General features: G+C 41.4%; 7 protein-coding genes across 7 annotated transcripts; 6 read left to right on the top strand and 1 right to left on the bottom strand.

Moving 5' to 3' along the window:
* Positions 1–13,713: 13,713 nt before the first annotated feature.
* LOC139460456 (sodium-dependent noradrenaline transporter-like) lies at positions 13,714–20,183 on the top strand. The gene is made up of 4 exons (XM_071241941.1): positions 13,714–13,753; positions 15,768–15,881; positions 18,588–18,719; positions 19,852–20,183. Exons 1-4 carry the CDS (start codon positions 13,714–13,716, stop codon positions 20,181–20,183), a joined length of 618 nt encoding a protein of 205 aa, XP_071098042.1.
* Positions 20,184–20,952: 769 nt separating this feature from the next.
* LOC139460890 (sodium- and chloride-dependent creatine transporter 1-like) lies at positions 20,953–21,972 on the top strand. Its single transcript, XM_071242365.1, has 3 exons — positions 20,953–20,994; positions 21,554–21,688; positions 21,865–21,972. The coding sequence occupies exons 1-3, from the start codon at positions 20,953–20,955 to the stop codon at positions 21,970–21,972; spliced, it is 285 nt and encodes a 94-aa protein (XP_071098466.1).
* A 7,539-nt stretch (positions 21,973–29,511) lies between these two features.
* On the top strand, positions 29,512–30,375 carry LOC139460455 (uncharacterized protein F54H12.2-like). The gene has a single exon (XM_071241940.1). It carries the CDS (start codon positions 29,512–29,514, stop codon positions 30,373–30,375), a length of 864 nt encoding a protein of 287 aa, XP_071098041.1.
* Positions 30,376–32,572: 2,197 nt separating this feature from the next.
* Positions 32,573–40,140, top strand: LOC139460858 (sodium-dependent dopamine transporter-like). The gene is made up of 7 exons (XM_071242338.1): positions 32,573–32,618; positions 33,133–33,245; positions 33,936–34,064; positions 35,068–35,167; positions 37,253–37,353; positions 39,254–39,424; positions 40,051–40,140. Exons 1-7 carry the CDS (start codon positions 32,573–32,575, stop codon positions 40,138–40,140), a joined length of 750 nt encoding a protein of 249 aa, XP_071098439.1.
* Positions 35,221–36,766, bottom strand: LOC139460857 (uncharacterized). The gene has a single exon (XM_071242336.1). It carries the CDS (start codon positions 36,764–36,766, stop codon positions 35,306–35,308), a length of 1,461 nt encoding a protein of 486 aa, XP_071098437.1. The 3' UTR covers positions 35,221–35,305.
* Positions 40,141–65,430: 25,290 nt separating the features above from the next.
* On the top strand, positions 65,431–68,805 carry LOC139460454 (sodium-dependent noradrenaline transporter-like). Its single transcript, XM_071241939.1, has 4 exons — positions 65,431–65,470; positions 66,364–66,477; positions 67,005–67,136; positions 68,483–68,805. The coding sequence occupies exons 1-4, from the start codon at positions 65,431–65,433 to the stop codon at positions 68,803–68,805; spliced, it is 609 nt and encodes a 202-aa protein (XP_071098040.1).
* Positions 68,806–70,591: 1,786 nt separating this feature from the next.
* Positions 70,592–71,611, top strand: LOC139460856 (sodium- and chloride-dependent creatine transporter 1-like). Its single transcript, XM_071242335.1, has 3 exons — positions 70,592–70,633; positions 71,193–71,327; positions 71,504–71,611. The coding sequence occupies exons 1-3, from the start codon at positions 70,592–70,594 to the stop codon at positions 71,609–71,611; spliced, it is 285 nt and encodes a 94-aa protein (XP_071098436.1).
* The last annotated feature ends 316 nt before the right edge of the window (positions 71,612–71,927 follow it).

Raw genomic sequence — 71,927 nt, 5'->3', positions numbered from 1 at the left:
TTTGGTAAAACGCGGACGGGATCTAACCGCGGACCTTCCGCAATCCAGGCGGATGCTCTGCCACTAGACCAAGGAGGCCGTCATCATATATGAAGAGTCAGGAACTAGACTACTATGGACAAGTACCACAGAACACCTCCTGCTCATGGACACATCGACAGCATAATCACACGTATGGGAATGTTAGACCACTCGACCTTCGTCCCGTTAAGATCCAGGATGGAATATAGGTCTTCAGCAACCCATGCTTGCCGTAAAAGGCGACTAGGCTTGTCGTAAGAGGCGACTAAATGGGTCGTTTGGTGGTCAGACTCGCTGACTTGGTTGATGCATATCATCGTATCCCAATTGCGTGGATCGATGTTCATAATGTTAATCACTGGATTGTCTGGTCCGAACTCGATTATTTACAGACTGCCGTCACAAAGTTGGCATTGTGCGGCGTTAAACAACAAACAGACAAACAAACAAACTAAAAAAGCATACTTATTGCTGTCTATTTCGAAGATCATCAGCAGGTTTAGGACTTCGTCGCAATAGCATACGTGTAGCTGGAATATTGCTGAGTGCGCCGTTAAACAACAAACAACAAACAACATCGCAATGGCATAATGACGTAAAGTTGCCTTGCTGCCACCACCATCTGTCGACCTCCCGTAAGCATTTGGCGGCAAGACGTTCATGGAGGCGTCGGTACAGACGTCTTGGTCATTCCAGGTTAAAACTGGAAGTTGATGAGAATCTTCTGAGACCTCCCATTTCGAGATGACACGCCGCCATAAAACTGGAATAATATTCAAAAGCAACGTAACCCGTTAAGATACTCGGTAGAATAGGTCTTCAGCAACCCATGTTTGCCGTAAAAGGTGACTATGCTTGTAAGAGGAGACTAACAGGATCGTGTGGTCAGAAACGCTGACTTGGCTGATGCATGTCATCGTTTCCGAATTTAGTGGATCGATGTTTAGGATGTCAATCACTGTATTGTCTGGTCTGGACTCGATCATTTACATACCGCCGTCATATAGCTTGAATATTGCTGTGTGCGGCGTTTAACCAACAAAAATGAACAACGTTAAACAGTCCTCACCTGTTCAATGATCAAACAATAATAATTAAATTTTCGTTGTGTTCATGGAAATTCCTGCATTCTGATTAGCTGAATTGGTCACGTGATATTGCATTAATTTCCCAATGAATGTAAAAAATTAAGCCACGCCCACCGCTGCGCACTACTTTTATTACTGCGGAATGTCGGGGAATCCCAATATTACAGTCGAGTGAATTCCCTTTCTGCTCACGTGTATCGTCATGCACAGGACATTTAGCGACTTTCATGCATATTCATTGTCCAAACTACCCTTTGAAACCGAAGGCCGAGAATGAATGAAACAGCAAACGTGCAGGCTCGCTCGCCAGTTTTTTTCCCCCGCTCGCCTCGGTTCAACTTTCATGTCTTCGCGTTTCATTTCTAACTAGCATTTCTCCAACTGTTTTACCGTAATCTGAGAAGTAATGTTTGAATCACGCAGTAAATGACCATGTTATTTGAAACAGTCGCCTTCTCTCGGACATATTTCTTCCGGTTCGTTACAGTCTGACTGTTGCAAGTCTTTTCGCCTCTTGCCTTAATTGACAGGTCAAATGAACATTGTTTTAATCCAACTCTCCGTTGATTGGCTACTGACTGAGTAGGCGTGTCAAGTTATGTGCATAAATTAAACGATCACCTGATTCATGTCACGCCACTGTATGTATTCCTACACCTGGAATGTTCATCAATGCCGTCATTTTTGTCTGTTTTGATATATGCAACTGTTTTGGGTTAAACTATTGTAGATAAAACATGTTTTACGTTGTCGAATTTAATTATAAGCATTGACTGTGTATTTTTTTCGGTTCATTGAGGCGTAGCGGATTCTTACAAAAGTTTGCACATCGGTTTTTCGATTCATACCTCAATGAACCGAAAAAAATACACAGTCAATCCTTAAATATTTTAATAAGCTCAATTAACTGCCGAAGGCAGTATTATACACGCTCCATTGCAATCATAATGTACTAATTAACGCATTCTTTGAATATGTCAATATGCAGTAAAACATGTGTAGCATAACTTTGTGTTACCGGTTCACTGGTGCGGTATGTATATGTACGGTAGAAATTCGGTACAATTTCAAGCATGTGTGAGTTTATTCTTATCTGATCATCAACTCATGTCAAAGTAGACACATTTTATTGATAACATCTTCTTTCTTTAAGTACTGTAAAGGCGACGTTTCGGTACGTTACGGTACGTTTACAGTAATTAAATTGTGTCTACTTTGTCATCTGTCAACTTCTAAGTAAGGCCTGTCAAATAATTTAATCGCGAGAGGGAGAGAGAGAGAGAGCATTGGTTTTAACGTCCAATCGGGACCACTAGGGATTCTAACCCACGATCATTGGTTTACTGTCCGGATTTACTAAATGTCATTACATTTTGTTCCAAAATGGTCAAGTAATTGCCAAATTTTCAAATGTGACTGTCGTGGTGCCACTACTTACTACACATGTACCAAATTTTGTAACATTTTGAACGACAATGATTGAATTATGGCCAATAATATCAGATTCGAACAATGCAGGTGTCAACCTCTGTCGAAACAAGCATAGCCAGTTTTATCTTTATTTGTCCTGTTGTTTCTGAAGACAAGAGGAATGGAATTTAACTGACTATAAAGTTGAGTTTACACCCTTAACGAACTTGGCGGGAATTTCTGAGTTTTGGCTGGCCTGACGAGTCCATGCATGGTCCAATCAAAATTCGTGTAACGAAATCGACATTTGGTATGCACGCAACATAGCGACTGTCCTGCAATTTTCGGTCGATTGCAGGATTTGCAAAGCTTGTTTACTGTCAACTAGGCATCGACAGGTATTTTCCAAATCTTTTCATGTTTTCATAAGTTTGCTCAAGCGACTTGATACACTTTGCAGGTAAAACCCGCTTTGGTTCGGTCTTAATACCTTGATTATCGATCATATCTTCATCACTGGGCGACGCCATTTTGTGTGAAACAAATGCAAGTGATATGAGAATTGGAATCTGATTGGTCAATAGGCGGCACATAGAAGGGACATAACTCGTAATAGCCGCTGGTGGCGCTGCGAATTTCCAGCCTAGTTGGGAGAGCCTAGACTTTTACAGTCTATTAACTCTCTTGCCTGCGGAAGATGAATTGACAAAGAAATCCAAATACTTTATGTATGAAATTTCATGTGATACAATATACAAGATACAAGATACAAGATACAAATGAGATCAGGCCTAAATACCCGCAGTACAAATATAGTTGAAATATTGTCTAATGAGAGCTACAAAGAGTTTACAATTCTTCCCGTATTTTAAATACACATATGATATATATGGCAAGTTTAATAAGAGAATCTGAATTACAAATTGAACAAATAGATCTAATGTTGTGATACATATTGTCCTATCTTTTTGGTAGTAACACATTTCTTATGCTGTTATGTAAGACACAGTGATACAAAATATGATTTTCATCTTCGGGCACTTTACATATTTTACATAAAGCATCATCATTATTTAACTCTCATAGTCCTTTACGAACTTTACATTTATGGTACATGTAGCAATGACCGAGTAAAGCTAAGATTACCTGTGGCTTTAGCCCATGATGCGTAGTCTGTGATGCGTACAGAATACTGTTTACTTAATTTAAAGAAATGTTTCCATGTTTCCGTAATGCGTAATGCATAATGCGTAGTGTGTAATGTCAAGAACGCTCAAGCGAGCATTCCAAAACGATGATGCGTAGTCCGTGTTGCGTACAGATTACCTTTTACTCAATTTAAAGAAATGTTTCCTTGTTTCCGTAATGCGTAATGCGTAGTGCATAATACGTAGTGCGTAATATCAAGAACGCTCAAGCGAGCATTCCAAAACGATGATGCGTAGTCCATGATGCGTACAGAATACTTTTTACTTAATTTAAAGAAATGTTTCCATGTTTCCGTAATGCGTAATGCGTAGTGCATAATACGTAGTGCGTAATATCAAGAACGCTCAAGCGAGCATTCCAAAACGATGATGCGTAGTCCATGATGCGTACAGAATACTTTTTACTTAATTTAAAGAAATGTTTCCATGTTTCTGTAATGCGTAATGCGTTGTGCATAATACGTAGTGCGTAATGTCAAGACGCTCAAGCGAGCATTCCAAAACGATGATGCGTAGTCCATGATGCATACAGAATATTTTATACTTAATTTAAAGAAATGTTTCCATGTGCCCGTAATACGTGGTGCGTAATGTCAAGAAATTTATGGTACGTTACCGTCTTTATCTTCACATTATCCACTGTCCATAATAATAAGTAATAAGTTATTATCCCTCTATTTCTAAATACGTGCAACATTTTATTTATCAAGATTTACACACAATCCACATGTCAAACGCTATGTATCTGAAACGTCTAGCTGACCCTTCAAGCCCCGAACAGAGGACGAGTTAAGTACACCGTCATCGGCAAATAAGATCATAAAGCCTGGTTTCTATCATTCTTAGTCAGTCTTGACATGCCGCTGGTGTCGATACAAGAATGCTGGATTCACGAATTCGGTTGTTTTTTGTTAGAAAAGGCACAAGGAAACACAAGTGAATTTTGAAAGCATTCGTGATTTTGAACCATGGTCGATTTTTAAGCTGCGTCTTCGCGACCCATTATACCTATATTGAACAACAAAAGTTCCTGTGAGATTGAATAAGATTTGATACAAAGTTATGTCTTTTACCAAATTTCGGGTTGCAACAGATAAAAGACTCCTGTAAGTGTTCAAATGGTTTGATTTGCCATACTGACTTCAGAAAATGCGTGATTTAATAAAAAACATGACCATGCCAAAATGTCAATTTACAAATCAATAGCGTGTGTGTTCACCTCTGGTTGCGATGCAAGCAACACATCGTCGTCTCATGGAATGGACCAGGCATCGCACAAAGTCCTGTGGGATTACTGTCCATATCTGCTGGAGCATGTTTTGAAGTTCCTGGAGTGTCTGTGGAACACGTGGTTGACGTCGAGGGCGCCGATCCAGCTCATCCCACATGTGCTCGATTGCTGAGAGATCAGGGGAGCGAGCCGGCCAGGGGATGATATTCATGTTGTTTTGTTGAAGAGATTCCTGAACAAGTCGAGCAATATGAGGCCGGGCGTTGTCATGTTGAAAGGTAATGCCTGGGCCATGACAACGCAAAAATGGTAGAACAACAGGGTCGATGATCTCGTCGCGGTAGCGCTGTCCATTGAGATTTCCCTCTACCACTATCAAACGGGTCCTCTGTCTTGCTGTAATCCCACCCTATACCATAACGCTGCCGCCCCCAAACCGATATTCTTCCATGACACAATGATTGACGTAACGTTCACCTCGACCTCGGTACACTCGAATCCGTCCATCGCTGTGGCTGAGGTGAAAACGAGACTTGTCAGTGAATAGAACTTGTCCCCACTGCTTGGCCGTCCAGCGTAGACGTGCTTGGTTTCCTTTCAAAATGGGACGTCTGGCAGGTCTTCTGAGGACAATCCCTGCACATCTGAGGCGGCGACGTACGGTTTGTGACGATATTCATCGAAGGCCAGGGATGCTTCTTGCAGTCACTGTTGCTGGCTGGAATTGATTTCGTAGGTGTGTTGTTCGAATCCAGTTGTCTTGTCGATTATTGATTACGCGTGGCCTGCCACTCCAAGGATGGTCTCTGACTGCATTCGTCTGTTGCCAAAGTTGCCATAAACTCCAAATGGTGTTTCTGTGGACGTTAAATTATCTTGCAACGTTGACTTGATCATGCTTCGAGCATACCAATGGCTCGCAGACGCTCATTTTCGCACAGGCGTGGAATTTCGTAATGTTGAATAATTGCGTACTTTTGTTGTTTTTCTGAGTGGTTGTGGTCAGCACGATACTAAACAATACATATGGAATCCCATTAACGCACATGTTTTTATACTCATTCTTGGGTAGTGACATGCACGGGGCTTGCATAAAAGTCAACTTTTGCATGGAATGCATGTTTTTCTGTAGCAGTTGCGTTTTTGTGACTTGATTCCAAATATGTACTACAATATTGAAAACCAAACTTTACTTGTTTGAAAAATACACTAAAATATTGGTGTCACAGGAACTTGGTTGTTGAGTATATATTTGTCTCACCTTTTTTCCGTTAACATTAAATTTGGATACAGACTAACGTTACAAAACGATTGACAGTTCGAAATAAGAAATGAAAGCGCTTGATAATGTTGTCTTATCACATATACATGTGTATTTCCGGCTTCAAACTTCGACGATTTTTCGGTGCCCCAGAAAGTGCCCCATATTCGTATAAATGTGCCAGGTGTGATTTGCTCAAACTTTGGTTTGCATTTCGCGTATTTTTCGGATTTGTTATGATATAAGTCATTATTTTTGGCGTTTGTATTTATTAATGTACAACGACAATTGGGAAATATCGTACATAGATCAAATTTAAGTTTCAAATTTCGAGGATTTGATACATGAAGGAGTTTGCAGTTGAACTTTTCTGCCCAGAGTCAGGGCTTTAAATGGTACCAGACGGTGCTGCCTGCTGTGTTATGAATCAAACAATAAAATATAGCTGGTTATTGTAACAGCTTGCGCTTGTGTTGCGCAATGTTCTCATTGGATAGTACACATAGCGGCAGCGCAAGGGTCTTACTTGGGATGTGGAAGTCCTTATGTGAATAAATAGGCACTTGGTCTTCACGTGCAAGGTGACATTTGAGACTTCTGAGGAACGGTGATGAAACAGTGTTATTCACGTTTGGGAAATAATGCATTGATACAACACTAGCAGGGAGGAACGCCTGCTGCTACGCGCTGAGTGATTTGTGAGTATTGTACCTCACAAGCGGGTCCACAGACCTTAAACAATAACCTAATTGTCACTGCAAAACAAATAACAATAACTTTGTAGATATGTCTTGTCGCAAGGCACTTAATATGCCACTAAAAAGGTTAAGGACTACCCGATTATTGCCTATTACTACAGCATGACATAGTAATATGTAAGAAGCGGGTCGTCCTCAACTTTTTGAGTAGTAAACCGAGAGACAAAAGAAAAATATTTTGATGTATTAGGCATTGGGAAAATTAAAAAAACTGTGTTGTTTTGTTTGAATGTACCTATTTAACCATCACCTATTCCTGCAAAAGTCTGTGAAACGTAACCTGTTTGTGGTTAATTTTGTGTAAAAATAAATTGGTTCAACAAAGAATGGATAAGAAATGAATTTTCAACCATGTGACCCCTACTAAGTTTGAATGTTGTAAAATCGTGCTGATGAAAAGCAATTTCTTTTTATTTTCAAAGATAAGATGTCTAAGATACACATCAGCATTTGTGTATAATGCAAAATATAATTAAATTTATAATTTTTTGAAAGTCTTAAATCATATTACATTTAAAAAAAAATAGTGGATTCAGTTACGAAAACTAGTTTCACGTCTCATCTGACAAATGCTGCACGATGTATGCTAGGGCTGCAACGATACAGGAAGGTCACGATACGATACGCATCTCGATATTCTGCTCACGATACGATACGTATCTCGATACGCAATGATAAAAAAACAAGACTTAAGCATGTCAAGATTGCACCTTTCATGATTTTGGAATAGTCAAAATTGTTTTATAATAACAAGACTACTGAAGTTGTTCAGCTTCAAAGTGGAACTTTCTCTAACTTTCCTTAAAAACAATTCAAAGTTCAAACACCAGAAAATAATTAATGTGCTCCACCAGTGATACAACGTCAAAGAATTTTCATGCAATGGTCGAAGAAATTGTATCCGAAATTATTGTTTTATCAGGAATAATATATTCCAATAGCGTGTTACCTTAGTTGCAGCTTTTATTATATATATATTTAAAATTATAAGAACCACAAGTGTAGCATTTTGGTACTGGTGATTGCTGTTGCAGGATATTTTTACGCATGGAACAATTTGACCAGTCACCCTAGGCACTTCCCGTGCTACATGTATTTCGATTGCGAAAACGTTCATGTTGACATATATTAGCCAAATTGCCACAAATATGACATTTAACGAGTCAAAGTATGGCATTTTTAATATATGTATCCATTCTATAGCAACTGAAGTTCGTTTCAATGCGTCAAAAGCGGTAATCTGACTGTGGTTGCTGTATCTCTTCACACAGGATTTCACATAACTTATTGAAAACAATATTAAATGAAATTTGGAAAAAAACTATTAAAATATATTACAAACACAAGTCCAGATATACAATGAACACGTTTTAATAACAAGATAGTATGATAATGGTATTGAATTGCAATAATATTAAATGAAATTTGGAAAAAAACTATTAAAATATATTACAAACACAAGTCCAGATATACAATGAACACGTTTTAATAACAAGATAGTATGATAATGGTATTGAATTGCGTGCTTCAGTTCGGATTTGCTGACAGGTATTTCCATTGTTATGTGCTTGCGGGGATCAGCTGATAATGTCTTTTGAGATGGGGAAAAACATCTGTCGGTGTAAAAACTGAGCTTATTAAAAATGTAAGTACGTTTCTGGGAGCCATGCGTTACCGCGCGCTATAACCAAGTTAGCGATTTATTGAAAGGCACAATAGCGGGGAAACGCTGTACTTGAGATTTGCGTTCCGTATCGTGACGTATCGATAAATGGGCCTACGTTTATCGTATATCGTATCGTGGGTCAAGTATCGCGATGCATCGGAATATCGGTGGATCGTTGCACCCTTAATGTATGCACAGCATCATCCATTTGTGTTCACTAGTTACCACAAGCGGTTGCAATATCAACGCCTAGTGTTACAGTGGCACTAGTGGACAGTTGCGGATGCAAGGCTTAGTGTTCACCTGTTTACAATAGGGGTTGCAGTTGCAACCCTAAGTATTCAAAGTTTCACTAAGGGTTAGGTGTCCAGTTGGGGTGGGAACAAAACATTATCTATGTGTATCCGTAAAGAAGCCTGGATCTGTTTCAAAGCCTTCTTGGGACGGTCGGGTAGCCTAGTGGTTAGAGCGTTCACTTGTCACGCCGAAGACCCGGGTTCGATTCCCGACATGGGTACAAAGTGTGAAGCCCATTTCTGGTGTCCCCGCTGTGATATTGCTGGAATATTGCTAAAAGCGGCGTTAAACCACACTCACTCAAATCCTTCTCTCGGAAAAAGCACTTGTGTATTGGTCTGCCCAATACGTTGATTCCGGTTGAGAACCCTTCATCTTCATCAGATCCATTCTGTCGTATGTGATACCAGCCTGGATAATACCTCTCTCCACACCGTCTCCAATCGCATTATGTACCATCTCTAAAAGACCCTTGAAGATCTGGGGTAGAATGGGTCTTCAGTAACCCATGCTTGTCGTAAAAGGACACTATGCTTGTCGGGTGGTCAGGTTCGCTGACTTGGTTGATGCCCAATTGCATGGATCGATGCTCATGATGTCAATCACTGGATTGTCTGGTCCAGACTCGATTATTTACAGACCGCCGTCATATAGCTGGAATATTGCAGAGTGCGGCGTTAAGCAAGAAACACACAAACAAACAAACCATTGGTTGTGACTCCTTGCATTACAGCAACAGTCTCGGTTACGACATCTGTCACCAAAATGATGTTCAATTCGATTCCCTGTTTTGACTCGTGTTTGTTCAGGTGAACACAGGGGCGGTCGGGTAGCCTAGTGGTTAAAGCGTTCGCTCGTCACGCCGAAGACCCGGGTTCGAATCCCGACATGGAGTACAATGTGTGAAGGACATTTCTGGTGTCACCCCCCCACCCCTCCCGCCGTGATATAGCTGGAATATTGCTAAAAGCGGCGTAAAATCAAACTCACTCACTCACTCAGGTCAACACTTGACCTGACTTTGCATGTGTTTGTGAGGATATTACCGATGGGGCAGGATACGCTCACCTGGCATTACAGTACACTCCTCAATGGAATTGTAGCCTTATCTAACAGCTCATTTGGAAAACTTAACATTCCTGCACACGTTTGTCTGTGGTAATATTCTTTATGTGTGACGCAACGACAGAAGATTGCTATTGGGATACGATGACATACAATCAACCAAGTCACAAATCCCGACCACCCAATCCATTTTGGACCAGCATAGCTTGCTGCATGTGTGTAAATAAGATAGTTATGCGATAAATGCAACAGAACAATGTAGGACGAGGTGTAGTTTATTTTACAATAGAACCTTATTCTATCATGACGTCATTTCTGGAGATTCGATCATACGCTCGGAACTTGATGACGTCGTAAATTGAATGATGCTATTTTTGAGGGGGAAGTGAGTTGTCCTCCTTAATGTACCTAGGCAACGCAGATATACGCGTTGCACCCATTTGGCACATTTTCTCTTTATAGTGTTAAATGTAACCCACCTGTTCATAAAAAAGGTCTTGTCCGACATAGCCGCGATCGGATTGTATTGAAGGAGACATCATTTATTTAAACATGAATATTTTTAAAACTTGTAAATCTTATGAACATCCTTAAAGAGTATGTACATAATGTTGATATATCATATGACTGTCTCCGCGGAGAGCGGGAGGCCCGGAGTTCGATCCCCGGCCTCGTCATACCAAAAGACGTTACAAAATGGTACTTGTTGTTACCCTGTCTGGCGCTCGGCATTAAGGGGTTAAGGGTGCATGCACGTCGCTATGTAAGTGCAATAATCTTGGACGCGACCTCACCTGATATCTCATATAAAAAACGACTCGTGGTCGTTTATAGTACACTTCAGGGACAATAAACTACTCGAAGCGTGTTATTGCACGATAAACAACGACCACGAGTCGTTTATTGTTTATATGTAGCATATACGCTATTCCAATAGGTAAAACTAATTTAGATCTCGCGGATTTCTTGTTTCCTCATCTACAGTGTGAACACATGACGGTATTGCTCGCTGTCAATAATACTAAACAGTAAATTACAATTTCACGTGATAAAACTAGATATGTGGCGAAACAGGCAGTGTTTACAAAGAGCCTTGACACGCAGCCGGGCTCATTAGCTGGGCTTCAGATGGTGTTGCTGACTGGTAAGTATGAATTAAACTGATCGGTCGATAAACGCCTGATTTCAACACTTCCTAATCTGTCAAATCAATGCAGCCAGCCACGCTTGGGGTCTACCATCTATTTTGTTTGGGGTGCAAAACAATCGAGAATGGGTGATGATTTGCGACCCATCTTTGTACATATTTACTAATTAAGGTAAGGATAAGAATTTGTGGATGAACAACTTCTCTATTACAATTAAGAGCTCTTAACTTCTAAAGTCTATCAATAGAGGTTATCACGCGAGTGTGTTTGGGGATGGTAAATATCCTGCATTAGGAATAAACATTGTGTTTTTGGAGCCTTGGCGAGCTAAATACATAGTGTTTATTCCTAATACAGGATATTTACCATCCCCAAACACACCAGCGTGATAACCTCTTTATCATATAATATCATTCTTTAATTCTGTGCTTCAAAATCGCTTTCCCTCTCTCAAAATCATTACCGAAACATTGCGAGTTTTCCTGGAATGCGCGCATTTATATTTATTACGTCAAAGGGTAAGTGATGTGTCAGTCGGACAGTGACAGTAGCCAATATAGTTCCAACTGAAATCTCTTTCTTATACAGTGGCGAAGCAACATATACGCAAAACAACAATTGTTTTTAAGTACCTTTCGTGGCAATCGATCGGTCTGTCTGCTAGAGTAACTGCCCTTTGTCAAAGGAAAGCTACTCTAACCCTAGTCTATGAGACGTCACGGCAACGGTCAGACGTTGTTGACAGTCGGTCTGTCCTGTCATAACGTTAAGAAGTGTAGTTAGATGTACACACAGCGACAAAACGAAACAAGGTAACAATTCAAACATATTTCTACAAGCACAGATGTGGCTACTGATCCCGCTTGGCTAGGCGTCGTGCTCTCGCAAAATTGTGTCGGAATTTATATCTCCAAAGTTGCCAAAACTTATAAAATGCCTTAGCCACGTCACAGTTAGACACTGATTTTCAGTATATTAGACTGTTCTTTTGATAATGAAAGCAATTATCTCTGTAGTTTATCCAGATTCCCGATGGTTAATTCTGACTCGATCGCCGAATGACGAGGGCGACGCCATGTTTGTTTATAAACAGTGAAAGTAGTCCCTACTTGACCTTTGATATTTGCATCTCTATCCGCATATGACCCCAACGGATATCGTTTTTATCCGTTGGCTTTATCCTGCCGAGAAACCTACCCATTATATGATAAAAGAAGTTATTAGTCGTCTTCATTGACGTGGCAATCTCAACCATCAACCGACTCAAAGAAACTCGTGCCTAAAGGCCTACAGCTAAGAAGCCCTGTCGACACACCAGCAGCACGCGCCATCCTCCAGAAAGCCTCGCAACACCTAGTCATAGAACGGATACGCCACCATCGCAAGACCAAGTCCTTCACCCTGGATGCTATCACTAAACATCAAAACTACCTCCAATCAGTCCTTACAGACCAAGCTCTTAATTGTAATAAAGAAGTTGTTCATCCATAAATTCTTATCCTTACTTAGTACTCCAACTTCTAAATGCCTATCAAAGAAGATATTTACTAATGTTTGTGAAACAATATATGTCTTCTAGAATAAAATATTTAATAAATATACTTCTTACACCAATTGTATTATTTAACAATTATAAGAAATATTTTAACACATATCACGACATCATGAGCTTCGATCCACGCAATTGGGATATGATGACATGCATCAACCAAATCAGCGAGTCTGACCACCCGATTCCGTTAGTCGCCTCTTACGACAAGCATGGGTTGCTGAAGACCTCTTCTACCCCGGATCCTCACGGGTCGCGTGCCACCGGTGGGGCGGGATATGCGCACCTTATCATGAACACCTAGAATCATTACAATTTGTTTTATATAGAATAAAAAAAAGTGCTTCAGATAGAATCGTACACTCGCCACTTCTTTTGGTTTAGATTTCCTATTACAATGGGAAGAGTTTTGCAGCTTTATTAATTTAGATATGGGCTTCGTGAGGATTCTGGGTTAGAAGACTTCCACAATAAACAATGCGTGCCGTAAGAGGAGATTAGTGAGTGAGTGAGTGAGTTGGGTTTAACGCCACTTTTAACAGTATTCCAGTTATACCACGGCGTGTCAGCTTAATGTGGGAGGAAAGCCCGAAGTGATGCAGGTCTCAGACGTTTACCACTTCGTTGCAACCCACGGGTATGGTGCTGACAAAACCTAGGAACATAATCGGGGCGAACCGGGATTCGAACACACAATCATAGGTTTCTGGCGTGCCCAAGGGACGCAACACTGCACAGCGAATCGTGGTGCCTTAGACGACTGGGCCACCCGTGCCCCCAAGAGGGAATTAAATTATCGGGAACGTTGCTCAAAATATCAAACATTGACTTGTCTTGTCTAGAACCGATTATTTTCCGGCCGCAGTCATATAGCTTGATCAGTGCTCACTCCGACGTGAAACTATAGATGTATCTGGAAAATAGTGTCCTTCTTCATATGACCATGAATACAATTGTGAGATAATACATCTTGACAAATTATTCTACAGGCAAAACCCACAAGATTCCAACATGTCCAACAGAGACCAAGAAAAGGTGACTGTTGTCAAAGGTATGTGAACTAGAACTGAAGTCAATACCTTGTATCTGACCTCTGTCAAACTTGTTATATCGACATCGACGGATGTCTACTGAAAGCAAAAGACAACTCATCCGAAGAGTACATTAAAGAGTAAAAAGAATTCAGTTCATTACTTTTATTCTTCTAAAATAATGATCACATTTATTTTGCAAAACATGACCAAGCTCCTAAACATTTAGAAAACAAAAGCTGATCACGTACCCAAATCCTTTCCTGAAACTGAAATGGTTGCTCCCTCACAGTCTTGTGAATAATTAGTCACTCTGAATCTGTATGCATATCACTAAATTTTAATCATGGAACTGATGAGGCGGTTCCAATGGCCTCTTTAATTTCACGTTCAGTTGCCTAAGTCAGTGGAGTTAGTGAGTGAGTTGGGTTTAACGCCGCTTTTAACAGTATTCCAGTTATATCGCGGCGTGTCAGCTAAATGTGGGAGGAAAGCCCAAAGTGATGCAGGTCTAAGACGTTTACCACTTCGATGAAACCCACGAGCACGGGTATGGTGCTGACAAACCTAGAAACATAATCGGGGCGAACCGGGATTCGAACCCACAATCATAGGTTTCTGGCATGCCCAAGGGACGCAACTCTGCACAGCAGATCGCGCCGCCTTAGACGACTGGGCCACCCGTGGAAGGGAACGTGCTACTTGATAATTTTTGAAAGATATCAGTCATTCATATACCTGAAGCATGAATTGAACTTCGCATTCTTTCAAAAACTCTCTCCTGGTCTTTGCATGTTAATAGTGCTGCTTTACAAGCTAAAAAGGTCCTATTTGGTGTCATTAAATCTCTAAAAATGCTTCAACCTCTTCCTTATGACCTGTTTTTCAAAATTTTTGATTCTAAAATATCTCCAATTCTTTTATACGGTGCCGAGATTTGGGGTGTAGATACCTACAAAGAATTAGAGCAAATCCAGATACTAGCATGTAAACGCTTTCTTGGGGTTAAACAATCTTCATCAAATCATGTGGTTCGGGGGGAATGCGGAAGGTACCCTATGTACATATGTGCTTATAAGCGTGTAGTTACTTATTGGTACAGAATTTTACATTTGCCTGAAAATAGATTAGTTAAGAAATGTTATAGATTATTATTACTTGATGTTAATAATGGTAAGATCAACTGGGTCTCTAAAATCAAACACATTCTCTGTTCGTTTGGTTTTGGCTACATATGGGAGATGCAATTTAGTAATAATAGTAGAAGCTTTATCTTGGAATTTGTAAACCGTTTAAAAGCCTCGTCTGAGCAAGATTGGCATGCAGCTGTTTCATCTAGCACTAAATCCAAGAGTTACTCTCTTTACAAAATTTCATTTGGCTTAGAAAGCTATATCAAGGTAGTAAATGTTTCAAAATTCAGAGCTGCTCTTGCTCAGTTGAGATGCTCCTCCCATCGGCTGCGAATTGAGACCGGTCGATATATTAAGGAAATTAGAGAACAGAGACTGTGTTTGATGTGTAACCAGAATTTTATTGAGGACGAATATCATTTTGTGCTTGTATGCAATGCTTATAATAATTTAAGAGCTGAATACATTCCTCCTAAATATTTTACAACCCCTTCTAAAAATAAATTTAATGCTCTTATGTCATCCACTAACTCTATAATCATACGAAATCTAGCAGTCTACGTTTACAAAGCTTTTCGACTTCGTTCATGACATACAGTCTAAATATTTATTTGTGTATATGCATGTGTATGAATGTGTATGGATATGGATGTATATGTAAACTAGTGGTAATTCTTTTTTCTCCCTCTCTCTGTAAATACTTCTGTGTAATAGGCCTACGGCCTAACACTTTTTGTGAATAAACAATAAATAACTGAACTTCGCATGTTTCCATTTTGCCACTCCGATCAGACATTCCGATTCATATGCATAAAGAAACAGATCAAACGAAACTCACTGACACCTCACGAGACAAAGAAGCAGGTGCTCTCTAAAGATGTGATGCATATGATGCTTGCAGACAAAAGAGAGACGTGGGGCCATCGAGTGGATGGCATCATCACCTTGTTGGGATACAGTGTAGGGGAGGGAACTCTGCTCAAGTTCCCTTATCTCTGTGCAAGGAATGGCGGAGGTATGTATACAGGATCAACACGCATGCATGTGTCACAGGATGAATGACAACACCAACAGGATAGACACCTTAAATTTTGAAGTTGCAACCATGCATCCACAGAAAAGAAAGCAAGACGTTCAATGCTTATTGGAGTCTTGTGACAGCTGTATTGTGTGACGAATATTTGTCATAAATATCTCAGCATTAAAGGGGCACTGATCTAACGCAATTCCCCGGGACTGGTTGTTGCCTTTGTTATTGTTTTTTCCCAGTGAGTACCCGGATGTAGAGCAGAAATCTAGACTAGCTCGCGACCTCTGTTGCGCCATTCGTAAGCGCATTAGTCACTTTTATGGATACCGGTAGTAATAAGGGCATATGGTCACATTGATCAACAAAATGAAATACAGTTTTCGAGATAATAAGGAAATGTAGGTATCTTTGTGGGTAGCATCGGTAATGGTGACGAAGTTTTGATAAGTCACTTGCTTGGTAATTTTGCGATTTTCGTTTACACTATTTTGACTTGCAACACAAAGTAAATACTTCATCTGAGCATTGCTTTTTTTATAGTGTGTATATTTTTTTACTGTCAGAATGTGTAACATATTTATTAAACGCCTAAATATTCAGTTATTTTACAAAGTGACTGAAAAACATTTCCATCTGTATTATTATGATAACGAATTCCAAACATTTTGATGTTTAATGTCATCACCAAGAGACTGAAAATGTTACGTTGAAAAGTACATTTCTATGTCGTTTGGCTTCTAATCCTACATAATAATCTGTTGTCATGTTTGTAGGCCCTTTTGATCTTCTTAATCAATCTGGACAGATTTTTTAGTCATAATGACTGAAATATTTACACATGTTATAAATTGCCTGAGAGAATCACATTTTACAAATTGACGGTAATCTATACACGCTTACAAAGGAAATGACCTGTGAAAACAACGTCTATCGCGCATTGAAGAATTTCCCAACCAAGACGTAGAGAAACAAGAACAATCGGTTCAAATGAAGGAAAACCAAATGTAAATACCATAATTATAACTTACCAAATTTATGTGTATAAATAGGCAGCTTCCTTGTTCGAGGAATGTATCCGTGAATATCCACACAAAGGAATAATATCCCACTCATCTGCAGCTATACAAATATAACTTATTCGATGTCACGTGTCTCTGTAACTATCAAATATTCCAAAAGATATATATCGTTTCGGGATATTATAACCAGTGTTCGTTTCTCAACTGATCACTTGGATTGTTTCAGGTGTTTCACATTGGTGTCAAGTCTCAAGGGTTGGCTGAGAAAGGCCACGTGACAACTATTTTCATTACGTCCATGGTTCCTAAAAAATCCATTGAGTTTGATAACAATGAGCAACCAATCAACGTATTATCAGTTAACCCTTTGAACAAAGTATGTTGTTTTTACATCGGCACTTCACGCCATGATATGAGTGTATTCCCTTTGTTTTAGTAACCTAGACATGTAAACACTCACTTTTGACATATCCACTTTGCAAGATAACAGTGATTAATCAATCAACGTATTTTCTGTTAATCCTTTGATGACTAGGAACGATCCGTTGATTTACCAAAAAAAAGTAAATCAACTGATCATTCATCTCTTGCTGGGCTGCCACGTGCATATTACATAACGCACATTTCACCTCACTTCAAACCTGGATTTAGATTGAATAATTACCCGAGACACAATAAATGCCAAATGAGAACCTTTGTCAGGTAATCTAAGTGGTGCTACCACTAATTGTACCTGTAATAAATTCATTAACTGAGCATCAAGTGAATGACGACAAATACACAAGTGTAGGGTTATACCAGAAAACGTGGATGACAACAAGGGAGTAGTAATCGTATTATCGAGGCAATCCGAAATCCGAAAATGCTTTCACTGCATGGATACTTTTTTTTTTATTAAACTATAACCATCTGGGGTATTTCCAAATGACGACTTCCGATGAGCTCCGCCGTTCTTTTGTCTGTTTGTTTAGGCTGAAGAAATTAATTAACATGCGCCCTTTGTCCAATCTTTGTAGATCACATTTAACCAATCAGTGTTTATTCAAAAATGGGTAAAACAAATATTGCCTCCAGCCTCCAAGTTTATTTAGCTGTCCTTGCAGACGGTAGCCCAGTCTCTGGTCACGCTCAGTTGCGTTGCGTATCATCCGGGTACTCACGGGGGAAAAAACAATAACAAAGGCAACAACCAGTCCGGGGAATGGCGTTAGATCAGTGCCCCTTTAAGCTGAAAGTAACATCCATTTTCATAATTTCCGAGATGAATATAAACAAGAAATATACAATCAGGCTTTTGAAAGACGACATCTGTACTATATCCTTATTCAAATTAATTTTCAAATCTCTTGTGGGTAAAATTGCTAGATGGAAATTTTTGAAATGAAACTTGCATGTAGCCTACCCGAATAAAACCAGCATATATACAGTAAACTACGTTTAAAACGAACTGACGGATGTAACGAACTAAAACCAGTGGTCCCTTTTAGTTCGTTATAACCGTCGTTAACTGTATTCTGAATATTCTTGTTATCAAATGAGACATTTGGTGGCTTATAAGATAAAGCCCTCGCTCATCACTCCCAAGTTGGAGGTTCAATTCCCCACTCACAGTAATCCTTAAAAGCGTGGGAAAGTCCTACTCACACACAGATGAATGTGGTCCTTTCCTCAGGAGCCTTCCTGATTCCCTACCTTGTGTTTGTGGGTCTCTGTTCTCTCCCGCTATACTTCCTGGAGGTCGTCATCGGGCAGTACTACCAGAGGGGTCCTGTTGAGGTGTGGAAATTTTGTCCAGCAATGAAAGGTATTTACATTTTGATGATTTTATATAAATATCTTTCGAGTAAATTAAGATGCACTCAGTTTTATTTACCGGTAGTTTTCACTTTTTTTATGTTACTAATTTTTTTGTCTGCGAGAAGGAAGTAATAGGTGAACATCGTGAAGCGTTTTAGGTGGAAAAATGAGCATTTTGTGTTTGTATATTTTGTTGTCGGAAGGGACTTGAGGTAGATGGCCTTAAGTAATAATTATATTACTTTTCTGTTTCGAAGTTTTGCATAACATATCCTCTAAACGTGTTACATTTTCGACTTGTAAACGCAACGGGTGTGCACAGATCTTTGTGTAGCGTTAGTGAGCACTGAGATTTGGATGTAATGGGATTTGATTGACATGACATTTTGTATTGGAGTTGTAGTCCAATAAGGGTTTCATTTGTGTTCAAGGTATCCAAACTAAGCCATATGTAATTTTAGTTCCAAAACAAATTGACAAATTTGGTCTCACCGCTTGGGATCAACAACTACACTTCACTGAGGGAAATGTAAAGCTTTTCAGTCAGTCTCACAATTGGTGTCACATCGTATGCTGAATAAAGGTGATAAAAGTAAAACATGTACAGTCGGTACAAAAGTATTCTAATTTAATAGGGGCGGTCGGGTAGCCTAGTGGTTAAAGCGTTCGCTCGCCACGCCGAAGACCCGGGTTCGATTCCCGAAATGGGTACAAAGTGTGGAGCCAATTTCTGTGTTTTTCGCCGTGATATTGCTGGAATATTGCTAAAAGCAGTGTAAAACCTTACTCACTCTCTCACTCTAATTTAATAACGTATATTTTGTAAATACCATATACCAATTTATGCATCTAAATTTCTGCCTTAATGATGATCACACTCTATGAAACACCGTGAAGATCAGGGGTAGAAAAGGACTTCAGCAACCCATGCTTGTCGTAAAAGGCGACTATGCTTGTAAGAGGCGACTGACGGGAACGGGTGGTCAGGCTTGCTGAATTTGTTGATGCATGTCATCGTATCTCAGTTGTGTAGATCGATGTTTAATCGATCAATACGTATTGCAAACCTATTCTGTCTCAACATCCCAGATGAAAATATATAGTCGATCCGTCATCGATAATCTGTGTCATTCGATCAGGTCTGGGTTTTGGGTCGGCGTTGGTGTCGTGGGTGTACGCCATGTACACGTCCATGTACTTCTCCTGGTATCTCTACTACTTCTTCAACTCCTTCTTCAACCCCCTGCCCTGGTCCACCTGTGGCAACCCCTGGAACACGCCCAGCTGCGTGGAGTCGACGCTGTATGGGCACCAAGGGATGAACACCACAGTGAATGGCACGGTTCCACTGCAAGCTGCCATTAACACGACACGGTTGGGTCACCTGAATGGATCCACTGATGGCGTCAGTGTTGCGAGTGCCACTGAAGAATTCTGGAGGCAGGTTACCACAATAGTTAAGCCTTGGTGACATCCCGCACTGCACCAAACGCACTCTCTGATTTTACAAACAATTTGCATATCTTTCGGCAAAAATACTCAACCAGTTATTTTTGAACTGGTTTTATGCAATATCGACTTAACCTTTAAGAAAACAAAACTGTTTCTAAGATACTATGATAGATTGCGTGGGTAAGGAAGAAATCAATTTTGGTCACATAGCAAATCTGGTTTATATATTATATTTTGCTATGTTTGGTTAAAAATGATCCACTTATTCGCCTAGGTTGCTAATGTTGTATTCCAACTCTGAATCCCTACTGGCCTGTAACAACTGCAGTTAGCTGTTTTCCCCTGATCAAATACGTTTTGTTAATAATTATTGAACATATCTGTTACAGGTTTAATGCACTGAACATGTTGATATTGAACATATCTGTTACAGGTTTAATGCACTGGACATGTTGATATTGAACATATCCGTTACAGGTTTAAGGCTCTGGACATGTTGATATTGAACATATCTTTTACAGATTTAATGCACTGAACATGTCGATATTGAACATATCTGTTACAGATTTAATGCACTGGACATGTCGATATTGAACATATCTGTTACAGATTTAATGCACTGGACATGTTGATATTGAACATATCTGTTACAGATTTAATGCACTGGACATGTCGATATTGAACATATCTGTTACAGATTTAATGCACTGGAAATCTCGAATGGTCTCGACGATGCAGGTTCCATACGGTGGCCACTGTTTGGATGTCTGGCCTTGACCTATGTAGCCATGTATTTCATGCTGCTCAGAGGAATTCGAGTGACGGGGAAGGTACTTTTAAACAATTGATCGGAAATACACCGTATTCATTTTCCATTTATTCTTAACCTTCATTGGCGTTTTTAAGGAAGTATATTTTTTCAATAAATAATTTACGTTAATTTGAATTCAGTTTATTTGTTAATTGATCACTTTCCTTGAAATGGTTTGTCAGAAAACTAATGTTTCCAGGATTATGCTAATGACACCTGATGTAGTAAAAGGCTTTTCGCATGATGAGTTAGAAAGTTGGGACATATCGAATCTAATAGTGATCAAGGGAACTACATGCAGAAATGTAGAAAGGAAAATTATGAAAGTCATTTGCCAAAACATATGGCGATTGGTCATTTCAACATGCTGGCCCATTGCTATGCAACAATCTGCCACAAAATATCAGAGACACAGAAAATCTGACAATTTCAAAAAGACACTCGACATATGTCTCTTCAAGAGAGCCTGTGACAAGATCAGTCATGGTCCAAGGGCATTTTAGCAGTATTTAATTGGAAAATGCGATATACAAATTCTTAATTGAATTTGATTAAAAAAAGCTATATTTCACTTTCAGATTGTGTACGTGACATTTATGTTACCCCTTATCCTGTGTACCGTCATACTCATCCGTGGGTCCCTGTTGCCAGGGGCACTAGACGGACTTCTGTACATGATCAAGCCGGACTTTGGAAAGCTGAAAAGCCCCACAGTAGGTTTAGAACTTTATTTTCAACAACGACGTAATAAGTTACTAGTTTCAACTTTTTTTATATATGTGAGACGTTTTCAGTGTTCTTTGTTGTTGTTAGTGTTTTGTTTATCCACAAACTTAGCAATATTACAGATATATCAGGACGTATGCATTGTGCTTCATCTTCTCCACAGATGTGGATCGAGGCCTGTGGTTACGCTCTTCATTCCATGGGGACCAGTAAGGGGATTGCGAATACAGTGTCCAGTCACAACCAGCCGAACAGCAACTGCTACAGGTGAGTATTTAAATAGACCTGTGTGATTTTTGTTATATTTGACCAGCACTCGCAAGTAGTTGTCGACATCAGTGGAGAACGTCCTCAGGATTATGGAACCGCCTCAGGATTATGGAACCAAGATGGCGGCACATCCGTTTCCGGTCACGTGACCTGCGCAGTGCATGATGGGTACCTGCGCGTGCCTCCAAGATAGCGTCACTTCCGTTTCCGGTGGCATGCGCCTCCAAGATGGCGGCGCTTCCGTTTCCGGTGGCGTGCGTATCCAAGAGGGCGGCACTTCAGTTTCCGGTGGCACACGCCTCCAAGAGGGGGTTGCCTCCGTTTCCGGGAGAAGAAAGGGGGAAACCCGGAGAAGCGCCCGTAAAAGGTGAACGGGATCGACATTGAAAGAAGCGCGTCAAAAATCGTTTGTTGTTGTTGGAAAGGAGGAGGAGACGGGTTCATGGTTTGGTTTGGAGAGTCGTCAAAGCAAAGGAGGAAAGTTGTCTTTCAGGAGAGATGGGTGGCCCTGAAAAGGGCCGTTGGAAAACAAACTGGAAACAAGCTGGACAAGGGTTGTCTCCTTGATTACATTACTTTCCTTGATCTCGATACTAGATAATAATACGGACCACCCCAACAGTCGGGTATGTCAATTCTGCGTTGAATAGTTTGTTGTAATGCTGACATAGCCTCAGACTTGTTCTTAAACCAGTGTGGGCTCTGCGATAGGATCGTCTCCGATTCACCCCGTGGGTAACCCACTATTGTCCACGAATAGACTTTCATCCTCCGCTGGCATTGTTGACTGTTGGTCTGGCACGTCAGACAGTTGCATCGAGACGACATGGTTGATCTCTCCTTCAGTGCTCGACTGTGACGGTGTGCGTGGCTTCGCTCTTTTTATAGGAGAGGCACTGACACCCTGCTTCCTGATTGGTCGAAAACGCATCGTGCTGATGGGTTCTTTCCGACAGTTGGTCTGAGCCCCTGGTTTTCTAAATCGGACCGACCGTTGTGTTTCTTTTTTTCATAAGAAATTGTATGGGTCATGGGAGAGATAGGAAGAAAAAAATAACAGATAAAAGAGAAAGGTCATGCTTGAAAGGATCAGTTGCCTGGTGTCAGTCAGCCAGAACACAGGATGGCATCACATGATAATGAAGAGGTCATGACCAGCCCTTTGACCCTACGGCATCCTTTTACGATGTTCATTGCGGGACCCACGGGATCAGGAAAAAGTTCCTTTGTGAAATCATGTATGGAGCAGATGCATCACCCCGAGGTGTTGGATACATCACCCCATCGCATCGTGTGGGTGTACAGCGAATGGCAACCGCTTCATCATGAACTGGAAGAGATGGCAGACCACTTAGGGGTCGCTCTTGAGTTTGTCCACAGCATGAAACAAGCGGATCGTGCCTTGCCCGAAAAAGGGGTGGCCCCACATTGGCTGGTCATCGATGATTTGCTGGGGGACAATACAAAAGAAGAAGAAACCGAAGTACTGCGATGGTTCACCAAGAAAAGTCATCACCGAAACACATCTGTGCTGTATCTCACTCAGAACTTGTTTGCTCAATCGCCGCAACATCGCACCATCAATCTGAATGCTCACTACATGGTCCTCTTTAAAAATCCGAGAGATGCATCGCTGATCGACAGTCTGGCTCGCCAGGTGTTTCCAGGCAAAGTTCCTTTTCTGCGTGAAGCCTATGAAGACGCTACCCGAGAGCCTTACACTTACCTGTTCTTGGACTTGAAGCCCACCACGTTGCAAGACCATCGCGTACGCGCCCGCCTGTTTTCGAGATCCGAATTACCCCTCGTGTATGTGCCGATCCTATGAGATGAAGAGACTTTCATAAAAGGAGGTGAACCCTCAGACCTTCCTTCAGTTGACCTACTTCCATCATGGGGCAGAGACGGAAACAGGTTCATCCTACAAACTGAAAGAACAAAGACAAAGAGATGGTGAATGATGTCTATGACAGTATGGTCTCCCCCTCATCGCTACAGGGACTTGTGACCTCTGTATTTCACAAATATGTGCGGCAGCAGGACACCCCACAAAGGAAGAAAAAAGACAAGAGACAGTCTATTTTTCCGACAAGGGATGCGACAACCCTTGCCGTCAAAGGAAGAAATCGTCTTTTGCAGTGGTTTGCGATTGTCGTGCGGAACCTGAGAGCAGGACACATCCCATTGAAAGCTCAACATAAGACGTGGTTGCAGAGACATAATGATACCCTGACTAAAATTGTCAATCCACGTCTGCCTATGGATGAACGTCTTGACTACCTGATGCAACGCAGTGGTAGTGGAACACTTGCAGGGGTCTTGACACGCATTCTGTTGCAATGGCAAAATTATCTTCAAGCACCACTCCTCAAACAGGGTAACACCAGACGCCACCGACCTACAACAAAAACAACGATGACTACTAAGCCAAAAGTAAAGGCTCATGAAAATGTCATGAAAGCATATCAAGCTGATGCTCTCAGACGATTGGTGCACATGCGGACCCAAAGAAAGTCCAAGAAGTCAGATCAACAGTTGCAACTCCCTCCTGCCACTGCCTGATAAAAGAGAGAAGCTGCAGATCAGGTGACTCATTCAGGCTAACACCTCCATGCAAGAAAGATGTCCCAGTGCCTCAGGAAACAGAAACACGCTCTGTGTCATTTGTGTGCTGCCGCTCCAGCGATGCGCAAAGCCATTCTCAAACATGCTCCTACTGATCTCATCCGTGCCCTTTGTGAATGTGTGGTGAACTTGTATGCAGGCAATATTCCCATGACCACGACGCAACGTCAAAACTTGCAACGACACGGTAAAGTCTTGAATACGCTCATGAAAAAACAAGTACCTCTAAGCAAGAAACGTAAACTTCTTCAACATGGAGGAGGATTATTAGGAGGACTCATACCTCTTATTGGTTCTGCCCTAGCCTCTTTGTTTGGAGGAAAGTAATAAATGGTCTGACACCAGGAAGGTTGGGATCAGTGTGTGGTGTGCCACCATGAAGTACACACGCAAGATGGTGTTGGTGTCTGAAGACACATGGCAAAGTCTACAAGCCACCAAACAACGTCATCGTCAGACACTTCATACCCCTCTCTTGCAAAAGAAACGTCTCCAAAATTTGGAAGAGATGGACGCGTTGATGCAGAGGTCACAGCAGCCTTTTCACATGCGGGAACAAGAATACAACCAACTGTTGCAACACATGCTAGAGTTACAGCGCCAACAGCACAACAACAACCACAACAGCAACAACAACACCATCAAACCACTACAACCCAAAGTGACACCACCACTACCACCGTCATCACCATCAACAATGGACACCACAGGTAGACCTGCCCCTCCTCAACAAGTGATAGACGAAGTGGTCATGAGTGTTCCTAAAGCCATGTCCAGTAAAGCCATGAATTTGATGACAAGGATTCAAAACAATCCCGACTTGAGTTGGACTCCAGAGGGAACCCTGACCGTGGAAGGGAAACCTGTCCCTGGCACACACATGGTGGACTTGATCAACGATTTAGTGCGTCACCGGAAAACCAAAGAGGGACCTGCAGGTTGGACCATTTTGAGTCACCATTTGGCCAACAGTCATGTCCCTCATGAAATAATTGGAAATCCTCAACGATGGCAATGGATGCAGAAGCAGCAGCAGCAGCAACACCATCCTCATGCCACACCAGAAACACCCATAACCCAGTTCTCCCTCCCCACGTTCTCCCCGCAAAGTCACAAAGAGAGAAGAAGAAGAAGAAGGAGGCGGCAGCTGGATCCACAAGCGGAAGAAGAAGAAGAAGAAGAAGAAGAAGAAGATGAGATGCCACCCCCACCTCCTTCGTGGCAAGTGGATCCAACAGTGGAGGAAGAAAAAGATGTGATGTCAATCCCATGGTTGATGACTCCACCTCCATCTGATACCAAACAGGACAGAGTCATCAACAGGCGAGGTTCATGGATACCCTTTAGCACCACCTAACAAAAAAAAAAAAATCTCTCCCCTTCTCTATAAAAAGGCCATTCATGTAGGAGATGGCATCAGTCTGAGAGAAATGAAGCGACAGACCAAGACGCGACAGAGCATTCTTCCCTCTGCTGCTGCTGCAGGGAAACAAAACAAAGGATTTCCTACTTCCCTTTGGACGGCCTGGTTGGAAAAAACCTACTTTCATCCTGAACTTCCTGCAAGTTTTGGAGGCTGGCGACCTTTGTGGAAAGCAGCACGCATCCACGCTCAAGATGCAAGAACCAGTAAAAGCAAGAAGAAAACCAAGCCATCGCAAAGTCAAATCAAGCGTTGGTTGCAAACCAAAAGTACCTACACCTTGCACAAACCAGCCAGACGCTCCTTTCCCAGAGACCACTATCGTGTGGGAGGGGTCGATGAACTGTGGCAAGCAGACTTGAGTGACATGATTGCCTTTCAAGACGACAACGAAGGATTCAAATATCTGCTGTGCGTGATCGATGTGTTTTCAAAGATGGCATGGGTGCAACCCCTGAAGGCCAAGAGCAGTTCTGCTTTGACAGAGGGTTTTCAAACCTTGCTGATGCAACAAGCCAAAGATCGACTCCCTCCTCAATTGCAAACAGACAAAGGCAGAGAATTTGTCAACCGTCCTTTCCAGGCTCTCATGACGAAACATGGCATTCATTTCTACACCAGTCAAAATCCTGAAACGAAAGCAGCCGTGGTGGAACGGTTTCAAAGGACTCTGAAAAATAAAATGTGGCGATACTTTACACAGCATGGGACCAGACACTATTTGAAAGTCTTACCCCAGTTGATCAAGTCGTACAACCGTCGTGTGCATCGGACCATTGGCCAGCGACCTGTGGACGTCCTCCCAGGAGATCCCCTGTCAGAAATTCGGGTGTTAGACTACATGGAGGAAAAACAACAACAACGGCTTCAGCGCAAAAAGAAAATAACAGCTCAAAGACTGTCGTTCCCCAAGACAAGATCCCCCTCTCTTTTACTGCCGGGCACCCGTGTACGTCTGAAAAAAAACAAAGGCACCTTTGAGAAAGGTTATCTCCCCAATTGGACCACCAAACTGTTTACGGTGGACCGGTTGGTGACAGGGAGAACACCACCTGTGTATCGGATCAAAGATGATCATGGTGAAGTCCTCCAAGGAACTTTTTACCCTGAAGAATTACAACCCATCTTGAAAACAGACAATGTGTATGCCGTGGATCGCGTGCTAAAAAGACGTCCAGGACCGAAAAAGGGTCAAGAAGAGGTCTTGGTGAAATGGACTGGTTACCCTGCCAGTTTTAATTCGTGGATCCCTGCAGATCATTTACAGATAAAATAAGGAGCATGCTGTCTCTCAGACTCATTCAGAGGGTGGACACACGCGATGACAGAACCGCCACCACCACAACCACCGTCATCACCTCTGCAGAGAAGCCTCTCAGCATCCGTGGGTACCGATGAACCACCCCTTGCTGCTGCACCTCGTCATCAACAGTGCCGACACTCACTTTGGTGTTGTTTTGGCATGACGTTACCCCGCAGTGAAGTCGTGTTTTTTGCTCAGATCATTGTGATATATGGCGTGATCATCATGAGCATGGTACAGTTGGCCTTGGATCACGGAGAGAAACAGTTGTTGACAGCCCTGCTCTCCAGTTGTTTGGGATACATACTTCCACCACCCACCTTGGCCGCCTCACCAGGCATACCCACGACGACCCCGTCCACCAGAAGACTTCAACTTGATACCTCATCCACCCAGAGTTTTCTACCCTAACTCACGTCATCATGGCTGCCACCTTTTTTTCGAAACAAGACTTTTACATGACCCTGCCCAGTGATGCCTCCATGGACATCTATCCAAACAACACAGTCAATGCGTATGAAATCAAGTTGCCTTATCCTCTGCATCTGGACCGTCAACAGTGGGAGGTGGGCGTCAGCGAAGTTCACTTTCCGATGACATGGTACAACGTCGCCCCACCCTTTGACTGGTTTGCGCTGAACCTCAAACTGAAACAAGACACCCTTGTGTATGAAAGCGCGGGGAGCGCTATACCACAGCCACAGTATGGTGTCGTCCATTATGAAAGCAAGAAGATTCCTATCGAGAAAGGCGTCTATTCACCTGAAGATTTGGTGAAAACCCTCAACCGTTTGATTCAGGAACATATTACGGATGTCTTGAAAGAACAGCCCTCAGACAGCGTCCAAAGTGATGGAAGACGGTTTGTCATTGATGTCAAGTATCCCGCAGATAGTCTTCGATTTGACATGCTTGAAGATGGAAAGGTGCGATTGCAAGCCCCTCAAGAAGTAGCAATCAATCATCCTCTCATGGGAAATACTGGTGGACCACTCTATTCCACGGAAGTGATCATGCCAAGTCCACTCTCGAGAATGCTCGAGAATGTTCAACTACCGCTCCTCGGTGAGGAGGACTATAAAACCTACACAGAGACGGCCGTTCCCTTGACTGCCTCGGCCCATTGGCAAGTGGGGGCTACTCCCATGACCGGTGGCTATGTGGAAATCACAGGTGACACAAAAGCACATCGTCTGTCAGGATTTGATACTGTGTACATTTACACCAACCTGGTCGAAGATCAAATTGTGGGCAATACGATGGCTCCCTTGCTGATCTACGTGCCTGTGTCAAAGAAGATGATGCAAGACAGTGTGGTGATTAAAAGCCCTCAGCACATTCACTACCTTGGGTTGCGTCATGGTTCCTTTGACGGTATTAAACTCTATATCATGGACGACACAGGGCGACCCGTGCCATTTCAAATGGGGAAAGCCATCGTGACACTTCACTTCAGACGCCGCTACTAACGCAGAAAACAACATGTTGGGACACGCAATGGCACACCAGATGAATCGAGGACAGTTTGGCCAGCGTGGGAGTGGTATCAAAGTATACAAAGGACGTTATCATCAACGTGGCAGTGGTCTTGGAGGTATCTTGAAGATGGCGTTGCCTTTCCTTAAATCTGCTGGAACATCGGTGCTCAAGATGGGTAAAAAGATCCTGCCTGGGTTGGTGAGTGATGTGGTTGGAGGCAAACGCAAATGGTCAGAGAGTTTGAAACATCGCGGCACAGCAGCCCTGATGGATGCCTTGGAGGAACGTGAGGAGCCGAGACCCCCTAAAAGCCGTAAAGTCGTCCCAACCACCACCACCACCACCACCACCACCACCACCACCACCACCACCCACCACCAGCGTAAAAGAAAAAAAAAGCGGTTTAAAGGTCAGTCCTCATCAGACTTTCAACCTGACCAGACGTCCTTCAAGGCAGAGAAAAGGGTGAAACATCCATCATCATGATGCGCTGAGATGCTTGCGAATGTTCAAAGGCCCAGTTGGATCTCTTTACTATACCCCCTGTGTCCACCTCTGTGCAAGAGGGTCAGTGGATTCGCTGTTGTCCCTTGGCACCACCCTCTGTAGCAGGACCACTCCAGTTTAACATTTCCAATCCCGTGAACGCTTACATTGATTTGAAACAGTGCTACCTGAGAGTATGTCTACGAGTGACGAAAGATGATGGCATGGATACCGTTCTAGCGGATAACCCCGTATCGACAGTCAACAATGTGATGCATTCCCTGTTTCGCGAAGTGCGGCTGCAAGTAGGACACAATCAGTTGGAGATCACACCCTCCATGGGCACTTACCCTTACAGAGCCTACTTGGAAACCCTTCTGAGTTATGGTACAGGAGCCAAAACATCTCACCTTCGATGTCCTGGATGGTTCACCGACGATGCTGGTAAAATGGACGTCTTCAATCCTGATGCAGATGCGAACACAAGAAACACAGGTGTCAGAATGCGACGCGATCTTATCGTACCCACCAAAGAAGTGGAACTTACAGGCCGTCTACACTGTGACCTGTTTCTTCAAGACCGTTATCTGCTGGATGGTGTCCCTATGAAACTGGAATTGCTACGAAGTCCCGATGAGTTCTTCTTCATGTGTGCTGCTGATGGTGCCTACAAACTAGCGCTGACCAAAGCCGAATTCTATGTCCGTCAGCTCAACATCGATCCTGCTGTCCGAGAAACACACGTGTCCAGTCTGAACGCTGGGGTGACTGCCAAGTATCCCCTTTCACGTGTGCATGTGACTGCCCATGACATCCCGAGAGGCGGTAGGGACTTTCACAAGGATCACCTCATCGGTGGCCAATTACCAAAACGCGTGGTCCTGGGACTGGTGAACAATAGTGCATACGTAGGAAGCAAAGAGAAGAATCCGTACAACTTCAAACACAATCATGTCACCATGATGAAGCTCAAAGTCAACGGCCAGGAAGTCCATGGCACGGAAATGAAAAGCGACTTCAGCAACAACAGCGCCAATTTGAAACAAGTCTACATGAATCTGTTCCGAAATACGGGGCAGCTATGGTGACCTGAGACCTGCGAACTGACTCCCAAGGCCTTTACTCAAGGTTACACCTTGTGGGTGGTGGATCTCACCCCAGACCTTGGCGCTGATGAAAGCATCAACTACCCTCGACACACTGGCAAGCTGGCTTTGGAAATCCAGTTTGGCCAAGCTCTCGAGGACCCAGCCACCCTCATCTGCTATGAGGAATACGAAAATGTTCTGGAAATAGATCGTTTCCGGAATGCGATGATGGTATAAAAAGAGCAGCGACAGACGGTCATGCCACACTTTTTCTCCTCCTACAAGGAACCATGGATGAACCACTCGGGTTGAGCACCTTGGATTTAGAAGCCCTCGTGGCTGATGACGAACCACTTCATGCCATCTACCGGGGCACCCTGGCCAGAGATGACTTTGCCAGACTGGGATGGCAACAGGATGACCCCTTTTACCCCAAAGCCTACGTGATCAACACGGATTTAAGCGATCAACCTGGCACACACTGGGTGAGCATCTATCGTCCAGCTCCTGGATCCGTGGAAATGATGGATAGCTATGGACTGTATTCATTACCCCTGTTTAAAGAGACTTTGAATCGCATGGGTCAGATTCAACAACGATGGAATACACGCCCCTTACAACATGGATACAGCACGTTGTGTGGGGTGTACTGTCTCTACATGCTGACCTATCGCGTGCGTGGGTGGACTTTTAATCAAGTGTTAGATACGTTGGACTGGAAGGACACCACCAAGAATGATGCCACGGTATTAGCATGGTTTCATACCAAAGTGTCTACCTCCGTTCCTGTGGATGAGATGCCTGCCTTTCGACTGAGTGCCCAGACGCGTACCCTACATCAAAAGAATCAACCTTTCTGCCCTTATTGACCTGACACTTGTTCACTGAACCTACGATCACCTGACTGTCAACATTCCTGATTGAGGAGTGTACATACGTTCACTGCGTTTTAGGAATGTACATACGTTCACTATCAAAGTGGCAAAAGTTCTTTTTTTTCAAACTGTACATACGTTCACATACGTTCACATACGTGTACATAAGTTCATGTTCACAAAAGTCACAGGGACGCCCCTAATCCTGTGACTTTTGTTTTGTTGTGTTGGTTCATATGAGCGGGGGATTAAAAAAAGTTTAACCCATAGTCGTGTTGTGTGGTCTGTAGGATGAAGAAAAACAAAACAGGATCGCCATCTCACCCAAAAGACAACTATCCTCCTTTGCTTTGACGACCCTCCAACCCACACCATGAACCCGTCTCCTCCCTCCCTCCCTCCCTCCCTCCCTTCACCACCACCACCCTCCCTCCCTCCCTTCACCACCGCCACCCCGTCTATGTGTAGAACAACAACAACAACAACAACAAACGATTTTTGACGCGCTTCTTTCAATGTCGATCCCGTTCACCTTTTACGGGCGCTTCTCCGGGTTTCCCCCTCCTTCTCTCGGAAACGGAGGCAACGCCCTCTTGGAGGCGTGCGCCACCGGAAACGGAAGTGCCGCCCTCTTGGATGCGCACGCCACCGGAAACGGAAGCACCGCCATCTTGGAGGCGCACGCAGGTACCCATCATGCACTGCGCAGGTCACGTGACCGGAAACGGATGTGCCGCCATCTTGGTTCCATGATCCTGAGGCGGTTCCATAATCCTGAGGCGGTTCTCCACTAATGTAGACAAATACTCTCGCAATATGTATATAAATATGTATATCGACGGTTTATCTGTACCAGTCTGCACCCCTACCCACACCTACCCCCCACCCCCACCCACAGACAAAGACACCCAACTCAACTCTCTCTATCTCTCTCTCTCTCTCTCTCTCTCTCTCCCTCCCTGGGGTCCTATTCTTAACCGGAGTCGACACGTGGTTGAGTTGGGGTGAGGGGTGTGTATTGGCAAAGCGGGGTAAAACAACAAAGAAACACATTCCATTATAGTGTTAGTTTATTTATGTATTCATATATTTATATATAATATTTTTAAAATGTCTTTATTTGATATTTTAAGCTGTTGACTACATATCCAGGTGAGCTACAGTGCCGTTACTACCGTGGGAAAAGAAGCAGTATGACAAAAGAGCAGATTCATGTCACAGTATACCGACATCTTTTTACCAGAGTGGCTCTGATCGCTTGCATCGTGGACCCTCTGATCACCATCTTCTGTGGACTGTCTATCTTCACGGTTTTGGGGCACATGGCTTACGTGACCGGGGTCGACATGGACGACTTCCAGTCATCAGGTTTGTTTCTGTTAATTATGTAGCATTTTGTTTTTTTGTTTTTTTGTTTATCGCCGCACTCTGTAATATTCCATCCATGTGACGTCGGTCGGTAAATAATGAAATCTGGACAAGACAATCCAGTGATTGATATTGATGAACATCGATCAGTGCAATTCGATTACGATGACATGCATGAATCATGTCAGCGAGTCTGACCACCCGATTCCGTTATTCGCCTCTTACAACAAGCATAGTCACCTTTAACGGCAAGCTGGGTTGCTGAAGACCTATTCTATCCCCGGAATGTTCACGCGTCTCTACGCATAAGGCATTACGGACACATGGAAACATTTTTTCAAATTAAGTAAAAGGTATTCTGTACGCATCACGGACTACGGTTGTTGAAGATCAATACTAACCCAGATGTTCACGAGACAGCACTTAAACCTGTTTACATTGTGTGTTGAATTTCAGTGTAGGAGGATTGTAATATGATAATACAACCAACTCATTCTCTCTCAACTCTTTTTAGGTCTTAATCTGGCGTTCTCAGTATTACCGGAAGCAGTGACTTATCTCCCTTTGCCCCAGTTGTGGTCGGTGCTGGTCTTTGTGATGATGATGATGTTGGGCCTTGATACAACGGTAAAAAGAACTATTATAGAATATATTGTCTTGGCCCTGATCCATACGGATATACCTTGATACAGAAATATATAAATATAAGATCGTTTTCAAGAAAACAGATTACAAACAAAACAATTCAATTTACTGAGTGAGTGAGTTAAAATGTAACGTCACATCGGGAATATTTCGGCCATTTTGTGACGAGGCAAAATTATACAGTTATAACATATAGAGTTAGATTTACTAAATCCTGTCATCGAAGGACAGTACAATAACTAGATTATCGAAGATGTTATTTGGAACTAGTTTGAGACCATGTAAAAGTATAAGATATCATTTAACAGCACAATACAGAAATGGGCTATAGATCGCCAGTAACCAAACTGCGCAACCATACTAGGGACGGTGGGACTTCTGCTTCCTGCACCGTGCCCTAGCATGATTTATACCATCACTCCAGCTGTTGGCGATTGCATGCAATGTTAGTCATCAATCTAAAATGCGACTTAAACCGGTGGTAAACATAAATATTCTTTGAATGACTTGGGCTTAGGAGAAATGAATCTAAAATGGAAGTGAATGATTAATGATAAATTATTTATCTGCTGGCAGGGAACAGGGAACAGGGAACAATATATATATCTACATATTTGTTGCGTATTTACAGTTATGAAACGGTCAGTTGTCGAGGTTCTTGTTGTTTCACAGATGCCGAGTTTGGAGATACTGTCGGAGACACTTTCTGACCAGTTCCCTAAGCTGACCAGACACCGGTGGCTGCTTCTTCTTCTCGTCTTTATTCCCTCTTTCCTTCTGACTCTCCCGTACACTACACAGGTATTCCTTTTCACTAGTCACTTATAATAAGGCTATGATCATGCGCATAATGTGTATGAGCTATTTTTAGCACAACCCATTAAGGGAGATCACCCACATGACTTGATATCTTCAGCAGCAACCGTGTAAAGCCAATTTGATCATACTAACAGCGATGATTTCGATACTTATGAAATTTATTGCCACAATGGTTCGGATAATCTATGCATTTTTAAAGTTCTTTAAGAAGTCGGTCTTTTTCATAAACCATGAATATTGTTTACATAACATGCGACTAGCGTATTTGACATTTCTTTAAAAAATATGTTATATATTTATCTATCCAATGTGTTTATATTCCTATTTACCTTACTGTTGTCGCTTTGTGGCTGATAAAACGGAGCATCAAATTTGGACTCGCTCGCCCACTTATAAACCAGTCCCTGTTAAATACATATGTGTATGAATGGTGTATACTCTCATCACCACGAATCTTGAAGGGTTACCCACATTACATAGTATCTTGTGCAACAAATTCGTACGGGAAACTTCTATAATCTTTTACCAACGTTGATTTTCGTTGGTGCATTGTTACATAATAACCAATTACGTTTAATTAATTAAATAAAAGTGACAAAACCTCTCTACAATGCTAAGAAGACGAGTCTGTTGTACAATTCCGACATATAATAAGCTATTCTTAATCCCTATCAAATAGTGATGACACCAGGTGAGCGTATTCTGTCCAACTGGTGGCGCCCGCCGCACACGCATGCAAAGTCACTTCAAGTCTTCACACGGGAACTGCATCGGACATTTTGGTCACAGATGCGTCAGATTTCGAAACGTTCTCCAAATGTCTGAATGAAACCTTTTAAAAGCTTTACCAAGGCTTTGACTTGTAACCCCGATCAAACGTTTGTAACTGAATCTCTTATTCAGCTGAAATATATCTTGCATGTACACATGCATACCTTTATCTTCATCGTTCTCCATTGGTATCGTGTATACGTTCTCCTCGCAGGGTGGTATCTACCTCTTGACCCTCGTAGACTGGTACTCTGCTGTCCCTCCCGTGATGTTGTTTGGGGTGGTGGAGTGTCTGGTACTGGCCTGGGTGGTTGGTAAGACCTTCTAATCTGTTTATTCAGTACATGAGTGGGCCAGCGGCCCATAGTACAATTCGGTTCACCAGACATGTATAAAAATACAACTGTGTACACCTAAATACACAACAGCAAGGCATTCATAGATAAAGAATATTACTTCTGCAAAAATGAATTCCTTAACTTAAAAGCGTGGTAAATATAACAAGCCAGACTTCTAATTGTTGACTGATGCAGAGACGACATAAGTATGTAAAATTGTTCTATTGATGGATTTACATAATATTTTTGAGGAATATATGTCACTCGGAGAGCATAATATTTTTCACAAACCAATACAAAATGGTATTCAGACTCAACATAGCCTGTTTTACAAACCATACATAACCTTCGCTGTCTTGGGATACCAAAATATCTCCCGGTTTCTATGTGGAGTGAGTGGGAGCTAGCTCTAAAACGTGCCAGTGCAACGCGAAACTTATTGATTGTAATAGCCGATAAATACAATTCCCTGCTAAACCTAAATTTATAACAAAGATATGATGAATACTTGGGGCTATTGGTCAAAGCAAAATGCCAATCTTGTTCATAAGAGCATTTTAATCTTTGTATGAACTCATCAGTAAATGAAATAGAAATAACAAGATGCTGATTTTCCCATACGTAGCCAAAGCCATAGGCGTACAAAAGTAATTTAACTCTAGAGGCCCAATTAGTCTTACCTGTTATGGCCTGCTGCACAAGCATATTGTAACTTTTTCGTGGATAACGCGAATCGGGCATCTTTAAAATCTTACACCAATAATTCAAGCATCTTTTGAAAGCATAGATATACAAAGGGTATCTCCCACACTCTCCACGCACAACATGATTGGAAGTTGCTGACTTAACTCCTAAAATACGTTTACAAGCAAGTGTATGAACAACTTCAATCTCCTCGCAAAACGATAAAGTTAAACCCCAAACTTCTGCACCGTAAAGAAGTACTGGCACAACTTTAGCATAAAAAATTTTAAAGAAAATATTCATAGGAGTAGGTTTAATTAGCTGTAGGGACTTCAAAAGCTTAAACAAAACCTTTTTAGCTTGATTAACAACATTAGATATATGTGCACTCCAAGATAGATTTCGAAAAAATAATACACCAAGGTATTTATATGTAGTTACACATTCCAACAATTTTCCATCGTAAACCCATTTTTCATATTTTGAAAGAACACTCCCATTTTTAAAAACTACTACTTTAGTTTTATCAATATTGACTGTTAATGAATAATCTTTACAATAACATTCTAACACATTGATTCTTTTCTGGAGACCATAAACAGTATCTGCTATGAGAATGACATCATCTGCGAAAAGTAATAAAAACAATTGAACTACATCTGGATGAAATTGGATACCATGTGCGCAACTGGATTCAATATCTATGGCAAGATCATTTATGAACAAGGCAAACAAAATGGGACTAAGGACACATCCTTGACGAACTCCCTTACTGCAGCTAAACATATCAGAAAATGAGTTATTGTATTTGACCAATGCCAAAACTTGTTTATAAATTGACTGTATACAACAGAACATTTTCGGAGAAATACCATTTTTGTATAGTACCATACGCAATTTGGATCTATCTATGCAATCAAAGGCTTTGGCAAAATCAAAAAACAAGGCATAAATCACACCTCGTTTCTTAGCCAAATATTTCTCTATTACTGAATATAAAACAAAAATATTATCAGTTGTGGAATATCCACTCCTAAAACCAGCGTTTTAGCGACCTTCTTGAAACCAATCACTACTTTTTCCAGAAATGATAGATGAAACGAGTTTCGTAAAATTCATATTTCAAAACATATTTCAAAACTTCAAGAATGTCATTAAAGGAAGCAATGGTGCAATACCGATAGGCTGGCAGACCTAAAGTAACACGTGACCAAAATATGTTACAGAGGACATCAGCGGCATAACTACTGTATGTTTATTAAAACAACGTCTGCCAAAAGAAACAAAAATCTAATGACAACACCTGTCACCCGGCGCACTCGTTTAATCCATGTGCCTATTGTCTTGTCTATAACATTGTCTAGATCTTCGTTACAGGTGTGATCAGACTTGACATGTGCACAGTGGAGATGTATGGTAAAACTATTCCCAGATGGTTGACGTTCCTTATAAAGTACATCACTCCTGGCCTGCTGATGGTGAGGCGTTACAACTATTTCCTTCTTGACCGACTGTCATGACTTTCCTATAATAACCCACATTAGAAATTCCTGATTGTGAATGGTCAGTTGAAGCTATATGACGTCACGTTCCCCCATTACGATCAGTGTCTATGAAGTCACAAAGTAAAACACATTACATCATCAGATTACTTGCCTGACAACAATGGCGTTCCACGTTCAAGTATCCACTCCCATCTTGGTGCTTCCTAATGCTGACTGGTCAGTAGAAATATGACGTCGCCTGGACCCATTACGATTTTGTTACACAATTACTGTTCTTGACGTCACAAGTGAAAACATTATGCCATCAGAACAGTAGGTTGACAACAATATGGGAGTGCAAATGTAACGTCGCGACGGCTATATCTCAGCCATATCGCGACTATATGTCTTCATTGAATTGACATTGTAGAGTTAACATATGTACGCTTTTTTCTTTCTTATTCCATATAGAGATTTCAAGCCTGTTGTAAGTTCTTACATCAGAGATCTAAAGCAAACAAAAAGGACACCCAAAAAGATATTACAATTCCTAAAATTAGTGAGTGAGTGAGTATGAATTTACACCGCTTTTAGCAATATTTCAGCAATATCACGGCGGGGGACACCAGAAATGGGCTTCACACATCGACCCCAAATCGACCCTCAAATTAAACCAACTATTGGTTTCACCTACTTAGGTTTTACGTCCAGATTTGAGAAGCCCATTCTACGATTGGCCATTCTCGTAATCCACATGACTAATTGCTGAAAGGTGAGGATCATCCCTGTCTATCCCTTGTGATGACACAAGACATGCATTATATACTCGACTGTGTTGTGTTTTACAAGACAGGGGCTAAATATGTCAACGCAACCTCACTTACGGATCTTTTAACCGCTGCAAACATTCATGCAAATACATGATATTTCAAAGCAATTTGAATGAGAGTGTAAATTGCTGTCCCCTCGTAGGGTATTGTCCACTGAGAGATCATGCATATTCCACGTGTTTTCAGTTATGTTTGTGCTTACCTATAAGCCTAGTGTATTGGTCTGTCGTTACCCTGTCTGGCGCTCTGCATTAAGAGGCTAAAACAAGGACTGGTCGGCTCGGAGACAGTATACTGTGTCTGATTGGGGTATTCATGTTAAACTGCGGCATGGTATCTCAGTTGGCTAGCACTATAAATCGGCATCAGTACGGACAAGTACAAGCAGCCACACAAACACACATACGTACATGCACGTCGTTATAAAAGTGCAATAATCTTGGACGCGACGTTAAACCCCATTTCACCTCACCTCACCTGGTGCATTTGTCCGTTTTAATCTATGGTCATTCACGCCGCTTTTAGCAATATTTCAGCAATATCACGGCGGGGACACCAGAAATGGGCTTCACACATCGAACCCATGTCGGTCCTAAAATTAAACCAACTATTGGTTTCACCTACTTAGGTTTTCAGTCCAGATTTGAGAAGCCCATTCTACGATTGGCCATTCTCGTAATCCACGTGACTAATTGTTGAAAGGAGGTGAGGATCATCAATGTCTATCCCTTGTAATGACACAAGACATGCATTTTGTACTTTACTGTGTTGTGTTTTACAAGACAGGGGCTAAATATGTCAACGCAACATCACTTATAGATCTTTTAACCGCTGCAAACATTCATTTATTGTATCATCATGTAATAGATGTATATATATTGCTCGTCTACAAGTTAATGTAGAGAATAACTTTTGCGAGGAACTACAACCTTCACGAACGACAATCTCTGAATCATTTAGCTCGTTCGCGAAATATCCCATCTTGTTCGGCATTTATTGAAGTTTATGTGATGGGCTGTGCTTGTGAGAATAGTATAAAGGACTTATTAAAAAATCGTTTCCAGACTATACTAGTATACGCCTTCTACGTGTACCGTCCTCCAAAATATGGTGACTACTTCTATCCTGAATGGGCAACTGTGATTGGCTGGCTTATATCTGTAGCCATAGTTCTACCGACCCCAGGTTGGATGGTCTACTCTGTTTGGAAGTCAGATGGGACATCAGTCAAGCAGGTAACATTTTCAAGTTATCGGAGAAAAAACCCATTTCATTTGCGATAAAACAACAACCCAAAGTTGGCCAAAAGAGAAAGAGGGGCAACAAACTTACTCTTTTATGTTTTCCATGACATAAAGTGCTGAAAGGATCTGTTCTATATTTCGACTATTTCGACTATATGTCCGGCTGTATACTATAAAAAAAGAATACCTCGGGTTAGATTTGGTCTTCAGCAACCCATGTTTGTAGAAAGAGGCGACTAAGGGGATCGGGTGGTCAGGCTCGCTGACTTGGTTGATGCATGTCATCGTATCCCGATTGCGTGGATCGATGCTCATGTTGTCAATCACTGGATTGTCTGGTCCAGACTTGATTATTTACAGACCGCCGTCATATAGCTAGAATATTTTTGAGTGCGGCGTTAAACAACAAACTCACTGTGTTTTGTGTTTTGTATTTGGTATTTTGTGGCTGAATGCTGTTTTTGCGATGTTCAATGTCTTCTAATGTTCAATGTTACACCCTCCAAAACAACGAATACCTTATATGTGAGAAAGTTCAATACTTGAACTATACTTGAAATAAAATCATGCATGCACATATTGAATTACGAACTTTTTGTTTACCAACTTTTATCCAGAGATTGGCCAGAGCATTCATTCCACAAGACAACAAAGATGATCTAGCAATGGACGACAGAGAGCAAGAAACCCTGACTCAGGCGTTATAGACAATATTAACTGTAGTAAAAGAGTGTCATGCCTCTCTCGCTCAAAGAGCATAGTTACAACACTCAAGGCCTTAGTAACGCTTTCAAAAAGCTGTGTATGATATAGTCGGAATCGTACAATGGACTATTCTTTCTTCTATTTGCTTTTTGGGTGGTTTTGGGAACGAAGATACGTTTTGATTTGTAGTATTTTCCTTCTCTCAACATATGGGATCCTTGTTCAGAATATGCAGATTTTTTTCTTAACACAAGGGAAGTTTCTGAGTACGAACTGCTCAAATTTGCTGAAGCTGTGATTTTGTCACGTGATGAAGCTGTGATTTTGTCCCATGATATAGCTGTGATTTTGTCACGTGATGAAGCTGTGATTTTGTCACGTGATGAAGCTGTGATTTTGTCACGTGATGAAGCTGTGATTTTGTCACGTGATGAAGCTGTGATTTTGTCACGTGATGAAGCTGTGATTTTGTCCCATAATATAGCTGTGATTTTGTCACGTGATGAAGCTGTGGTTTTGTCCCATAATATAGCTGTGATTTTGTCACGTGATGAAGCTGTGATTTTGTCACGTGATGAAGCTGTGATTTTGTCCCATAATATAGCTGTGATTTAGTCACGTGATGAAGCTGTGATTTTGTCACGTGATGAAGCTGTGATTTTGTCACGTGATGAAGCTGTGATTTTGTCACGTGATGAAGCTGTGGTTTTGTCCCATAATATAGCTGTGATTTTGTCACGTGATGAAGCTGTGATTTTGTCACGTGATGAAGCTGTGATTTTGTCCCATAATATAGCTGTGATTTAGTCACGTGATGAAGCTGTGATTTTGTCCCATAATGTAGCTGTGATTTTGTCACGTGATGAAGCTGTGATTATTTTCACGTGATGAAGGTGTGATTTGGTCAATTGTTGAATGTGTGATTTTATCACATGATAATGCTGTAGTGTTTGAAGGAGCTGTAATATTGTAAATATGATAAACCTGTAATTTTGCTGACATGACGAAGCTGTAATATTGCTGATTCAATGAATCTGTAATATTGTAATTATGATAATGCTGTAATTTTGTCACATGATTTAGCTGTGATTTTGTCACATGATTAAGCTGTGATTTTTGTCACATGATTAAGCTGTGATTTTGTCACATGATTAAGCTGTGATTTTTGTCACATGATGTAACTTTAATTTTGTCACGATGAAGATGTAATATTGTAAATTTGATAACGCTCTAATTTTTACGACACGACGAAGCTTTAATATTGCTGATACAATGAAGCCGTAATATTGTAATTATGATAATGCTGTAATTTTATACTAATTCAACCCCCTTCGAGGGCACAGCTACAAACAATCTAGGTTAATAATTATAGTACCATTTCGTAAAAAATATCTATGTACATAAACATTTATCAATTAATTCTATTTCTTTAAAAAACCTATGATTAAAAGAGAACTTAGATCAATAAAAAGATCCTTTATGGATGAAACTTTGAAATATTGATCCCTTGTAATGTCAAAATCAATTTAGTGAAGCAGTATGTGCTTGACTGATTCTCTCATCAAAAGGGATACAAAATGGAGGATCTTCACCTTTTAATAGATATGTGTGTGTATATCTTGAATGTCAATACGACATCGTCGTAAAATGACCTCTTCAGATCTGGACTGACAATCCAAGTAGGTGTAACCGACAGTTGGCTTAATTTGATGTAATTTATTGATACCTACTTGGGTGTCCCACTTCTTGTGCATAAGATCTCGGATGTAACATCTGATCACAGGTTTATAATCAGTGTATAGAAATAGAAGTGGTGTCTCAGATTTGTTGAGTGCAGAAGCATCAGCCATCATGTTGCCTTTTATGTCAACATGACTGGGCAACCAACAAAAAAATGTCGTATTGGCCAGTTGAAAGATCATTTTAAAGTTTTAAAATACCTAAAATAATTGGATGATTAGAACAGACTTTTTTGTGATTTATAAACAAGATAAAGAATCAGAAAAGATGAAAAAAAGTTTTTTTAATTTTAATACTGAGGCTGTGAGGATTTCATTGGCATCCGCTGTAAAAATAGAGTGAGTGAGTTGGGTTTAACGCCGCTTTTAACAGTATTCAAGTTATACCATGGTGTGTCAGCTTAATGTGGGAGGAAAGCCCGAAGTGATGCAAGTCTCAGACGTTTACCACTTCGGTGAAACCTACGAGCACGGGTATGGTGATGACAAACGTAGAAACATAATCGGGGCGAACCGGGATTCAATCACAATCATAGGTTTCTGGCGTGCCCAAGGGAGGCAACTCCGCACAGCGAATCGCAGCGCCTTAGACGACTGGGCCACCCGTGCACCCTGTGAAAATAGAGCATCCTTGGATCCATCAGTAATGATTGAACGGTGAGGGTCGTATTTATTTCTTAATTGCAAATATTCCTGTTGATACACCAGTTGATTAGTTTCAAATTTTATATAACGTGTGAGGGATATGTCTACTTCTGGCCTCACCAACTGCCAGGGAGAAGACAAAAGTCGGCAAGGAGAGATAATATCTAAATCTATATCAGCATTAATAACATAAAATTCCAAGTGAGGGAGTCAGCTTTGGGTTTCTCTGAAACCGTTCTTCATATAGGGGATGAAAAACGGGGATGAGTTATAGGCAGGATATGAAGGGTTTGAGTGTAATTTAGAGATATATTGAAGAGATAACTTAATACCGCGTTGTTTCAAAGAGGGTTCATCAACCTTGACATAGAGGCCGTCAACAGGAAAAGCACCAAGGCAGAGTCTAAGTCCTTGATGGTGGATTACATCTAGCTTTTTTAAATTACTCTTGCAAGCTCCAGCATACACAATGGAGCCATCGTCCAACTTAGAGCGGATTAATGATCTATATAAGTGAAGGAGAGTTGTCTGATCCCCTCCCCACTTAGAATTCGAGACGACTTTTAACAAATATAGGGCCTTCAGGCATTTTGTCTTTAAATATTTAATATGTGGCAAAAAATGTCAAATGGTGGTCGAAGATCAAATTTTGGCTTATTTTACAACCTTAATTGGAGTGCCATCAGAAAAGAGCTCTGGGTCTGTATGGGGTTTATATTTCCGACAGAAATGTATACTATTTGTCTTTGTCTGTGAAAAGTTATATCCATTCTCAAGACACCATTTATGAATTTTATGAAGACACAACTGGAATTGTCTTTCAATGGTACGCATATTTTTACAACGACATGAAATATAAACGTCATCCACAAACAATGATCCATCAATTGAGTCATTTAATACTTTAAATAAACTATTTATTTTTATACTAAACAATGTGAGACAAAATACTGCCCTGTGGAACCTCCTAATCCTGATTTTAGAGATTAGACAGGGTTGATCCAACATGAACTTGAAATTGTCTGTCTGTTAAAAACTGCGCTACAAATTGAGGCAAGCAGCCTCTTAAACCAAAGTCATGTAAATCTTTTAAAATGCCATGCTTCAAAGTGGTATCATAAGCTTTTTCAAGATTAAAAAAAGGATAGATACAGCTTGTTGTTTATTTACAAAAGCATTTTTAACAAATGATTCAAAACGAACCAAATGGTCAATTGTACTTCGTTTTTTAGGAAAACCGCCTTGGAAATATTCCATCATGTTATAGGTGGATCACTGGTGGGATTAATAGCTGTAATTACTGTCGGAAAATGGTCACTGCCATCATGAAGGTCATCATGAACTGACCATTCAAATTCATTGTATATATTTGAATCTGTGTTTGACAGATATAATGCAGAGTATGTTACGGTTGCAGGATGGAAATAAGCGTTCGAGCCATAATTGAATATGCATAAATTACTATTTGAAATGAAGTCTTCAAGAAGTTTCCCTTTATTGTTGGTAACGGAACTTCCCCATAGAGGGTTATTTCCATTAAGATCACCCATGATGATACAGGGCTCAGGAAGCTGGTCAAATAAATCCTGAAGATTTGAAGATGGAGAAATATACAAGGAACAAAGTGTGAAGGGTTATTTGTAAAGTGAGACGAACAGCAACAGCCCAATGGCTGCAGTTTAGAGAAATGGGGCGGTGCCCAGTGGCTTTATCACCCGGTGGTGAAAAAGAATGATAAGAAATATTCTGATGCATTTCAAATTTATCATTTTGTTTAAGATATGTTTCTTGTAAACTAAATGCTCACAGTTGAAAATCTTGTGCTAATAATTGTGCTTCATTAACATTGTTCCAAAGTCCTCTGCAGTTCCACTGAATTAAATTTGGAGAAATTTGGCTCATGGAGGTTCTATAGCGGATCTTTCACGTGTACGTGAGGAGGATGGACTCCTATTTCTGAGTTCTGAAGATGACGTCACTTCCATCTCCAGAGGGTCAAAGAAGTTACAAACCTCTACAGTAGAGGGGATTTGAGATTTTTGTCGCCGATTTTGACGCCTTTTTTGTTTTTTTGACAATTCAACATATGTATCATCATCAACAGCTGGTTGGATAACTTCAGGTTGTGACTTTGAAGATGATAGATCGCAATTTACGCATTTAGAATCTTTACTGCATTCGGAGCCTTGGTGATCCTCACTACAACGGTGACAATGTGGAGCATTATGGCAAGATTTGGAACCATGTCCAAACTTTTGACAGGTATAACATCCCCACTCCAATATTAAAATAAATAAAATAAAATAAATAATATCGATTTTGGCACAGTACATGAAGCAAAACTAAGCAAGTACCTGTTGCTTTGTTCTATTCTACCATCTTGTTTCTTGAAAGTGAAGCGCTTGACAGAAGTAACATCTTGATCTGCACGTACAAGTAAAGCAACTAAATTTCAAAAGAACATTTTATAATAACCCTGATACACAGCTTGTGCACAAATTGCAACATAACAATATTCATGTTATGGGTGAAATGCATGAAAGACGCCGCCACTTTGGCAGCATGGGCGTTAATTAACACCAGTTAACCAGAAGATTTTACTGCTGTGACACCAAGTTCCCAGAGACTCTTGTGTGAAAGATGAAGACCAACATTTATCAAGGAAATTATCTGCTTGTTAAACATCTTTGCTACTACATGTTTGGCTATACACCATTTGAAGGGTCTAATTGATCCTACTGTTTATGAATATGAAAGTTATGTCATTATTTAAAGAATTTATTTACAACTTAATTAAATTTTAAAAAGATGTAAGCTAACACATTCATAACGTTCAGATTAAGGACCAAGTTAGCGAAAATTTAACGATTTTCGGGAAATGTAAGATTTAATAAAATCAACTTTATTGTTTTCGTATTCGGAAAATTATTTCAAAAAGAATTACAAATAGTATCTGTCATCACCCAATTTGGAGATAATCCTACTGTGTTTTGAAATTTGATGTAGTCCCACTGTAGAGTAGATACCTCTTTATTATAATTTGGAGTGGGACTACATCAAATTTCAAAACACAGTAGGTTCATATCCATTCTACCATGATGGCAACAACGCTTTGAAAACGGTGCTCTCTTGCAACGCGTAACAACACAGTTACACAAGTCAGCAATCTTAGAACATTCCAAAAAGTGGTCACAGGTAGTTGTTATATTTGAAACAATTATTACTAAAATAGTTCAAAATATGTGCTCAAAACACATAGCATTTCAAAAGAAGTTGACAATTAACTCTCCAAACTTAGTCCAAAAACAGATGTTTTAATTTCTACCAACCTGTTGTACACTGTTGTACACTGTGGACTGACTGTCAATTCTTGCAATTTTGCGAGAGAGGTAATTATTTGGAAATCGAACATGCCATAAATTCTATTGTAGGGGTGACAGGTTGTAGGAAAAGGTTTAAACTGCTAAACGAATATATTTCTACAACAAACTTTTTGAATTAACATTCTGTTTTACATTCAACATGTGTAAGTGTTATTAGTTAGTTTGCAATTACCCCCAGGAAACAATAATAACATCAAAATAAATGGCTCTCCACCCCGAACTTGGATGTGGCAGAACTTGACCTACATCACGGTTACACACATCTCGCAGCTGTCAATGGCTGACAATCTTGTGTTTACATTCTCCGTTGCTAGTTAAATGAGGCAAGATGACAACCCCGATCTATGATGTGGTTCAACATTAACTGTAGATTTACTGGGAATGATCGAGCCTGCTGGTACAATATGATTACCAATGGAACTGAGTATGACTGAACAGCCACTTTTTAGGCTGCAGACGAGTCGGACATTTTGACACGAGGTAGGGCCTATCTCAGTATCTGCATGGTGTTTTTGTGGACTTTCGAAGGGGAATGTTTTCTGATGGACTTTCAAATCCCCTCCTGCCAAATTCTAACTGTGGTGGTTGACGGAGATTGCAAAGTATATCGATCACAAAAAGGTTTGTAAACAACATCTTGTCATGAATAAAAAAATTCACACAATTTGTATAATGTTATATTTTACTTTCATTGTCGTTTGTTTCAATGAACAAATAGCTTAAACTGTTCCGATTCTGGCCACCATAGAACATTTCCCTAACAGTTTCATGAACATTTCATTTGTATGCAAAAGATATGCCTTCGTTAAATCTTTTAATGTCATCATCGAAAGCAGTCAGGTTTGCAGCCTAGAACGCCCAAAACATCCGATATCAAACTACCGTATTTGATGCTATGCCGTCTATTAATTTTTGCGAGAGCCCTTGACTTGACTTCTATAGAACGCATTCATCAATATCATTGTAGAATTCCCAATAATAGTAGCTGTCCGCACACTAACATGAGGAAAAACATCCGTTTTCGAAGCTTCGTTTGAATAACAAGCTTATATTGTTTCACTGACATAATGATAATAGTAACATCCACTGGAGGCTTTTCAGCTGTAACAGCCGATTTCATTGGATAAAAATTGGTTTCTAGTTATGCTTTCTTGCCGAAATCTGCTACAAGGTTCGTGATTGGTCAAATTTAAGCATGTGACCTAATGCAGCCAATCAAATTACAGCATTGGTACCGTCCTCGTGTATGATAATTAGACAGTCTACAGGCCTGCGGTGTTGAAAGAGTGAAACTGGTCACCACTGCGCTTTGCGTTCATGCGTTTCGACGAAATTAGAGAAGGATCACAGCAAGAAATATCAGAGTGACTTTCCTTTGCTTTACACTCGCGGAGGAAATGAAATTCATTTTTTGTTTGAACCTTTTTTATGCATTGTTTAAAGTAAAGATCGACGGTAATAAAAAAATGAGTAATATTTATTTTTATTTTTTTTCAACATTTGGATTTTGAAAGAGCGACGCATCTGTAAACCAAGCAAATGAACAAAATGTCGCCTAAATGTTCATTAATAAAAGTTTCTGTGGATCCATGGCTTATACCTGTGTCTTCCTGAAGTTCAGCAATGGTTGTACGTCTATCTGTCAGTCTTTGGTTTCTGTGTCCTTGACTGAATCTTCATTGATGGAAGTTGAGGGACGTCACCATCAAGGCTTGTTCTCCTAGACTTAAACATATCTCACTAAAGATTAACAGTGGAATAGCTAAAAAGGAAAATGACGCACTTCCTCACGTATATAGACCCAAAAAGATTCCAGGGTGGAATAGGTCTTCAGCAACCCATCCTTGCCGTAAAAGGTGACTATGCTTGTCGTAAGAGGCGACTAACGGGATCGGGTGGTCAGGTTCGCCGACTTGGTCGATGCATGTCATCGATCCCAATTGCATGGATCGATGATCATGATATTAATCACTGGATTGTCTGGTCCAGACTCGATTATTTACAGACCGTCGTCATATAGCTTGAATAATGCTGAGTGCGGAGTTAAACAACAAACCAACCAACCAACCTCACGTATGTATGAATCTCGCAAAAATATATTTTACAAATCACTTACTTATTTAACTCTTTTGGGTGGAATGTGCTTTATTGCCTTATCTTTATCTTTGAAACAATCAGAATGGGATGCTACATTGTTGCTCACTAAATATTATAGTTTTGAGACGCCCAACTACAATCGTGTGTTAATAAGTTAAGAACTGTAACGCTAATGGCGTTTGATGAAAATAAAACAGGTTTTCAATCTCAAGGTATTATTTTATATACAGGTACAGTTGAACAAAATGAATAAGTTAACATTTAACGTCGCGTCAGCAATATCCCAGCCATGTAGCGATGGAAGCATATTGTATATCATCAAAAGTAGAATACATCTTCAGCCACACATGCTTGCCGTTAGAGGCGACTAACGGGATCGGGTGGCCAGGCTTGCTGACTTCGTTTATGCATGTCATCGATATCAATTTCATGGATCGATGCCCATGATGTCAACTACTGGATTGTCTGGTACAGACTCAAATATTTACCGACCGCCGTCGTATAGCTGGAATATTGCTGAGTGTGGCGTTAAACAACAAACAAACCAACATCAAAACATACAGTGAAGTTGTAGAGTACAATCACAGATGCAACGTATCTAGACAACCACCTAACTTCAATAAATGCATGGTATTTGAACACATATTCCTGATATATAGTCGACACAGGTGGTCCAGACTCGATTATTTACAGACCGCCGTTATGTAGCTGGAATATTGCTGAGTGTGGCGTTAAACAACTATGGAATTATGACAATGGAATATATATTAAACTACATTGTTCGTGCTGATCTATACATGTATAATCAGTCTTTTACGTGTGCCAGGTTACATTTTCACAATGACATCGTTACGATCTGATTGAGAAAAGAAGTATAAGTTTGTGGCAAGATGTTACTGTGGCCAGAGTGTTTTGGCGCAAATGTACGAAAGGCAACGGTCTGTGGATCGGACACATCCTTCATTGACATCATGAGCAGCGATCTGCGTATTTAGGTTACAATAACATGTATCAACCAAGACAGCGAGTCTGACCACCTGATCCCATTAGTCGCCTCTTACGACAAGTATGGGTTGCTGTAGACAAATTCTGACTCAGAATCTTCACGGGACACCTATCACAGCTGATATCAACGCGTGTGATTCTCCTGAATATGGAACAAGTGCATCTGTCAATTCAATTTATTCTGCCACAGTTCTCATCTTATTAAATTAGTGTTTCATGACAGCTCGAATATTCGTGCTTACCAGCCAGCATCTCAACCAACATAAAATAGGAACAAAAAAGGGAGCTAATGAAATGAGAGCGAAGGTGCAATGACGAACATATCAATTTGATCATAATTTCAAAGTGAAGTTTTAAATTAAAATTAATTTCGAGCGTGTAGATCAATCAATACCTGGTGGAAGATCAACATCTGGTTTGTCCACCATGTTGGGCGATACATGCACGACACCTTAATGTCATACTGTTAATTAAATAGCGTATGGTGCCCTTGGCATTGCCCGGCATTCCCCCTGAAGAGCAAGCCCAACCTTGGCCACGTTGACAGGGGCTGGCTTGTACACACTCCACCCGAGAACACCCGACAGATGCTCCATTGGCGACATCAGGGGCCAGTCCAATGTCCGTATGCCTTCTGATCGGAGATAATTGGTGACGACCTTGGCACATTATGGTCTGGCATTGTCATCTTGAATTTCAAAATTGCTGCCGATAATTCTTGTGAATGGAACAAGGACAGGGCGCACACTTTCGTCAACACGTGGCTGGCAGTCAAATGTCCATTCAAAAATACGAATCAGCGGTCATTTGTGACACTACCGCCCCAATACGAACAACGTTTTTTGCCATCTGTGAATTCACGGCAAAACCCTGATTCTTCTGTAAACGTGGCGTGACACCCTTGACGTACAGCCCGTCCCTGGTGTTGCCTAGCCCACCACAATCAGTGCCGCCTACGACAGCTGTTAAGTCACACCCTTCCCGAATGCCTTGCGTTCAGACGGTGTCCGTAGAGCCGGTTTTTAAGGGTAGATGGGATATTGACGACCTCCTCCCCTAGCCCCGTTGCCCTGCCCTATATCGTACCAACAATTCGCCATTTTATCAGTTCATTGAGATACTGTCACGGGGGCATTTTACAGCATGTGTCAGCTCAACTGCATTAGTAATTGTGAGTTTCCCTTCAGGCGCACACACCTTGGCGTTTGTGTGCACGTGTATCACGAGTTGATCGTGCTTGATATGTGAAATTTCATCGTTATTAGACATTGCAAATATACAACTCAACGATAGCTACTCTCAAATCATTAGTTCCCTTACTTTATGTGGGTAGTATATATTGTGGTTACGCCCTGCCCCAAATTTCTTTGGTGATGTGAGGCGAGGCGAGGTGAGGCTATGTGAGGCGAGGCGAGGCGAGGCTAGGTGAGGTGAGGTGAGGCGAGGCGAGGCGTTGTGAGGCTAGGTGAGGTGAGGTGAGGTGAGGCGAGGCTAGGTGAGGTGAGGTGAGGTGAGGCGAGGCGAGGCGAGGCGAGGCTAGGTGAGGTGAGGCGAGGCGAGGCTAGGCGAGGTGAGGCTAGGTGATGTGATATGAGGTGAGGTGAGGTGAGGCGAGGCTAGGTGAGGTGAGGTGAGGCGAGGCAAGGCTAGGTGAGGCTAGGTGATGTGATGTGATGTGAGGTGAGGTGAGGCGATGCTAGGTGAGGTGAGGTGAGGCGATGCTAGGTGAGGTGAGGTGAGGTGAGGCTAGGTGAGGTGAGGCGAGGTGAGGCGAGGTGAGGTGAGGTGAGGTGAGGCGAGGCTAGGTGAGGTGAGGCGAGGCGAGGCGAGGCTAGGTGAGGTGATGTGAGGTGATGTGAGGTGAGGTGAGGTGAGGTGAGGCGAGGCTAGGTGAGGTGAACTCTGGTGAGATGAGGCAAGGCTAGGTGAGGTGAGGTGAGGCTAGTTGAACTGAGGTGAGGTGAGGTGAGGCGAGGCTAGGTGAGGTGAGGCGAGGCGAGGCAAGGCTAGGTGAGGTGATGTGAGATGAGGTGAGGTGAGACGAGCCTAGGTGGGGTGAGGCGAGGCGAGGCGAGGCGAGGCGAGGTGAGGCTAGGTGAGGCGAGGCGAGGCGAGGCGAGGTGATGTGAGGCGAGGCGAGGCTAGGTGAGGCTAGGTGAGGCGAGGCGAGGCTAGGTGAGGTGAGGTGAGGCGAGGCGAGGCGTTGTGAGGCTAGGTGAGGTGAGGTGAGGTGAGGTGAGGCGAGGCCAGGTGAGGTGAGGTGAGGTGAGGCGAGGTGAGGCGAGGCGAGGCTAGGTGAGGTGAGGCGAGGCGAGGCTAGGCGAGGTGAGGCTAGGTGATGTGATATGAGGTGAGGTGAGGTGAGGCGAGGCTAGGTTAGGTGAGGTGAGGCGAGGCAAGGCTAGGTGAGGCTAGGTGATGTGATGTGATGTGAGGTGAGGTGAGGCGATGCTAGGTGAGGTGAGGTGAGGCGATGCTAGGTGAGGTGAGGCTAGGTGAGGTGAGTTGAGGTGAGGTGAGGCGAGGCTATGTGAGGTGAGGCGAGGCGATGCTAGGTGAGGTGAGGTGAGGTGATGTGATGTGAGGTGAGGTGAGGTGAGGCGAGGCGAGGCAAGGCTAGGTGAGGTGATGTGAGATGAGGTGAGGTGAGGTGAGGCGAGGCTAGGTGAGGCTAGGTGAGGTGAGGTGAGGCTAGTTGAACTGAGGTGAGGTGATGTGATGTGAGGTGAGGTGAGGTGAGGTGAGGCGAGGCTAGGTGAGGCTAGGTGAGGTGAGGTGAGGTGAGGCGAGGCTAGGTGAGTGAATTGAAGTGAGGTGAGGCTAGGCGAAGCTAGGTGAGGTGAGGTGAGGCTAGGCGAGGTGAGGTGAGGTGAGGTGAGGCTAGGCGAGGCTAGGTGAGGTGAGGCGAGGTGAGGCGAGTCGAGGCTAGCTGAGGTGAGGTGAGGCGAGGTGAGGCGAGGCTAGGCTAGGCGAGGTGATGTGAGGTGAGGTGAGGTGAGGCGAGGTGAGGCGAGGCGAGGCGAGGCTAGGCGAGGCGAGGTGAGGTGAGGTGAGGTGAGGTGAGGCTAGGCGAGGCTAGGTGAGGTGAGGCGAGGCGAGGCTAGGCGAGGCGATGTGAGGTGAGGTGAGGCGAGGCGAGGCGAGGCTAGGTGAGGTGAGGTGAGGTGAGGTGAGGCGAGGCTAGGTGAGGCTAGGTGAGGTGAGGTGAGGTCAGGCGAGGCGAGGCGAGGCGAGGTGAGGTGAGGTTAGGTGGGGTGAGAACTCGCGTCAATGATTATTGCAGTTATATAGCGATGTGCATGCACGAGTGTGTATGCGTGTGTGTCTGCTTGTACCAGTCCGGGCTAATGCAGATTTTAGTGCCATACCACTAAGATACCATGCCGCAGTTTAACATGAATACCCAACCGAGACACAAAATATTTTGAGGAGTAAATTCCAACACTCCAAATGTTACAGTTTACGGGGAATGTAGGAGATACCCAATGTATATATATAGTTACATAAAAGTAAAAAAATAATGGAAAAAATGTCAAGTACCAGATTCCCAAAAGAAATTCTATAACATGATGATTCTTTACGATAACAGAGGTAAAAATAACTGGCCCTAATCAAATAGATACTCCAATCTTGCGGGTATGATTACATTTGGAGAGAGTAAAATGTAACAGTACCTGATCGTTTCGTATATAATTTAAGACAAAGGCTAAAAGAAATGTATTTTCAAAAGTGGAACTCTTCACTAGGTTTACACAATAAGTTGAAGCATTACACCTGTTTTAAATTATTCATTCTTACTGAAAAATATCTTTTGGATATAAATGTTAAGAAACTTCGAACATCACTATCCCGTTTCTGATGTAGTTCTAGGAATAGAAATAGAAAAGGGTAGACATTTAGCGATATCAAAGGGAAACAGATTGTGTAAATATAGTACTTGCCAAGAGATAGAAGATGAATACCATTTTTTCCCTAGTCTGTCCATTGTATGCAAATATCAGAAAAGAATACATACATACATATTTTTATCTGAATCCTAGAATAGAGAAATTGTATGTCCTCATGTCATTTCATTTCAAAATGAAACAGTCACAAAATGTCTCGCAATGTATATATACCATGCAATGAACATCAGATCCTCTGCATTATAGATGTGATATTTAGTTACGATATATGTAATTGCTACTGTATGTGTATATGTACTATAGGCTGAAATAAAGATTGATTGATTGATTGATTGATTGAGACACAGTATACTGACTCCACGATGAACAGTCCTTGTTTAGCTACTTAATGCCGAGCGCCAGGCAGGGTAACAAGAAGTACCATATTTAAACGTATTTTGGTAAAACGCGGACGGGATCTAACCGCGGACCTTCCGCAATCCAGGCGAATGCTCTGCCACTAGACCAAGGAAGCCGTCGTCATATATGAAGAGTCAGGAACTAGACTACAATGGACAAGTACCACAGAACACCTCCTGCTCATGGACACAACGACAGCATAATCACACGTTGGGGAATGTTAGACCACTCGAACTTCGTCCAGTTAAGATCCAGGATGGAATACAGGTCTTCAGCAACCCATGCTTGACCCGTTAAGATCCAGGATGGAATATAGGTCTTCAGCAACCCATGCTTGCCGTAAAAGGCGACTAGGCTTGTCGTAAGAGGCGACTAACGGGATCGGGTGGTCAGGCTCGCTGACTTGGTTGATGCATATCATCGTATCCCAATTGCGTGGATCGATGTTCATAATGTTAATCACTGGATTGTCTGGTCCGAACTCGATTATTTACAGACGGCCGTCACAAAGTTGGCATTGTGCGGCGTTAAACAACAAACAGACAAACAAACAAACTAAAAAAGCATACTTATTGCTGTCTATTTCGAAGATCGTCAGCAGGTTTAGGACTTCGTCGCAATAGCATACGTGTAGCTGGAATATTGCTGAGTGCGCCGTTAAACAACAAACAACAAACAACATCGCAATGGCATAATGACGTAAAGTTGCCTTGCTGCCACCACCATCTGTCGACCTCCCGTAAGCATTTGGCGGCAAGACGTTCATGGAGGCGTCGGTACAGACGTCTTGGTCATTCCAGGTTAAAACTGGAAGTTGATGAGAATCGTCTGAGACCTCCCATTTCGAGATGACACGCCGTCATAAAACTGGAATAATATTCAAAAGCAACGTAACCCGTTAAGATACTCGGTAGAATAGGTGTTCAGCAACCCATGTTTGCCGTAAAAGGCGACTATGCTTGTAAGAGGAGACTAACAGGATCGTGTGATCAGAAACGCTGACTTGGTTGATGCATGTCATCGTTTCCGAATTTAGTGGATCGATGTTTAGTATGTCAATTACTGTATTGTGTGGTCTGGACTCGATCATTTACAGACCGCCGTCATATAGCTGGAATAATGCTGTGTGCGGCGTTTAACCAACAAAAATGAACAACGTTAAACAGTACTCACCTGTTCAATGATCAAACAATAATATTTTAATAAGCTCAATTAACTGCCGAAGGCAGTATTATACACGCTCCATTACAATCATAATGTACTAATTAACGCATTCTTTGAATATGTCAATATGCAGTAAAACATGTGTGGCATAACTTTGTCTTACCGGTTCACTGGTGCGGTACGTATATATACGGTAGAAATTCGGTACAATTTCAAGCATGCGTGAGTTTATTCTTATCTGATCATCAACTCATGTCAAAGTAGACACATTTTATTGATAACATCTTCTTTCTAAGTACTGTAAAGGCGACATTTCGGTACGTTACGGTACGTTTACAGAGAGCATTGGTTTTAACGTCCAATCGGGACCACTAGGGATTCGAACCCACGATCATTGGTTTAGTGTCTGGATTGTTCCAAAATGGTCAAGTAATTGCCAAATTTTCAAATGTGACTGTTGTGGTGCCACTACTTACTACACATGTACCAAATTTTGTAACACTTTGAACGACAATGATTGAATTATGGCCAATAATATAAGATTCGAACAATGCAGGTGTCAACCTCTGTCGAAACAAGCATAGCCAGTTTTAGCTTTATTTGTCCTGTTGTTTCTGAAGACAAGAGGAATGGAATTTAACTGACACTAAAGTTGAGTTTCCACCTTTAACGAACTTGGCGGGAATTTCTGAGTTTTGGCTGGCCTGACGAGTCCATGCATGGTCCAATCAAAATTCGTGTAACGAAATCGACATTTGGTATGCACGCAACATAGCGACTGTCCTGCAATTTTCGGTCGATTGCAGGATTTGCAAAGCTTGTTTACTGTCAACTAGGCATCGACAGGTATTTTCCAAATCTCTTTATGTTTTCATAAGTTTGCTCAAGCGACTTGATACACTTTGAGAGGTAAAACCTGCTTTGGTTCGGTCTTAAAACCTTGATTATCGATCATATCTTCATCACTGGGCGACGCCATTTTGTGTGAAACAAATGCAAGTGATATGAGAGTTGGAATCTGATTGGTCAATAGGCGGCACATAGAAGGGACATAACTCGTAAATACACATATGATATATATGGCAAGTTTAATAAGAGAATCTGAATTACAAATTGAACAAATAGATCTAATGTTGTGATACATATTGTCCTATCTTTTTGGTAGTAACACATTCCTTATGCTGTTATGTAAGACACAGTGATACAAAATATGATTTTCATCTTCGGGGACTTTACATATTTTACATAAAGCATCATCATTATTTAACTCTCATAGTCCTTTACGAACTTTACATTTATGGTACATGTAGCAATGACCGAGTAAAGCTAAGATTCCCTGTGGCTTTAGCCCATGATGCGTAGTCTGTGATGCGTACAGAATACTGTTTACTTAATTTAAAGAAATGTTTCCAAGTTTCCGTAATGCGTAATGCATAATGCGTAGTGTGTAATGTCAAGAACGCTCAAGCGAGCATTCCAAAACGATGATGCGTAGTCCGTGATGCATACAGAATACTTTATACTTAATTTAAAGAAATGTTTCCATGTGTCCGTAATGCGTAATGCGTAGTGCGTAATACGTGGTGCGTAATGTCAAGAAATTTATGGTACGTTACCGTCTTAATCTTCACATTATCCACTGTCCATAATAATAAGTAATAAGTTATTATCCCTCTATTTCTAAATACGTGCAACATTTGATTTATCAAGATTTACACACAATCCCCATGTCAAACGCTATGTATCTGAAACGTCTAGCTGCCCCTGAAAGCCCCGAACAGAGGACGAGTTAAGTACACCGTCATCGGCAAATAAGATCATAAAGCCTGGTTTCTATCATTCTTAGTCAGTCTTGACATACCGCTGGTGTCGATACAAGAATGCTGGATTCATGAATTCGGTTGTTGTTTGTCAGAAAAGGCACAAGGAAACACAAGTGAATTTTGAAAGCATTGGTGATTTTGAACCATGGTCGATTTTTAAGCTGCGTCTTCGCGACCCATTATACCTATATTGAACAACAAAAGTTCCTGTGAGATTGAATAAGATTTGATACAAAGTTATGTCTTTTACCAAATTTCGGGTTGCAACAGATAAAAGACTCCTGTAAGTGTTCGAATGGTTTGATTTGCCATACTGACTTCAGAAAATGCGTGATTTCATAAAAAACATGACCATGCCAAAATGTCAATTTACAAATCAATAGCGTGTGTGTTCACCTCTGGTTGCGATGCAAGCAACACATCGTCGTCTCATGGAATGGACCAGGCGTCGCACAAAGTCCTGTGGGATTACTGTCCATATCTGCTGGAGCATGTTTTGAAGTTCCTGGAGTGTCTGTGGAACACGTGTTTCACGTCGAAGGTGTCGATCCAGCTCATCCCACATGTGCTCGATTGCTGAGAGATCAGGGGAGCGAGCCGGCCAGGGGATGATATTCATGTTGTTTTGTTGAAGAGATTCCTGAACAAGTCGAGCAATATGAGGCCGGGCGTTGTCATGTTGAAAGGTAATGCCTGGGCCATGACAACGCAAAAACGGTAGAACAACAGGGTCGATGATCTCGTCGCGGTAGCGCTGTCCATTGAGATTTCCCTCTACCACTATCTAACGGGTCCTCTGTCTCTCTGTAATCCAACCCTATACCATAATGCTGCCGCCCCCAAATCGATATTCTTCCATGACACAATGATTGACGTAATGTTCAGCTCGACGTCGGTACACTCGAATCCGTGAAAGGTGAAAACGAGATTTGTCAGTGAATAGAACTTGTCCCCACTGCTTGGCCGTCCAGCGTAGACGCTGTCTGCACCACTGTAGACGTGCTTGGTTTCCTTTCAAAATGGGACGTCTGGCGGGTCTTCTGAGGACAATCCCTTCACATCTGAGGCGGCGACGTACGGTTTGTGAAGATATTCATCGAAGGCCAGGGATGCTTCTTGCAGTCACTGTTGCTGGCTGGAATCGATTTCGTAGGTGTGTTGTTCGAATCCAGTTGTCTTGTCGATTATTGGTTACGCGTGGCCTGCCACTCCGAGGACTGCATTCGTCTGTTGCCAACGTTGCCATAAACTCCAAAGGGTGTTTCTGTGGACGTTAAATTATCTTGCAACGTTGACTCGATCCTGCTTCGAGCATACCAATGGCTCGCAGACGCTCATTTTCGCACAGGCGTGGAATTTCGTAATGTTGAATAATTGCGTACTTTTGTTGTTTTTCTGAGTGGTTGTGGTTAGCACGATGCTAAACAATGCATATGGAATCCCATTAACGCACATGTTTTTATACTCATTCTTGGGTAGTGTCATGCACGGGGCTTGCATAAAAGTCAACTTTTGCATGGAATGCATGTTTTTCTGTAGCAGTTGCGTTTTTGTGACTTGATTCCAAACATGTACTACAATATTGAAAACCAAACTTTACTTATTTGAAAAATACACTAAAATATTGGTGTCACAGGAACTTGGTTGTTGAGTTTATATTTGTCTCACCTTTTTTCCGTTAACATTAAATTTGGATACAGACTAACGTTACAAAACGATTGACAGTTCGAAATAAGAAATGAAAGCGCTTGATAATGTTGTCTTATCACATATACATGTGTATTTCCGGCTTCAAACTTCGACGATTTTTCGGTGCCCCAGAAAGTGCCCCATACTCGTATAAATGTGCCAGGTGTGGTTTGCTCAAACTTTGGTTTGCATTTCGCGTATTTTTCGGATTTGTTATGATATAAGTCATTATTTTTGGCGTTTGTATTTATTAATGTACAACGACAATTGGGAAATATCGTACATAGATCAAATTTTAGTTTCAAATTTCGAGGATTTGATACATGAGGGAGTTTGCAGTTGAACTTTTCTGCCCAGTGTCAGGGCTTTAAATGGTACCAGACGGTGCTGCCTGCTGTGTTATGAATCAAACAATAAAATATAGCTGGTTATTGTAACAGCTTGCGCTTGTGTTGCGCAATGTTCTCATTGGATAGTACACATAGCGGCAGCGCAAGGGTCTAATTTGGGATGTGGAAGTCCTTATGTGAATAAATAGGCACTTGGTCTTCACGTGCAAGGTGACATTTGAGACTTCTGAGGAACGGTGATGAAACAGTGTTATTCACGTTTGGGAAATAATGCATTGATACAACACTAGCAGGGAGGAACGCCTGCTGCTACGCGCTGAGTGATTTGTGAGTATTGTACCTCACAAGCGGGTCCACAGACCTTAAACAATAACCTAATTGTCACTGCAAAACAAATAACAATAACTTTGTAGATATGTCTTGTCGCAAGGCACTTAATATGCCACTAAAAAGGTTAAGGACTACCCGATTATTGCCCATTACTACAGCATGACATAGTAATATGTAAGAAGCGGGTCGTCCTCAACTTTTTGAGTAGTAAACCGAGAGACAAAAGAAAAATATTTTGATGTATTATGCATTGGGAAAATTAAAAAAACTGTGTTGTTTTGTTTGAATATACCTATTTAACCATCACTCATTCCTGCAAAAGTCTGTGAAACGTAACCTGTTTGTGGTTAATTTTGTGTAAAAAAAAATTGGTTCAACAAAGAATGGATAAGAAATGAATTTTCAACCATGTGACCCCTACCAAGTTTGAATGTTGTAAAATCGTGCTGATGAAAAGCAATTTCTTTTTATTTTCAAAGATAAGATGTCTAAGATACACATCAGCATTTGTGTATAATGCAAAATATAATTAAATTTATAATTTTTTGAAAGTCTTAAATCATATTACATTTAAAAAAAAATAGTGGATTCAGTTACGAAAACTAGTTTCACGTCTCATCTGACAAATGCTGCACGATGTATGCTAGGGCTGCAACGATACAGGAAGGTCACGATACGATACGCATCTCGATATTCTGCTCACGATACGATACGTATCTCGATACGCAATGATAAAAAAACAAGACTTAAGCATGTCAAGATTGCACCTTTCATGATTTTGGAATAGTCAAAATTGTTTTAAAATAACAAGACTACTGAAGTTGTTCAGCTTCAAAGTGGAACTTTCTCTAACTTTCCTTAAAAACAATTCAAAGTTCAAACACCAGAAAATAATCAATGTGCTCCACCAGTGATACAACGTCAAAGAATTTTCATGCAATGGTCGAAGAAATTGTATCCGAAATTATTGTTTTATCAGGAATAATATATTCCAATAGCGTGTTACCTTAGTTGCAGCTTTTATTATATATATATTTAAAATTTTAAGAACCACAAGTGTAGCATTTTGGTACTGGTGATTGCTGTTGCAGGATATTTTTACGCATGGAACAATTTGACCAGTCACCCTAGGCACTTCCCGTGCTACATGTATTTCGATTGCGAAAACGTTCATGTTGACATATATTAGCCAAATTGCCACAAATATGACATTTAACGAGTCAAAGTATGGCATTTTTAATATATGTATCCATTCTATAGCAACTGAAGTTCGTTTCAATGCGTCAAAAGCGGTAATCTGACTGTGGTTGCTGTATCTCTTCACACACGATTTCACATAACTTATTGAAAACAATAAACAAACACAAGTCCAGATATACAATGAACACGTTTTAATAACAAGATAGTATGATAATGGTATTGAATTGCGTGCTTCAGTTCGGATTTGCTGACAGGTATTTCCATTGTTATGTGCTTGCGGGGATCAGCTGATAATGTCTTTTGAGATGGGGAAAAACATCTGTCGGTGTAAAAACTGAGCTTATTAAAAATGTAAGTACGTTTCTGGGAGCCATGCGTTACCGCGCGCTATAACCAAGTTAGCGATTTATTGAAAGGCACAATAGCGGGGAAACGCTGTACTTGAGATTTGCGTTCCGTATCGTGACGTATCGATAAATGGGCCTACGTTTATCGTATATCGTATCGTGGGTCAAGTATCGCGATGCATCGGAATATCGGTGGATCGTTGCACCCTTAATGTATGCACAGCATCATCCATTTGTGTTCACTAGTTACCACAAGCGGTTGCAATATCAACGCCTAGTGTTACAGTGGCACTAGTGGACAGTTGCGGATGCAAGGCTTAGTGTTCACCTGTTTACAATAGGGGTTGCAGTTGCAACCCTAAGTATTCAAAGTTTCACTAAGGGTTAGGTGTCCAGTTGGGGTGGGAACAAAACATTATCTATGTGTATCCGTAAAGAAGCCTGGATCTGTTTCAAAGCCTTCTTGGGACGGTCGGGTAGCCTAGTGGTTAGAGCGTTCACTTGTCACGCCGAAGACCCGGGTTCGATTCCCGACATGGGTACAAAGTGTGAAGCCCATTTCTGGTGTCCCCGCTGTGATATTGCTGGAATATTGCTAAAAGCGGCGTTAAACCACACTCACTCAAATCCTTCTCTCGGAAAAAGCACTTGTGTATTGGTCTGCCCAATACGTTGATTCCGGTTGAGAACCCTTCATCTTCATCAGATCCATTCTGTCGTATGTGATACCAGCCTGGATAATACCTCTCTCCACACCGTCTCCAATCGCATTATGTACCATCTCTAAAAGACCCTTGAAGATCTGGGGTAGAATGGGTCTTCAGTAACCCATGCTTGTCGTAAAAGGACACTATGCTTGTCGGGTGGTCAGGTTCGCTGACTTGGTTGATGCCCAATTGCATGGATCGATGCTCATGATGTCAATCACTGGATTGTCTGGTCCAGACTCGATTATTTACAGACCGCCGTCATATAGCTGGAATATTGCAGAGTGCGGCGTTAAGCAAGAAACACACAAACAAACAAACCATTGGTTGTGACTCCTTGCATTACAGCAACAGTCTCGGTTACGACATCTGTCACCAAAATGATGTTCAATTCGATTCCCTGTTTTGACTCGTGTTTGTTCAGGTGAACACAGGGGCGGTCGGGTAGCCTAGTGGTTAAAGCGTTCGCTCGTCACGCCGAAGACCCGGGTTCGAATCCCGACATGGGTACAATGTGTGAAGGACATTTCTGGTGTCACCCCCCCCCACCCCTCCCGCCGTGATATTGCTGGAATATTGCTAAAAGCGGCGTAAAATCAAACTCACTCACTCACTCAGGTGAACACTTGACTTTGCATGTGTTTGTGAGGATATTACCGATGGGGCAGGATACGCTCACCTGGCATTACAGTACACTCCTCAATGGAATTGTAGCCTTATCTAACAGCTCATTTGGAAAACTTAACATTCCTGCACACGTTTGTCTGTGGTAATATTCTTTATGTGTGACGCAACGACAGAAGATTGCTATTGGGATACGATGACATACAATCAACCAAGTCACAAATCCCGACCACCCAATCCATTTTGGACCAGCATAGCTTGCTGCATGTGTGTAAATAAGATAGTTATGCGATAAATGCAACAGAACAATGTAGGACGAGGCGTAGTTTATTTTACAATAGAACCTTATTCTATCATGACGTCATTTCTGGAGATTCGATCATACGCTCGGAACTTGATGACGTCGTAAATTGAATGATGCTATTTTTGAGGGGGTAGTGAGTTGTCCTCCTTAATGTACCTAGGCAACGCAGATATACGCGTTGCACCCATTTGGCACATTTTCTCTTTATAGTGTTAAATGTAACCCACCTGTTCATAAAAAAGGTCTTGTCCGACATTGCCGCGATCGGATTGTATTGAAGGAGACATCATTTATTTAAACATGAATATTTTTAAAACTTGTAAATCTTATGAACATCCTTAAAGAGTATGTACATAATGTTGATATATCATATGACTGTCTCCGCGGAGAGCGGGAGGCCCGGAGTTCGATCCCCGGCCTCGTCATACCAAAAGACGTTACAAAATGGTACTTGTTGTTACCCTGTCTGGCGCTCGGCATTAAGGGGTTAAGGGTGCATGCACGTCGCTATGTAAGTGCAATAATCTTGGACGCGACCTCACCTGATATCTCATATAAAAAACGACTCGTGGTCGTTTATAGTACACTTCAGGGACAATAAACCACTCGAAGCGTGTTATTGCACGATAAACAACGACCACGAGTCGTTTATTGTTTATATGTAGCATATACGCTATTCCAATAGGTAAAACTAATTTAAATCTCGCGGATTTCTTGTTTCCTCATCTACAGTGTGAACACATGACGGTATTGCTCGCTGTCAATAATACTAAACAGTAAATTACAATTTCACGTGATAAAACTAGATATGTGGCGAAACAGGCAGTGTTTACAAAGAGCCTTGACACGCAGCCGGGCTCATTAGCTGGGCTTCAGATGGGGTTGCTGACTGGTAAGTATGAATTAAACTGATCGGTCGATAAACGCCTGATTTCAACACTTCCTAATCTGTCAAATCAATGCAGCCAGCCACGCTTGGGGTCTACCATCTATTTTGTTTGGGGTGCAAAACAATCGAGAATGGGTGATGATTTGCGACCCATCTTTGTACATATTTACTAATTAAGGTAAGGATAAGAATTTGTGGATGAACAACTTCTCTATTACAATTAAGAGCTCTTAACTTCTAAAGTCTATCAATAGAGGTTATCACGCGAGTGTGTTTGGGGATGGTAAATATCCTGCATTAGGAATAAACATTGTGTTTTTGGAGCCTTGGCGAGCTAAATACATAGTGTTTATTCCTAATACAGGATATTTACCATCCCCAAACACACCAGCGTGATAACCTCTTTATCATATAATGTCATTCTTTAATTCTGTGCTTCAAAATCGCTTTCCCTCTCTCAAAATCATTACCGAAACATTGCGAGTTTTCCTGGAATGCGCGCATTTATATTTATAACGTCAAAGGGTAAGTTATGTGTCAGTCGGACAGTGACAGTAGCCAATATAGTTCCAACTGAAATCTCTTTCTTATACAGTGGCGAAGCAACATATACGCAAAACAACAATTGTTTTTAATTACCTTTCGCGGCAATCGATCGGTCTGTCTGCTAGAGTAACTGCCCTTTGTCAAAGGGAAGCTACTCTAACCCTTGTCTATGAGACGTCACGGCAACGGTCAGACGTTGTTGACAGTCGGTCTGTCCTGTCATAACGTTAAGAAGTGTAGTCAGATGTACACACAGCGACAAAACGAAACAAGGTAACAATTCAAACATATTTCGGCCAAATCTAACTATTTTAATTTGTGGAGAAAGGTTCAAGCCGCAGAGGTCTACAAGCACAGATATGGCTACTGATCCCGCTTGGCTAGGCCTCGTGCTCTCGCAAAATTGTGTCGGAATTTATATCTCCAAAGTTGCCAAAACTTATAAAATGCCTTAGCCACGTCACAGTTAGACACTGATTTTCAGTATATTAGACTGTTCTTTTGATAATGAAAGCAATTATCTCTGTAGTTTATCCAGATTCCCGATGGTTAATTCTGACTCGATCGCCGAATGACGAGGGCGACGCCATGTTTGTTTATAAACAGTGAAAGTAGTCCCTACTTGACCTTTGATATTTGCATCTCTATCCGCATATGACCCCAACGGATATCGTTTTTATCCGTTGGCTTTATCCTGCCGAGAAACCTACCCATTATATGATAAAAGAAGTTATTAGTCGTCTTCATGGAGACGTGGCAATCTCAACCATCAACCGACTCAACAACCTTGACATTAAGTACATCCATTCTTCCAACCACCTGACGTTCTTGATGCGATGCAGAGACAACAAACTCGTGCCTAAAGGCCTACAGCTAAGAAGCCCTGTCAACTCACCAGCAGCTCGCGCCATCCTCCAGAAAGCCTCGCAACACCTAGTCATAGAACGGATACGCCACCATCGCAAGACCAAGTCCTTCACCCTGGATGCTATCACTAAACATCAAAACTACCTCCAATCAGTCCTTACAGACCAAGCTCTTAATTGTAATAAAGAAGTTGTTCATCCATAAATTCTTATCCTTACTTAGTACTCCAACTTCTAAATGCCTATCAAAGAAGATATTTACTAATGTTTGTAAAAACAATATATGTCTTCTAGAATAAAATATTTAATAAATATACTTCTTACACCAAATGTATTATTTAACAATTATAAGAAATATTTTAACACATATCACGACATCATGAGCATCGATCCACGCAATTGGGATATGATGACATGCATCAACCAAATCAGCTAGTCTGACCACCCGATTCCGTTAGTCGCCTCTTACGTCTGGGTTGCTGAAGACATCTTCTACCCCGGATCCTCACGGGTCGCGTGCCACCGGTGGGGCGGGATATGCGCACCTTATCGTGAACACCTAGAATCATCACAATTTGTTTTATATAGAATAAACAAACGTGCTTCAGATAGAATCGTACACTCGCCACTTCTTTTGGTTGAGATTTCCTATGACTATGGGAAGAGTTTTGCAGCTTTATTAATTTAGATATGGGCTCCGTGAGGACTCTGGGTTAGAAGACTTCCACAATAAACAGTGCGTGCCGTAAGAGGAGATTACTGAGTGAGTGAGTGAGTTGGGTTTAACGCCACTTTTAACAGTATTCCAGTTATACCACGGCGTGTCAGCTTAATGTGGGAGGAAAGCCCGAGGTGATGCAGGTCTCAGACGTTTACCACTTCGTTGCAACCCACGGGTATGGTGCTGACAAACCTAGGAACATAATCGGGGCGAACCGGGATTCGAAACCACAATCATAGGTTTCTGGCGTGCCAAAGGGACGCAACTATGCACAGCGAATAGCGGCGCCTTAGACGACTGGGCCACCCGTGCCCCCAACAGGGGATCAAATTATCGGGAACGTTGCTCAAAATATCAAACATTGACTTGTCTTGTCTAGAACCGATTATTTTCCGGCCGCAGTCATATAGCTTGATCAATGCTCACTCCGGCGTGAAACTATAGATGTATCTGGAAAGTAGTGTCCTTCTTCATATGACCATGAATACCATTGTTCGATAATAAATCTTGACAAATTATTCTACAGGCAAAAAACACAACACCAACCACAGATTCCAACATGTCCAACAGAGACCAAGAAAAGGTGACTGTTGTCAAAGGTATGTGAGCTAGAACTGAAGTCAATACCTTGTATCTGACCTCTGTCAAACTTGTTATATCGACATCGACGGATGTCTACTGAAAGCAAAAGACAACTCATCCGAAGTGTACATTAAAGAGTAAAAGGAATTCAGTTCATTTCTTTTATTCTTCTAAAATAATGATCACGTTTATTTTGCAAAACATGACTGAGCTCCTAAACATTTAGAAAACAAAAGCTGATCACGTACCCAAATCCTTTCCTGAAACTGAAATGGTTGCTCCCTCACAGTCTTGTGAATACTTTGTCACTCTGAATCTGTATGCATATCACTAAATTTTAATCATGAAACTGATGCAGCGGTTCCAATGGTCTCTTTTATTTCAAGTTCAGTTGCTTAAGTCAGTGGAGTTAGTGAGTGAGTTGGGTTTAACGCCGCTTTTAACAGTATTCCAGTTATATCGCGGCGTATCAGCTAAATGTGTGAGGAAAGCCCAAAGTGATGCAGGTCTCAGACGTTTACCACTTCGGTGAAACCCACGAGCACGGGTATGGTGCTGACAAACCTAGAAACATAATCGGGGCAAACCGGGATTCGAACCCACAATCATAGGTTTCTGGCGTGCCCAAGGGACGCAACTCTGCACAGCAGATCGCGGCGCCTTAGACGACTGGGCCACCCGTGCCCCCCTAAGTCAGTGGAAGGGAACGTGCTACTTGATAATTTTTGAAAGATATCAGTCATTCATATACCTGAAGCATGAATTGAACTTCGCATGTTTCCATTTTGCCACTCCGATCAGACATTCCGATTCATATGCATAAAGAAACAGATCAAACGAAACTCACTGACACCTCACGAGACAAAGAAGCAGGTGCTCTCTAAAGATGTGATGCATATAATGCTTGCAGACAAAAGAGAGACGTGGGGCCATCGAGTGGATGGCATCATCACCTTGTTGGGATACAGTGTAGGGGAGGGAACTCTGCTCAAGTTTCCTTATCTCTGTGCAAGGAATGGCGGAGGTATGTATACAGGATCAATACGCATGCATGTGTCACAGGATGAAAGACCACACCAACAGGATAGACACCTTAAATTTTGAAGTTGCAACCATGCATCCACAGAAAAGAAAGCAAGACGTTCAATGCTTATTGGAGTCTTGTGAAAGCTGTATTGTGTGACGAATATTTGTCATAAATATCTCAGCATTAAGCTGAAAGTAACATCCATTTTCATAATTTCCGAGATGAATATAAACAAGAAATATACAATCATGCTTTTGAAAGACGACATCTGTACTATATCCTTATTCAAATTAATTTTCAAATCTCTTGTGGGTAAAATTGCAAGATGGTCCCTTTTAGTTCGTTATAACCGTCGTTAACTGTATTCTGAATATTCTTGTTATCAAATGAGACATTTGGTGGCTTATAAGATAAAGCCTTCGCTCATCACTCCCAAGTTGGAGGTTCAATTCCCCACTCAGAGTAATCCTTAAAAGCGTGGGAAAGTCCTACTCACACACAGATGAATGTGGTCCTTTCCTCAGGAGCCTTCCTGATTCCCTACCTGGTGTTTGTGGGTCTCTGTTCTCTCCCGCTATACTTCCTGGAGGTCGTCATCGGGCAGTACTACCAGAGGGGTCCTGTTGAGGTGTGGAAATTTTGTCCAGCAATGAAAGGTATTTACATTTTGATGATTTTATATAAATATATTTCGAGTAAATTAAGATGCACTCAGTTTTATTTACCGGTAGTTTTCACTTTTTTTATGTTACTAATTTTTTTGTCTGCGAGAAGGAAGTAATAGGTGAACATTTAGGTGGAAAAATGAGCATTTTGTGTTTGTGTATGTTGTTGTCGGAAGGGACTTGAGGTAGATGGCCTTAAGTAATAATAATATTACTTTTCTGTTTCGAAGTTTTGCATAACATATCTTCTAAACGTGTTACATTTTTTTACTTTTAAACGTAATGGGTGTGCACAGATCTTTGTGCAGCGTTAGGTACACTGAGATTTGAATGTAATGGGATTTGATTGACATGACATTTTGTGTTGGTGTTGTAGTCCAATAAGGGTTTCATGTGTGTTCCAGGTATCAAAAATAAGCCATATGTAATTTTAATTCCAAAACAAATTGACAAATTTGGTCTCGCCTCTTGGGATCAACAACTACACTTCACTGCACGGAAATGTAAAGCTTTTCAGTCAGTCTCACAATTGGTGACATATCGTATGCTGAATAGAGGTGATAAAAGTAAAACATGTTCAGTCGGTCCAAAAGTAGTCATAGGCGGGGTCAGGTAGCCTAATGGTTAAAGCATTCGCTGGCCACGCCGAAGACCCGGGTTCGATTCCCGACATGGGTACAACGTGTGATATTGCTGGAATATTGCTAAAAGCAGCGTAAAACCATACTCACTCACTCACTCTAATTGAGTAACGTAAATTTTGTAAATACCATGTGTTGAGTATAAACAATCTTTCATCTAATTTCTGCTTTAATGTTGATCATACTTGATGAAACACAGAATAAGACCCGTGACGATCTGGGGTAGAACAGGACTTCAGCAACCCATGCTTGTCGTAAGAGGCGACTGACGGGAACGGGTGGTCAGGATCGCTAAATTGGTGGATTGTCTGGTGCAGATTACATTATTTACAGACAGCTGGAATATTGCTGAGCGTGACGTGGAACAACAAGCATGAAATAAAATAAACACCGAATGAACAGCTTCAAGATGCATTTGTATCAATTTCAGCTTGACTATTGTTCAATCAGTCATTACTGCACATTATAAGGGGCCTATAGTTTTTGAAAAAAATATATTCTGTTTCCTCAAATGCTCGAAAAGATATTTCTCGTGTTTTACTCCACAAAATTAATCGTTTGCTTGATGTTTTAAAAGGCACATTTGGGGTTAAAAAGGTTTTTTTTTTAATATGAATTGCAAACCTATTCTATCTCAATATCCCAGATGAAAATAATTAGTCGATCTGTCATCGATAATCTGTGTCATTCGATCAGGTCTGGGTTTTGGGTCGGCGTTGGTGTCGTGGGTGTACGCCATGTACACGTCCATGTACTTCTCCTGGTATCTCTACTACTTCTTCAACTCCTTCTTCAACCCCCTGCCCTGGTCCACCTGTGGCAACCCCTGGAACACGCCCAGCTGCGTGGAGTCGACGCTGTATGGGCACCAAGGGATGAACACCACAGTGAATGGCACGGTTCCACTGCGAGCTGCCATTAACACGACACAGTCGGGTCACCTGAATGGATCCACTGATGGCGTCAGTGTTGCGAGCGCCACTGAAGAATTCTGGAGGCAGGTTACGAACAATTGTTGAGCCTCGTTTATACGGACACTTGCGTCATTTCACAATTCGTCCGTATAAACGAATTTCCGTATAACTGAAACCAGCTTCTTACTGGAAGAGTTACTTCCCTTCAATTATGCAACAATAGTTAAGCCTTGGTGATATCCCGCACTGCACCAAACGCACTCTCTGATTTTACAAATAATTTGCATATCTTTCGGCAAAAATACTCAACCAGTTATTTTTGAACTGGTGGTATGCAATATCGACTTAACCTTTGAGAAAACAAAACTGTTTCTAAGATACTATGAAAGATTGCGTGGGTAAGGAAATAATCAATTTTGGTCACATAGCACATCTGGTTTACATACTAGTATAATATTTTGCTATGAGTGGTTAAAAATGATCCACTTATTCGCCTAGGTTGCTAGTATGTATTCCAACTCTGAATCCCTACTGGCCTGTAACAACTGCGTTTGGCTGTTTTCCCCTGATCAAATACGTTTTGTAAAATATTTTTGAACATATCTGTTACAGGTTTAATGCACTGGACATGTTGATATTGAACATATAGGTTACAGATTTAATGCACTGGACATGTCGATATTGAACATATCTGTTACAAATTTAATGCACTGAACATGTTGATATTGAACATATCTGTTACAGATTTAATGCACTGGACATGTTGATATTGAACATATCTGTTACAGGTTTAATGCACTGGACATGTCGATATTGAATATATCTATTACAGGTTTAATGCACTGAACATGTTGACATTGAACATATCTGTTTCAGGTTTAATGCACTGGACATGTTGATATTGAACATATCTGTTTCAGGTTTAATGCACTGGACATGTCGATATTGAACATATCTGTTACAGATTTAATGCACTGGACATGTTGATATTGAACATATCTGTTACAGGTTTAATGCAATGAACATGTCGATATTGAACATATCTGTTACAGGTTTAATGCAATGAACATGTCGATATTGAACATATCTGTTACAGATTTAATGCATTGAACATGTCGATATTGAACATATCTTTTTCAGATTTAATGCACTGGACATGTTGATATTGAACATATCTGTGACAGATTTAATGCACTGGACATGTTGATATTGAACATATCCGTTACAGGTTTAAGGTACTGGACATGTTGATATTGAACATATCTTTTACAGATTTAATGCACTGAACATGTCGATATTGAACATATCTGTTACAGATTTAATGCACTGGACATGTCGATATTGAACATATCTGTTACAGATTTAATGCACTGAACATGTCGATATTGAACATATCTGTTACAGATTTAATGCACTGGACATGTTGATATTGAACATATCTGTTACAGATTTAATGCACTGGACATGTCGATATTGAACATATCTGTTACAGATTTAATGCACTGGACATGTCGATATTGAACATATCCGTTACAGATTTAATGCACTGGACATGTCGATATTGCACATATCTGTTACAGATTTAATGCACTGGACATGTCGATATTGAACATATCTGTTACACTTTTAATGCACTGGACATGTCGATATTGAATATATCTATTACAGGTTTAATGCACTGAACATGTTGATATTGAACATATCTGTTTCAGGTTTAATGCACTGGACATGTTGATATTGAACATATCTGTTACAGATTTAATGCACTGGACATGTCGATATTGAACATATCTGTTACAGATTTAATGCACTGGAAATCTCGAATGGTCTCGACGATGCAGGTTCCATACGGTGGCCACTGTTTGGATGTCTGGCCTTGACCTATGTAGGCATGTATTTCATGCTGCTCAGAGGAATTCGAGTGACGGGGAAGGTACTTTTAAACAATTGATCGGAAATACACCGTATTCATTTTCCATTTATTCTTAACCTTCATTGGCGTTTTTAAGGAAGTATATTTTTTCAATAAATAATTTACGTTAATTTGAATTCAGTTTATTTGTTAATTGATCACTTTCCTTGAAATGGTTTGTCAGAAAACTAATGTTTCCAGGATTACGCTAATGACACCTGATGTAGTAAAAGGCTTTTCGCATGATGAGTTAGAAAGTTGGGACATATCGAATCTAATAGTGATCAAGGGAACTACATGCAGAAATGTAGAAAGGAAAATTACGAAAGTCATTTGCCAAAACATATGGCGATTGGTCATTTCAACATGCTGGCCCATTGCTATGCAACAATCTGCCACAAAATATCAGAGACACAGAAAATCTGACAATTTCAAAAAGACACTCGACATATGTCTCTTCAAGAGAGCCTTTGACAAGATCAGTCATGGTCCAAGGGCATTTTAGCAGTATTTAATTGGAAAATGCGATATACAAATTCTTAATTGAATTTAATTAAAAAAAGCTATATTTCACTTTCAGATTGTGTACGTGACATTTATGTTACCCCTTATCCTGTGTACCGTCATACTCATCCGTGGGTCCCTGTTGCCAGGGGCACTAGACGGACTTCTGTACATGATCAAACCGGACTTTGGAAAGCTGAAAAGCCCCACAGTAGGTTTAGAACTTTATTTTCAACAACGACGTAATAAGTTACTAGTTTCAACTTTTTTTATATATGTGAGACGTTTTCAGTGTTTTTTGTTGTTGTTAGTGTCTTGTTGAACCACAAACTTAGCAATATTACAGATATATCAGGACGTATGCATTGTGCTTCATCTTCTCCACAGATGTGGATCGAGGCCTGTGGTTACGCTCTTCATTCCATGGGGACCAGTAAGGGGATTGCGAATACAGTGTCCAGTCACAACCAGCCCAACAGCAACTGCTACAGGTGAGTATTGAAATAGACCTGTGTGATTTTTTTTTTATATTTGTCCAGCACTCGCAATATGTATATGAATATGTATATCGCCTGTTTATCTGTACCAGTCTGCACCCACACCCACACCTATCCCCCATCCCCACCCACAGACAAAGACACCCAACTCTTTCTCTCTCTCTCTCTCTCTCTCTCTCTCTCTCTCTCTCTCTCTCTCTCTCTTTCTCTCTCTTTCTCTCTGTGTGTGTGTGTGTGTGTGTGACGTTAACCCAAAGCCACCTAGCATAAACTCCCGATCCACTTTGACGCTCCTTACGATGCCTCCGTTGGGA

Source organism: Haliotis cracherodii, unplaced genomic scaffold (assembly GCF_022045235.1).
Source record: "Haliotis cracherodii isolate W230 unplaced genomic scaffold, xgHalCrac1.p SCAF_14, whole genome shotgun sequence".
NCBI lineage: Eukaryota > Metazoa > Mollusca > Gastropoda > Lepetellida > Haliotidae > Haliotis > Haliotis cracherodii.
This window is presented reverse-complemented; position numbering and strand designations above follow the sequence as displayed.

What these genes read in the sequence shown, in the direction of transcription:
- LOC139460890 (XM_071242365.1), top strand. Translation starts at nt 20,953, where the DNA reads ATGTATTTCATGCTGCTCAGAGGAATTCGAGTGACGGGGAAG. An exon ending in GAATTCGAGTGACGGGGAAG is followed by an intron (nt 20,995 to 21,553) that starts GTACTTTTAAAC and finishes TTTCACTTTCAG; the next exon opens with ATTGTGTACGTGACATTTAT. An exon ending in GAAAGCTGAAAAGCCCCACA is followed by an intron (nt 21,689 to 21,864) that starts GTAGGTTTAGAA and finishes TCTTCTCCACAG; the next exon opens with ATGTGGATCGAGGCCTGTGG.
- LOC139460857 (XM_071242336.1), bottom strand. Translation starts at nt 36,766, where the DNA reads ATGGTACTATACAAAAATGGTATTTCTCCGAAAATGTTCTGTTGTATA.
- LOC139460856 (XM_071242335.1), top strand. Translation starts at nt 70,592, where the DNA reads ATGTATTTCATGCTGCTCAGAGGAATTCGAGTGACGGGGAAG. An exon ending in GAATTCGAGTGACGGGGAAG is followed by an intron (nt 70,634 to 71,192) that starts GTACTTTTAAAC and finishes TTTCACTTTCAG; the next exon opens with ATTGTGTACGTGACATTTAT. An exon ending in GAAAGCTGAAAAGCCCCACA is followed by an intron (nt 71,328 to 71,503) that starts GTAGGTTTAGAA and finishes TCTTCTCCACAG; the next exon opens with ATGTGGATCGAGGCCTGTGG.
- LOC139460858 (XM_071242338.1), top strand. Translation starts at nt 32,573, where the DNA reads ATGGCTTACGTGACCGGGGTCGACATGGACGACTTCCAGTCATCAG. An exon ending in GGACGACTTCCAGTCATCAG is followed by an intron (nt 32,619 to 33,132) that starts GTTTGTTTCTGT and finishes AACTCTTTTTAG; the next exon opens with GTCTTAATCTGGCGTTCTCA. An exon ending in TGTTGGGCCTTGATACAACG is followed by an intron (nt 33,246 to 33,935) that starts GTAAAAAGAACT and finishes GTTGTTTCACAG; the next exon opens with ATGCCGAGTTTGGAGATACT.
- LOC139460455 (XM_071241940.1), top strand. Translation starts at nt 29,512, where the DNA reads ATGGATACCGTTCTAGCGGATAACCCCGTATCGACAGTCAACAATGTG.
- LOC139460454 (XM_071241939.1), top strand. Translation starts at nt 65,431, where the DNA reads ATGTCCAACAGAGACCAAGAAAAGGTGACTGTTGTCAAAG. An exon ending in AAAGGTGACTGTTGTCAAAG is followed by an intron (nt 65,471 to 66,363) that starts GTATGTGAGCTA and finishes TAATGCTTGCAG; the next exon opens with ACAAAAGAGAGACGTGGGGC. An exon ending in CTGTGCAAGGAATGGCGGAG is followed by an intron (nt 66,478 to 67,004) that starts GTATGTATACAG and finishes TCCTTTCCTCAG; the next exon opens with GAGCCTTCCTGATTCCCTAC.
- LOC139460456 (XM_071241941.1), top strand. Translation starts at nt 13,714, where the DNA reads ATGTCCAACAGAGACCAAGAAAAGGTGACTGTTGTCAAAG. An exon ending in AAAGGTGACTGTTGTCAAAG is followed by an intron (nt 13,754 to 15,767) that starts GTATGTGAACTA and finishes TGATGCTTGCAG; the next exon opens with ACAAAAGAGAGACGTGGGGC. An exon ending in ATTTTGTCCAGCAATGAAAG is followed by an intron (nt 18,720 to 19,851) that starts GTATTTACATTT and finishes TCATTCGATCAG; the next exon opens with GTCTGGGTTTTGGGTCGGCG.